This window comes from Chamaea fasciata, unplaced genomic scaffold (assembly GCF_029207755.1).
Source record: "Chamaea fasciata isolate MVZ Bird 193981 ecotype frontalis unplaced genomic scaffold, bChaFas1.0.hap1 SCAF_27, whole genome shotgun sequence".
In the NCBI taxonomy this organism is placed as follows: Eukaryota; Metazoa; Chordata; class Aves; order Passeriformes; family Sylviidae; genus Chamaea; species Chamaea fasciata.
The window spans coordinates 2,580,214-2,649,617 of NW_027094112.1; the positions used below are offsets into that span (position 1 = coordinate 2,580,214).

General features: G+C 49.5%; 5 protein-coding genes across 5 annotated transcripts; all 5 read right to left on the reverse strand.

Moving 5' to 3' along the window:
* Window positions 1-15,736: 15,736 nt before the first annotated feature.
* On the reverse strand, window positions 15,737-16,633 carry LOC136301653 (olfactory receptor 10C1-like). Its single transcript, XM_066204776.1, has one exon. It carries the CDS (start codon window positions 16,631-16,633, stop codon window positions 15,737-15,739), a length of 897 nt encoding a protein of 298 aa, XP_066060873.1.
* A 16,036-nt stretch (window positions 16,634-32,669) lies between these two features.
* LOC136301654 (olfactory receptor 10C1-like) lies at window positions 32,670-33,566 on the reverse strand. Its single transcript, XM_066204777.1, has one exon. The coding sequence runs from the start codon at window positions 33,564-33,566 to the stop codon at window positions 32,670-32,672; it is 897 nt and encodes a 298-aa protein (XP_066060874.1).
* A 5,932-nt stretch (window positions 33,567-39,498) lies between these two features.
* On the reverse strand, window positions 39,499-44,414 carry LOC136301655 (ubiquitin carboxyl-terminal hydrolase 42-like). Its single transcript, XM_066204778.1, has 11 exons — window positions 44,228-44,414; window positions 43,702-43,812; window positions 43,524-43,617; window positions 43,309-43,376; window positions 43,078-43,148; window positions 42,444-42,526; window positions 42,092-42,203; window positions 41,631-41,771; window positions 41,322-41,422; window positions 40,441-40,582; window positions 39,499-39,645 (listed from the first exon to the last, which is right to left on the reverse strand). The coding sequence occupies exons 1-11, from the start codon at window positions 44,412-44,414 to the stop codon at window positions 39,499-39,501; spliced, it is 1,257 nt and encodes a 418-aa protein (XP_066060875.1).
* Window positions 44,415-47,536: 3,122 nt separating this feature from the next.
* Window positions 47,537-50,497, reverse strand: LOC136301656 (olfactory receptor 10C1-like). Its single transcript, XM_066204779.1, has 3 exons — window positions 49,722-50,497; window positions 47,738-47,804; window positions 47,537-47,551 (listed from the first exon to the last, which is right to left on the reverse strand). Exons 1-3 carry the CDS (start codon window positions 50,495-50,497, stop codon window positions 47,537-47,539), a joined length of 858 nt encoding a protein of 285 aa, XP_066060876.1.
* A 16,040-nt stretch (window positions 50,498-66,537) lies between these two features.
* Window positions 66,538-67,434, reverse strand: LOC136301657 (olfactory receptor 10C1-like). The gene has a single exon (XM_066204781.1). It carries the CDS (start codon window positions 67,432-67,434, stop codon window positions 66,538-66,540), a length of 897 nt encoding a protein of 298 aa, XP_066060878.1.
* Window positions 67,435-69,404: the final 1,970 nt, after the last annotated feature.

Sequence of the window (69,404 nt, forward strand, 5' to 3'; positions counted from 1 at the left end):
AAAAAGAAAAAAAAACATGGCAGATATCTTTTTATGGACTAACCAGTTCAAGTCCCAAAATCATCAGTAGCAACATTTGAATATAACAAAGGTAATTTCTCTGTTACCTGTTGGGGAGTGTTGTGGAAGAAGAGGAAGGGAAAAAACCCCTAAATTATGAGGTCTCCAGAAAAGCTTTCAACTCTGAGCACTCTGCAGTGAAGTAGAAGAGGGGCTTTTCCACAGCTCTTTATACTATTTGTATGTATTTATAAAGTCCACCGAGACTGGCTAGTGCTGATTGGAGCAATAAGGAAGAGCTGTTGGATAAATATGATGCATATGTATGAGTTGACTCACAGCCACCTCTAGTTTTACATAACTTGGAAAGCATTTCTGTATAAACCCAGATATCCTACAGAAATACAAGGTCTGGTTTTACTTTTCAGTAATTACTATTACTTCATAACGCAGCCAGATTAATGACAGAGTTGCCACACAGTTTTCTCAACAAAATTTGAAGGTGAAGCAAAGATGCAGTCTATATTTGTTTGGGGATAAGGGACAAAAGATTCACTCATTACCAATCTTAATTTTTATTGTATCCTATTTAAAGATCTTTTTTTATTTAGCCGTTGTTTGGTTTATTATGTGGTCTCTTATTCAGATCCATCAGCAACCCCACATCACCTCTCTCACCACAATGCCCCTTTCAATGCCAAAGAGATTGATTAAAGGTTGAATTTCTGGCTGATACTCACATTTCCGGTGTTAAGACGTCTCATTCGGTCTGATCCTTTCTGCTCTGACTGTAGGACTGTCTTTCCCCACTTTTATCCTCAGTCATTGACTGTAGGGTGACCTCTGCATCACAGTCATATCCTGTGAACAGCAGAAAGTGATTTTGTAGGGAAGAACCACCTAATGTGATGTAGGTGTCTTCTCTATGGTAAGTGAAAGCTTGAAAGTGCAGTATCTTTGTTTATGTAAACAGAAATATAATAAAGACATATTCCTTATTATGCACCAGCAGCCGGGAAAGTTGAACGGTGCAATGGCCTGCTTAAAACTACCTTGAAGGCACTGGGTGGGGGAACCTTCAAGAATTGGGATATTAATTTAGCAAAGGCCACCTGGTTGGTGAACACTCGAGGTTCCACCAACCGAGCAGGTCCTGCCCAATCTGAGCCCTTGCAAACGACAGAGGGAGATAAGGTTCCAGTGGTACACATGAGAGGTATGCTGGGAAAAACTGTTTGGATTAATCCTGCCTCCAGCAAAGACAATCCCATCCGTGGGGTTGTCTTCGCTCAGGAACCAGGTTGCACCTGGTGGGTGATGCAAAAGGATGGAGAGACCCGATGCATACCTCAAAGGGACCTTGTTTTGGGGTGAACTACCCATGACAATGTGGCTGTATCCATATTTGCATGTATGTATATATATGTATATATATATTAACAGTTTAAACTCAATGTAATATGTTGGTATGGGAAAAGAATTCGGGGTGGATAATGTTGGGGGTTAGGTTTGTTCCTTCTTTCTCTAAAGAATTTTTTCCCCATAAGTTACCAAGGAGACCAAGTGTTGGATACTTGAGAGTACTTAACCGAAACAAAGAGGTGGACAAAGCTGGAAGGGGGAGATAACCAGGTGAAAGACAAAGCTTGAGGCAGCTGAGGGCTCTTCTTTTTCCAGCGTTCGGGGAGGGAGAGAACGGCTGTTGCTGGCTGGAAGAGTTTCACTGTGGCCAAAGGGATCCAGTCCTGGAAAATCTACTATCACCAGTTTGGCCTAAATCCTGAGTTTTCCCGACCACCTGCAGGAGCTGGTCCAGGCCCTGCCTCGCCTTTGGCTTCTTCGGCGCTGCTCCTCTTGCTGCAGCGTGACCCTGCACCCCCTGCGCTGCCGGGACATCCTGCCCCTGCCTGCCGGGACACCCTGCCATCCCAGCTACCAGCCCGGGACTTTTCCACTGTTTCAGCTTGGTGCTCTGAGGATCCTGCAGGGACACCGAGACCGAACTGCCCTGGGTTTTGTGAAACAAAGCCCTCAAGGTTCTTGGTACTGTTTTCGTTTGTTATTAATGCTGTAGATGTTTGGGGGGGGGGATTTTTTGTGTTTGTTTGCTTTGTAATACATACTAGTAAAGAACTGCTATTCCTATTTCCCAAATCTTTGCCTAAGAGCCTCTGATTGTAAATTTATAATTGAAAAAGAAAAAAAAAAAGGTGGAGGGGGGGTTTACACTCTCCATTCCAAAGGAAACTCCAGTTGTTTTTTTTTTTTTTTTTTTATTACCTAGCAAATACCTGTCTTCCCAAACCAAGACAAAATGTTATTATTTTTTTCTGGGGACCTACCTTTAGCTTTCCCAAGGGCTCATTCCATGTCTTGGTCCCCAAAATGAAAAGCCCCCGACACCCCTAATCTTCTTGAAAAACCTTTTCATCCTTTATTCTTTTTCTGCAATCCTTCTTTAGGTGCCCCTTCTTTTTGCAGTAAAAACATTCAGGGGGCTCCCTTTTTGATCTGAAATCCTTATCTGAAGGATTTGTGGGTTTTCTCTGCGTTCTTCTTACCTTATCTCGATAACGTTCTTGTTTTTGCACCTCCTTTACAGCTGCTACCAATACCTTAGCCTGTACCTTTTGCTTTTCTTCATCCCTCCTCATGTATATCTTTTGGGCTTCCCTCAATAATTCCTGCAAGGTTTTCTCCTGCCAATTATCCATTTTTTCCAATTTCCTCCTTATGTCCTCCCAAGATTTTGCAACGAATTGTGTTTTTAACACTTCCCCGATAAGGGAATTGGGATCCGCTCCGGAATATACCTGTAAACTTTTCCGGAGTCGGTCCAACCAAACGGATGGGGATTCTTCCTTTCCCTGACATTCTCCAAACACTTTACTGATGTTTTGCCCCCTTGGTACTGCTTCCCTTATGCCCTGAATCATGATACTCCTAAAGTCTATCATATTTCGCCCACCTTCCTCGGTCTGAGAATTCCATCCCGGACTTAGGCTAGGCCATTTCAGGTCCCCGGGAGCACCCTGGGGGTTGCGGCGATCCCAATCTCAGATCCCTGCCTGTCGGATCATGTCCCTTTCTTCGGGGTTAAACTGTGATCTTAAACTGGACATGAGGTCTTCGTAAGTGTAAATGCTACCTCCCAGAAAATCATCGAATCTTTCAGCCACCCCAAAAGGATCATCCAATAACCTGCCCATCTCCTTTTTGAAAGCCCTTACATCCCCGGTATTGACTGGAACATTTACAAAACCAATAATCCCAGGGGCCGTGGGCACTTCCCTTAGAGGGAAGAGATGGTGCTTTTCCTCCTCATTCTCGCTTCCTTCCTCGTTCGCTTGCTTCGCCTTTCGTCGGGTTCGGCTAGCAGGGGGGGGAGATCCACTGGAGTCAGTTTTCTGACTCCCGTGGGTTGCGGGGCTGGTGGAGGAGGGAAGAATGGCTGCGGTGAAATCAGAGGCTGTGCCAAGGGACGTGATCCTTCCGATGGCTGTGAGGGAAATGGGGATGGGTTCTGTGAAGGGGCTTGTGGCACTTGTAGTCCCTGAGCCTGCGGGTGTTGTGCCTCTAGGGTTGGAGGAGGCAGCGCCGGGGGTTCTGGTGTGTCTTTCAGAGTTGTGAGAAGAGGTGTATGATTAGAAGGTGTGTCGGGAGGTAGGGGCAAAAGTGGCGGGGGGCAATGGAGTTGTTTTTGAGTCCTGTGGCGTTAAGGTATGTAAGGTTTTGGTCCGGTCCCGCCATCGGGATTCCTTGTGAGGGGCCCGGAGCCGGTGCTGGCTGTATTAAAGGTCCCGGAGGTGCCGAGGGGGACGCCTGAGCCGGTACAGGCGGAGGTGTGGGTCTTAGGTATGGAGGTGGGAGATAGTCAGGGGGATCCCATGTGTCACCCGGAGCTGAGACACCCCTCTTGGATCTTAGAGTAAACAATCCCGTCCTGGATCCTACCCGCAATTTTGCACACATTTTTTCCTCATGGTCTTGTGGTTCTTTATTAGCCACATAGTTACATAAAGCCTTGCAAGTCCATTTTTCAAATGTGCCAAAAGTGGGCCAAATTACATGATTCCTTAACCCTTTTCCTCCCCAAACCTCTATGCAAAAATAAATCATTTTTTCCTTGGACTTACCTTTCCTTTTAGAACATTCCTCCCAATGTTCTAGCATCCATCCCAATGGACTTTCCCGTGGGATCTCGAGGGATTTATCCTCTGATTCTGAACCTTGTTTTTCTTTGGCTTCTTTCTGGAACTTACTCTTTTTCTGTCCCCTTTTCCAAGGGCAGCTCACCTTTTCAGAGGTGTTTTCTTAGCTTTTCGCTAAGAGCCGGTTTCCTCTCCAAGGTGTTTCCACACACACCGGGTCCCACTTTCTGAGCAGGTTTACTTACCCTTTCGGTGAGCTGAGCTGAGGGCTTTTTCCACCAGCGACGGTCCTCTGCCTTGTGTCCTGGCCTCTTACCAAGCCCCTAGGCAAAAGGTTTACCGATTTCCCGAACTCAAAGGAACGTAACCTTCCCTTTTAGCTTTCCCGTGATCGGTCCCCCGGATTCCCCTTGAATCCGGGTTTTATGAGCAAAATGAGTTTTGCCGTTTCGCTTCCCTGTTTGCCGACCAAGTCCCTCGCGGGAGATTGGAAATGCAGCGCGCAGGCCCACACCCGGTTCGTGACAAAGCCACGTCTCACTCACTCACCCAAACACACTCACTCCACCCGCAATACTTGCAGCTATTTTCCTGCGTGGAGTCTTCGTGCACGGAGAATTTTACGAGTGAAAGTTTTAGCCGCGGCTCCGAAGGACCTTCCCTGGTCCTTCCTGAGTTCCCTGATATTTCTGGATCCAGAACCTCCTTTCATCGTGGCGTTCAACCTAAATTTGTTCAACCTAAATTTGTTCGTGATACAATAGCTACCACGGGGTTTCCCGTTTTGCGGGGGCCGCCGAAAAAAAATCGGCAGAGGCGCCTTCCCACGCAAAGGGGTTCCGCAGCACCGATATTGTATCCGAGTCACGGCACCAGTTTGTTTTAAATGATCAGAGCCAATTTCCAAAATCAAAGATTTAGTTAACAAATTTGAAAAGCAATTTCGGGGACAACATCGATCGAATGTTGGGTGAACAATCCAGGAGCAGCAAAGGGTGCTTCTCCAGAGTACTGCCCACGCATTCGGGGTCTCAGGGGAGGTGTTTTAGACCATTTTTCTACCCTGAGCCGTAAACAAGACGGTAACGAACCCGAAGAATATGACATCATATACATAATACAATCATTGGAATGTCCGGTATCCCACAAGGAATATCTGAAAGAGTTTCCTGAGAAATTAAAAAGATGTCTGAATGAAAAAGTCTCCGAATCTTCTGTCGGGAGGTTTCTGCCGCCCTCCACCCAGATTGGTATGGGATCTCCTGATGAACTGTGAAGATGTGGTCAGCCCGCGATTAATGGGTCGTTTCCCGGTTATGTCTCTGGCAGATGTCGAGGTAACACCTTTGGACTGTGAAAAGACCGTGGTGTGGAAAGAGATGCCCTGGAACTGTTTCCAGGAATTCAGGGGTTTTTACATTACACTGTAAAGTTTTAATACACACAACTTTAATCCATGCATTTAATGCTATGTATCTATTACATGATCTTCCATTCTGCTTCAGCCAAGGCCACAATCTGCCTGCACCAGCCCCGGGGCGCCCTGACTTTGAAAGGCGTCACTGGGGCATGGAAAGCCTCCTCTTCCTTGCCGCAGGGAGCTGGGCTCTGCACTGCACAAAGCGGCTGCGGAGGTCATAGCCCAGCTCACTCAGCCTGGGCCCGGATGGCTCCTGAGCAGCCCCGAGCACTGGAGACTGCCTCAAGCCTAGCACTGCACTCTCAACAAGGCTTTGGTGACAATGTGGAGGATCTGTAGTCTGCCTCCTCCTCTTCCTCGGCAGGGACTCGTGGTCAGTGTGCTGCACAAAGCGGCTGCGGAGGTCGTAGCTGCCCAGCACGGATCCGCTCGTGTCTCTGGGCCACAGCGGGGTTTGCTCCTCAGCAGCCCTGGGGGCACCAGCGCACCACCAGCTCCTGCTGGAAGGTCCTGAAGCTGCCCCGTTCCCAGAAGCGTGGTCACAGCTTGCAGGGTCCCTTCTCTCTGCAGGGTGCTCACAGTCCATGGTGTCCACAGAGCAGCTGTGGCTGTCCCTGCCCCACAGCGGGGATCTGCTCCAGGCCTGCTCCCTGCCAAGCTCTTCCACAGCCACCAGCATGTCCTGGAAAGAGAACAGTGGAGAGTTGCTGCCCTTCCCTCCTGAAAGGGCCACAGTCAGTGGGGAACCCCCACAAGTTCTGGGAGGGGACATTTCCGAGCCTCACAAAGGCTCTTCTGGAGGGCTGACAAGGCCGAAGGGCCAAAGGCCCACACATGGGATGGATCCAGATGGGATGAATCCAGGTGGGATGCTTTGAGAGGAAGCAGCATTATGGCTGAGAAGAATGCTGCAGGGTGGGACGGGGAAAAGGAAAAATGCTGCGATCCTAGCAAGAAATCCACTGCTCCTCTGGTGCCCTGGCCCTCCATCCCAGAGTTACCTTTATCGTGCCCAGCAGCCCCTGTGGGCCAACAGAAGCCGCCTGCTTGCTGCTGGCTGCTGCCCAGTGGCTGAGGAAGGGAGTGGCATATGGTGGTGCCTGTGAGGAAGAAGCCTTCTCTACAATCTTCAGATCAGAGCATCTGGAGAAAAAAAGGGTCATCTCAGTTTAGGGCTGTTGGCGCAGCCTCCTCTGGGGTTCAGTCGTTTTCTTGCAGAGGTTTCTGTGACAGAAGACTTAACCAAGGCCACTGCTGGCAAGTTCAGCTAGAGCCTTCCCACCCAGTCTGCTCCTGTCACAGCAAATCCTCACCTTTATACCTTCCACAGCCTCCGTTTCATAAATTCACAGACTTGCTTGGGCGGGAAGGGACCTTAAGGCTCATTTTGTTCCACCCCCCTGACATGGGCAGGAATGCCTTACAGTGGACCAGGCTTCTCCATGCCCTGTCCAACCTGGCCTTGAGCACTTCCAGGGATGGGGCACCCACAACTTCTTTGGGCAGCCCCTTCCACTGTCTCATCACCCTCACACTGAAGCATTTCTTCCTAATATCTAACGTAAACCTGCCCTGGGTCAGCTGAAAACTGATACCCTTCATCCTGTCCAACCCTCCCTGATGAAGAGTCCCTCCCCATCTTCCCTGGAAGGCCCCTTTTAATTCTCTTGCTCTTCTCTACATAAGTCCAGCATCAGAGAGCAGACAAGTTCCATCAGGGCAGCAGCCTGAAGGAGAGACATGGGGTAGTAGAGGTTTCATAGCACTGAATGATGCAGGTAGTGATTGCATTCAGTGACAAAAACACTCTGGAGTATGAGAAGCAAAACAATGAACAGGGAAAAGGAAATGCCTTCTGAACACATCTGATCCTGGTTGTTACCTGGCATAAAAGAGCAGGTAGGCTTGCTGCCGGAGAGCTGTGTCAAGGCAACAAAGCTCCACAGACTCATCGTTCATCTGGTACCACAGCCCATTGCTGGCCTGTGAAAACAAGGCAAGGATTTCCTCATGGTTTCTGTCCAAAAACACTGGCAGAAAACTAAAACAAATTGTACGTCAAAAAAACACCAGTCCAGCACCTAAAGAGATCTTCTGCCCCAAAACCTTGGCTGTCAGTAGCACTGACGGGAAAGTTTCTTTTCCCCAACACACATTCTCCACATTGGGAAGGAAGGAAGTTGCTCTTTACCTTTGTGTAGCAGAAATAGTGTCCTTCATGGCAGCTGACCCCACTGTGCACCAGGACAGCATACAAGGAGTAAAGGACGGCTTCTCCCTCCGCCTGGGACATGTACGGGCGAAGGTCCAGGTACTCGGGGTACTCCACAATCTGTAGAGACACCAAGAGGGCTCACAAGTGACCCTGATCTGTGGCACAGAACAGCCTGCCACATCCAGGCTCCACAGGTGTGGAAATACATCCTAGGGGCTCATGAACAGCTGGTTTTCCATAAAGCGACATGTCGTGGTTCGGGTGGCCGGAAACTGCTCTTGGCCAAAGCGGCTCTGTTGGAGAAGACAGCTTGCCTGTCTTCCTAAGGGAATCCTCTCCCCAGAAGGGAACATGACTAAGCCAACACGAGTGGCTCGTGACAAGCTCTGGGAAATCTGTTCCAGGAGGAGAAAGCTGCCCAGCAGTTGTGTACACACCTTGTGGATCTTCCCGCCGGTGAAACAGTCAAACCTTTTCAGACACACCGTGAGAACCTTGGGTGCGCAGTGGACTGTGAACGTCTTGGAAGCAGCAGCATACTTCTTACACCTTGAAACCAAGCACAGAGCCCAGTGCTGAAATGCACCCAGTTCTACCCCAAGCTGGACAGGCAAGCTCTCCTGTCTCACACAGCTGTTGTTATTTTAAGGCTATTCACTGCCATATTTTTTAAAAAGCTGCATCTCATCCGTGTGCAGTAAACCTCCAGCAGAAGATGACTTCTGCTCAATGACATGCAGCCCCCTGACACAGGATCTGGTGTTAATATGTTCTCAGTAATCATCTTACTGGCTACATTGAAAGCAGTTTTCACCGTCCAGGTGCTCGGGTGTCACAAAGTCCTCCAGGGCTGCACCGAGGGACAAGGCTGCCTGGGGGAGTAAGAAATGAGCATGCTGAGCTGCAGGAAATTCCCTCACCCAAACATTTCCCAGGAGCTGACAAGAAAACCCCTGCAGCTGATGCTGAAGAGATCCACCATGAACCCATCCAGAAGGAGGCAGAAAGAGAGGATGATGCTGAACATCTCCCTGTGTCCCAGCAGCTCCTGGAGCCATCAAGAGCACCCTTCCTGTACCACCACTCCTTCCAACTAATGACAGTGTGCAGGGGCAGCAGTGGTGCCAACAATCCAACCCATCAGCCTGGGAGCCAGGCAGGTGTCATGGGAGGGCAAAGGGAAGAGGGACGAGGATATATCAAGGGCGCAGAGAGGATAATGCTGCTTGTCCAGCTTCAAAACAGCACCTACAGAGAGACCAGTGCCACAGCCTCTGCAGGAGGCCATCCATTCCCCTTCCCACCCACCCCCCAGATCTCTTGGTGTTCGCAGTCTACGTTTTTAAGGGAAATAAATGTGTTGACTCTGGAAAGCTGCAGGGGCCTTGGGAATGTCTTCAAGCACAACTGCAGAGCCTCTTACCTTGATATCCAAAGGGACATCCAGGAAGGGCTCATAGGAGTCAGAAATGGCTTTGCAGTTGGAGCAGATGACTGCAAGGAAAAATTCAAATGCTGAGCAATGGGAAGCTGACTGGCCATTGCCCATTTACACATTGTACCTTGTCCCACCAGCCCCAGGACCAACTGTCAGGCACAGGCAGACAGAAGGGCACAAGCAATGTCAAAGAGAGCAAGAGTTGTGGAAACGTACCTCTGGATCTCAGAAAGCCCCCAAATATCTGATGGACAAGGGTAGTGGATTGAGAAGAGAGGTCCAAGCTGGAAACAAGAAGTAAGACAGAGCATTATCTCCTCAAAGGGTTTTGCTTGGCCTGAAAGCCCAGGGTTTAGGTTTTCCCTTGAGGGGAGCACATCAAGCAGTCCAAAGGGTTCAGAGCTTTGTGAGAGTGATTTGCTTGTGCTTACTTGCTGAATCCACTCAGACAAGCTGTCTGCATGGCATTGACAGTACAGCAGAAGAAATCATGGGCGTCTTCCTCCCTGCCAGGCTCAAAATGTTCTCCAATGCCTAAGAAAGAAGAAGTTTGCAGTTCTCTCACACAAGAAGGGAAGAAAACCTGTCTAAGCAGCTGGCATGACTTACGTGTCAAAACCCTGAGGACAGTCAGAGGCAGGATGACACTGACAGGGGAATGCATGACCTGGTTAACGTGGGCTTCCATGATGCACAGCATGCAGAAACCCTTCTGGTGACCTGAAGAGGGACACAGGGAAGGTCCTCGGGTTAGCAAAATATCCGCGCAGTGGGATACTCCTTCTCTTCCACTCCCGCCCCAGTGCAATACTCCACTCCTCCCAATATCCCAACGATCCCAGGGCATTTTAGTGGGCAGGAGATGTTCTTGAGAGAGATGCTAAACTGACAGTTTTCTGTGCAATAAGCCAAGAGGGTTTAACTTGCAGGAATAAAGACTTGGAGCTAGAAAGAGGTGTCTTTGTGAAGGCTAAGACAGCTGGGCAGGACAAGTGGCTTCTAGGCTAGAGTGTTCAATGAACATAAACTCATGGGGCTGACAAAGGGCTGCTGTTCTCCCAAATGGGATTCCAGGTTCTGGGAATCTTTGGTATTTGATTCAGAGGTTTTCAGGAGATGTTCCAAAAGCACTCACAGGTCCGGCTGTGCTCTCGGGACAGCAGGTAGTTGGCCAGTGGGGGGGTGTAGGTCAGGCACTGCAGGACAGAGTTGAGGAAGCACGTGTTGCCCACATTGAGGAGCCCTGTTCCAGCCCTCTGACTCTGCTGCCAGACCATGCAAATCTTCTCCGGTGGAAAGAGGATCCTTTCTGGAGGAGCCATTCCCTCAGCAACGACTGCAGAGAAACGCCATTTGAAAGGAGATGAGGGGAGGAACAAAAGCACATTTAAACTTTGAATTTTCTACACAAGCAGTCAGGACAACCAGCTCAAACCTTCAACTCCGTATCAGGGGAAGCCTAGCACTGCCATTGAAATTTACTGGTTGGGAAAAGTCTGGTCCCCTGCTTACTTTGCCAAGAGTCCAACAAACCCCAGCTCTGATTTCTGGGCCTCAGGGTACCTCCCTTTCTCACCAGAGTTGCAGATTGCATTGCTTTCCCAGATTGCAACTGATTGTAACTTCTTGAAAACGAGCAAGTGCTGATCACAAAAGGTAACTCCAGGATGTCAGACCTCTCTGTGAGCAACGATGCTTCAGAGGCCTGTACATAGTGACACAGGAGAGACAAAAGGTGTTTTCCTGTGACTAATCATAAGCACCTGGCTCAGTCTGGCTGCTCTCAGGAAACATCCCAGAGTTCACTCTAGGATGTGTGCACATCACTCTGGGATCTGACCACCAGTCATGTCACTTGCCTGTGGGATTCACAAAGTCCAAACCTGCCAGTGAGGCTGTTACTCACAGGAATTGTTCCCTGGTGTGGTCATTGCCTCCTCTCTCAGGAACAGAGGGCACGGCTCTCGATGACCAAGGAGATCAGGACGTGCTCCAGAAAGAGATCAGTGTCAATCCTGTCACCTGATTGCAAAGAAATTACTGCAGCTCACCAAAAGTATAAAAACCCCAAAGAAATACAACCTATAGAACAGCATTTGCCATCAAGACTTTCAGTGATGCTTGTACCAGCTGCTGAACTGCAGGCTCACACCTTTGTGATCAGTGTCAGAGCCCCAGGGCACAGGAGGTTCAAGGCTCCTTCTGAAGTGCCCCAGTGCAGGTTACCTTCTCTGAAGAGGCCCTGCTGCTGCTGTCACAGCATCAACAGCTTGTTGACTCTCTGTGGCTTTCCCACCTCCTCTGCAGGAGTGACCAGCTTTCAGCCACTGACTTAACTCCTGCCTTTGCTGCTCTCCTTTTTCCGCCTTTTCTGCCTCCCTCCCCCCTGCAGCAGCCAAGGTGGGCTTTTTGCCATGCTGCACACTACACACTACAGTCACCCCCTAATTAGCTATCCTAGACTATAGTAAAGAAAAGAGAATCAGCAAATAAGAATTCTAGCCTAGGCTGTATCTGGGTAGCCTACGAAGGCGTGACAGCTCAGCCTTCAGCTAGGAAGGTATAAACCAGCCTAGACTTTCATCCCATACCTCCTTCCGCCATCTATCCCAAGAGTCAAATCATGATTACCTTTGACAGGATGAAAGCTGAAGACAACAGTAAACAATACTGGTCAAAAGTAAACAAATTTCTTCAATAGACTGCCACGTCAGTAGCGAAAACCGATGCTGAGTTATCCTGAAGGCCAGCTCTTTTGTTAGCCTGCTTTCAGGATACCAACCCTGAGGTAAGTGGGCTCAGGTGGAGTCATTGGGCAGGTGAGGTCACAATCACTGCAGAGGTGTCACATCTCTGCCCCTCTGTGACACAGGGCCACACAGGGATGAGGCCCATGGAGACCACCGAGCCACGTGGTTCCTGGGCACAGGAACTCACACGGTTCCTGTCACAGGTGGAAGTCACTGAGACACCTGCTGATGAAGGGGGGAGTTAATTTCATTGACAGGCTGGCAGTGCTGCCACTCCTTCATCCAATAGGGTGAAGTTTAATAAATCCAAGTACCGAGTCCTGCATTCTGGCCACAAAAACCCCCTGCAACGTTATAGGCTGGGGACGGTGTGGCTGGACAGTGCCCAGGCAGAAAGGGCCCTGGGGGTTCTGGTACACAGCTGACTGAACATGAGCCAGCAGTGTGCCCAGGTGGCCAAGAAGGCCAATGGCTCCTGGCCTGGATCAGGAATGGTGTGGCCAGCAGGAGCAGGGAGGTCATTCTTCCCTTGTACTCAGCATTGGGGAGGCAGCACCTCGAGTGCTGTGTCCAGTTCTGGCCCCTCAGTTTAGGACGTGGAGACGCTTGAGCACATCCAGAGGAGGCAATGAGGCTGGTGAGGGGTCTGGAACACAAACCCTGTGAGGAATGACTGAGGGAGCTGGGGATGTTTAGCCTGGAGAAAAGGAGACTCAGAGGTGACCTCATCACTCTCTACAACTCCCTGAAAGGTGGCTGTAGTCAGGTGGTGGTTGGTCTCTTTCTCCAGGCAGCAACTGACAGAACAAGAGGACACAGTCTTAAGCTTCACCAAGGGAAATACAGGCTGGATATTAGGAAAAAAGTTTTTACAGAAAGGATAATAAAGTATTGCAGTGGTCTACCTGGGGAGGTGGTGGATTAAGAAAAGATGCGTTTAAGAAAAGACTGGATGTGACACTTGGTGCCATGGTTTAGTTGAGGTTAGGGTTGGATTGGACTTGATGGTCTTGGAGGTCTCTCCCAACCTAATGATTCTGTGATTCTGTGACTCCTCCCCCAAAGCACAGAGCCCACACAGTGCAGGCCTGCCCAGAGCTGGCACAAGGCCGATCACAGCTCTCTCTGGCACGCAGGCTGCTGGGGATTTCTGTTCCACTCCTCCCAGGCACACTCCTGTGCCTCTGAGGCTCACCCAAGCTGTCACAGGGTCATTCCCAGTGAATTTTATCTGCCCTCAAGGTACACCCATGGCCTGACACTGGACTGGCACCTCCAGAGGCTGTGTTGGGTGAGCCTTGGCTGCCAGGCCCACACCCAGTTGCTGCCTCTCCTGGGCAGCTTTTTAGCAGCTTCACATTCCCTCCTTCCTCCAGGCCTGCTTAGGCTGGGTTTCATCAGACACAGCTTTAGCCAGGTTCCCGCTCAGGGTGCTTGGAGGCAGTTCTGTTCCTGCTGCACTTGACCCGCCTGGTTTTGGCCTGTGCAGCAGGCAGTTGGTGTTCCTCGTGCTCCAAGGAGGCAGGCAGCTGGTTGCTATTCACCCCTGATGCCGTAAGATTTTCGCTTTTTTCATAAATTTGTAATCCTGCAATTCTGTAGTGTAGAACTCTAAACTCCATATACAGTGTGGGCTGCTGTCTCCCCATTTTGGTCAGACACAACAATTCCTCTCCAGGCCTGGCAATCAAGGACACCTCACTGCCTCAGGCCCTGAGAAATGGAAACAAAAGTCAGTTGGGGGGAGCAAACTGGGAGTAACTTCATTACCCGAAGCTGGAAGAGGAAGATTAACCCCCGAGATGCAAATGGACCAACCTCATAAAAGTGTGAAAACCCGTGACCCGGGGTCCATTTTTGGGTGTAGCCCTTGGTGGCCTTTTTCTGCCCTACATGTACCTGAAGGCCTTTCAATAGATAGAACAGCTTTTTACTCCCAAAACAGCTGGGAGCTGCTTTGGGGCGGCTTGGGGACATTTTGGTCACTTGCAGGGAGGCTCGGGAGGCCTTGGAGTTCCCCTGCCTGCTCCAGACCCAAAGTGCTGGGAGTTTTCTCTCTCTCCCTGCCCTCTTCCCTCCCCAGCCCACGCGCTCCCAGAGCTGTCCCTGGGGCTCTGCGTGGGGCGGGCCGGGCGGTGCTCCCGTCCCAGGCCAAGCCATTCCTTGGTGTGGCTTTGACCTTCCCCAGCCAGACTGCTGCAGGAGCGCCAGGCTCTTCTGGGGAATTGGGGCTGAATCGTAGAAGAAGGACTTCACCATTAGAAAATTGTAAAGCAGTAATGTTTTATTTCCAGCTGGGACACACTGGGGGATATCTCCTCCAACGTCTGCGTACCTGGTGAGGAAAAGCTCCAGGTTTAAATACACATTGGTCCCACAAACCCACACCTCCGCACCTGCCCATTTCCCGCCTTTTCTCATTTCCTATTCTGATTAGCTGTCACACCTCCTGGCGGTTGTGACTTGGGGTCTCGGGAGGAAGGCCAACGTCTTCTTCAGGTTGATCTTCACTTCTGGGCAGGCGCACTGGAGGTTTGGCTATTTTTCAGGTCACTTTGCTCTTGCCAAAGATGAAGAGCTTGATTTTGTTGGATTCAAGCCACAAAGTTCTGCTTTATCAATTTTTGATAAATACCTAGGTCCCGCTTTGCTGAGTTTCACCAATATACATCTTACCTATATGACTTCTACCTAGTAACTACCTAACAACCAAGCTTAATAGCTGATCTTCTATGTGTCCTCAGTACAGGCTGTTTCTCTACTTCTACAAAATCACCAAAAGCTGCTTCTAAAATCTCGTCTTTTCATATCCATAAACGTCCCCCATATCAGGGCTGTTTTGGAGACTCAGCCAGAGCCTTGCTTTGGGGACTGGGACAGGTCCAGCAGCACAAAGCCAGCTCAGGGGCACTGAGCAGGACACAAAATCTGCTACAGAGGTGCCACTGGCCACAAGAGCAAATGAGGAAATGTTCCTCCCCCTGCAGGTCAGAGGGAGCAGTGGGTGTCATCAGTGGGGTTTGATGTAAGGTGGAGGTTGGAGCAGGCTGTAAAAGGGACTGGCTGGAGGAGGGCAAGGCTGGACACTGCAGTGGTCGGTGTGACACGGAGCTGTGGCAGGCCTGGTCAGTGCAGGTCAGAGGCTCGGGCACCTCTGTTTGGAGGCACAGGGCACCTCAGGGGCTGGAGCCTAGCTGCTGTCAGGAGAGGCTGCACTCAGCAGTGCCTCTGGAGTTGAGAATCTCTCTCTGATTCCCTTGTGGCTCTTGTGCTACTTCCCAAACAGCACAGAGAAACCCACCTCTGCCTTCAGTGTGCTTTGAGAAAGCCCAGCTCAGATCTGCCTCTTTTCCTAGAGCGGGAATTTCTCTTTCTCCACAGGCTGCAGAACCCAGGAGCAGGTTGCAAAGTGTGGACAGCTGGATGTTTTCAGTGACCACTGGGGCTTTGGGCCTGTGTAAATCCATGGGGCAGAGGGTGGAGGATGCTGGGATCAAGTGCCAGGATTCTTGTCTGCAAGCTGCAGTGGAGTGCATTGTGTAATTCCTGAAGCAGAGATGCTCACCTGCCTCTCCCATCAAGTGGGTTTGCATTTCGGGGTCCTGTATTTCTTTCTTGTTGTCTTTCGCAAATCCAGGCAAAAACGCGCATTTTATTTCAGTTCTTCCCCTCACCTAATCCCCTACCCAGCACCTTGCTGAACTCTCCTGGGGTGCTGCTGACTCCTAGGCTTGTGTCATATGTCCTTTCTCGAGGATTATTTTATTCAGCAAACTCCCTGGGGAGGACAGGAAAGCTGCAGAGGTGAGCCCAGATGTCAGCGCAGAGCCTGGGTGTCCTGAGGCAGGACGTGGAGCTGATGCAGGCCAAAACTGGCCCAGGCAGGTACATGGAGCTTGCAGTGCCATAAAAAAGAGCCACAACCAAGAGGTGTGAGGAGCAAGTGGAAAACGCTTTCTGTCGGCTCTCAGCTGATGCCATGTGAAGACTTGTGGAGATTATACGAATATAGGAATAAATGATCAGTAAGAAAGGGCTGAGAATAGCAAAGACAGCCACCACAATGACTTGGATTTCTCTTTGGAAAGTGTTGCCACAGTGCAGGTCCAGGAAAGGCTGAATCTCACAGAAGAAGCGGTCGATGGTAGAGCCACACAGGGGTGAGCTGAACGTTGTGAGGGTGTGAACCAAGGCCACAGCAGCTCCACAGATGTAACTCCCAGCCACCAGGCTCCTGCAGACCCTGCTGCTCATGATGATTGTGTAATGCAAGGGGTAGCAAATGGCAAAATAACGATCCAGGGACATGGCAGCCAAGAGAAAACATTCAGCAACTCCAAAGAAAAGGAAGAAAAACATTTGCAGTGCACATCTTGTCTGGGAAATACTTACTGTTCCCACCAGCAGGTTCTCCAGAATAGTTGGGATAATGACTGATAAATAGCAGATATCCAAACAGGACAGCTGGGTGAGGAAGAAGTACATGGGGGTATGAAGGGTATTGTCACTGTTTATAATGAAAACTATCACTGTGTTAGCCATCAAGGTGAGGATATAAAGAGATAATAAAACTACAAAGAGCAAAGGGTGCAAATGAGAGATTTCAGGAAAACCCAGGAGTCTGAATTCACTCAATCCACTGAGGTTCCCAATGATCATCCTTCTTTGGTGCTTTGTAGAACTCACTTCGTTTTAGTGTTCAGCAGCTGATGAAGCTGCAAACAGCCAGGCAAATCTGCAATCAAAACACAACTGGCTGCTTGAAAAGACAAAAGGATGACTAGAATTTAGAAACTGAACAGATTTTGAAAAGATCTTCTGAACAGATTATAAAATGTTTCTAAAGAAAATAAGACAGTCTTATGTGTTTATTTTTGACTGATTCTTCTTTCATAGCACTGCCGTCAAAGTTTGCATATTCAGTACTGTCTTCAAATGCTCAGCTATCACTTTTACCCTGTAGAAAAAGAAAAAAAAACATGGCAGATATCTTTTTATGGACTAACCAGTTCAAGTCCCAAAATCATCAGTAGCAACATTTGAATATAACAAAGGTAATTTCTCTGTTACCTGTTGGGGAGTGTTGTGGAAGAAGAGGAAGGGAAAAAACCCCTAAATTATGAGGTCTCCAGAAAAGCTTTCAACTCTGAGCACTCTGCAGTGAAGTAGAAGAGGGGCTTTTCCACAGCTCTTTATACTATTTGTATGTATTTATAAAGTCCACCGAGACTGGCTAGTGCTGATTGGAGCAATAAGGAAGAGCTGTTGGATAAATATGATGCATATGTATGAGTTGACTCACAGCCACCTCTAGTTTTACATAACTTGGAAAGCATTTCTGTATAAACCCAGATATCCTACAGAAATACAAGGTCTGGTTTTACTTTTCAGTAATTACTATTACTTCATAACGCAGCCAGATTAATGACAGAGTTGCCACACAGTTTTCTCAACAAAATTTGAAGGTGAAGCAAAGATGCAGTCTATATTTGTTTGGGGATAAGGGACAAAAGATTCACTCATTACCAATCTTAATTTTTATTGTATCCTATTTAAAGATCTTTTTTTATTTAGCCGTTGTTTGGTTTATTATGTGGTCTCTTATTCAGATCCATCAGCAACCCCACATCACCTCTCTCACCACAATGCCCCTTTCAATGCCAAAGAGATTGATTAAAGGTTGAATTTCTGGCTGATACTCACATTTCCGGTGTTAAGACGTCTCATTCGGTCTGATCCTTTCTGCTCTGACTGTAGGACTGTCTTTCCCCACTTTTATCCTCAGTCATTGACTGTAGGGTGACCTCTGCATCACAGTCATATCCTGTGAACAGCAGAAAGTGATTTTGTAGGGAAGAACCACCTAATGTGATGTAGGTGTCTTCTCTATGGTAAGTGAAAGCTTGAAAGTGCAGTATCTTTGTTTATGTAAACAGAAATATAATAAAGACATATTCCTTATTATGCACCAGCAGCCGGGAAAGTTGAACGGTGCAATGGCCTGCTTAAAACTACCTTGAAGGCACTGGGTGGGGGAACCTTCAAGAATTGGGATATTAATTTAGCAAAGGCCACCTGGTTGGTGAACACTCGAGGTTCCACCAACCGAGCAGGTCCTGCCCAATCTGAGCCCTTGCAAACGACAGAGGGAGATAAGGTTCCAGTGGTACACATGAGAGGTATGCTGGGAAAAACTGTTTGGATTAATCCTGCCTCCAGCAAAGACAATCCCATCCGTGGGGTTGTCTTCGCTCAGGAACCAGGTTGCACCTGGTGGGTGATGCAAAAGGATGGAGAGACCCGATGCATACCTCAAAGGGACCTTGTTTTGGGGTGAACTACCCATGACAATGTGGCTGTATCCATATTTGCATGTATGTATATATATGTATATATATATTAACAGTTTAAACTCAATGTAATATGTTGGTATGGGAAAAGAATTCGGGGTGGATAATGTTGGGGGTTAGGTTTGTTCCTTCTTTCTCTAAAGAATTTTTTCCCCATAAGTTACCAAGGAGACCAAGTGTTGGATACTTGAGAGTACTTAACCGAAACAAAGAGGTGGACAAAGCTGGAAGGGGGAGATAACCAGGTGAAAGACAAAGCTTGAGGCAGCTGAGGGCTCTTCTTTTTCCAGCGTTCGGGGAGGGAGAGAACGGCTGTTGCTGGCTGGAAGAGTTTCACTGTGGCCAAAGGGATCCAGTCCTGGAAAATCTACTATCACCAGTTTGGCCTAAATCCTGAGTTTTCCCGACCACCTGCAGGAGCTGGTCCAGGCCCTGCCTCGCCTTTGGCTTCTTCGGCGCTGCTCCTCTTGCTGCAGCGTGACCCTGCACCCCCTGCGCTGCCGGGACATCCTGCCCCTGCCTGCCGGGACACCCTGCCATCCCAGCTACCAGCCCGGGACTTTTCCACTGTTTCAGCTTGGTGCTCTGAGGATCCTGCAGGGACACCGAGACCGAACTGCCCTGGGTTTTGTGAAACAAAGCCCTCAAGGTTCTTGGTACTGTTTTCGTTTGTTATTAATGCTGTAGATGTTTGGGGGGGGGGATTTTTTGTGTTTGTTTGCTTTGTAATACATACTAGTAAAGAACTGCTATTCCTATTTCCCAAATCTTTGCCTAAGAGCCTCTGATTGTAAATTTATAATTGAAAAAGAAAAAAAAAAAGGTGGAGGGGGGGTTTACACTCTCCATTCCAAAGGAAACTCCAGTTGTTTTTTTTTTTTTTTTTTTATTACCTAGCAAATACCTGTCTTCCCAAACCAAGACAAAATGTTATTATTTTTTTCTGGGGACCTACCTTTAGCTTTCCCAAGGGCTCATTCCATGTCTTGGTCCCCAAAATGAAAAGCCCCCGACACCCCTAATCTTCTTGAAAAACCTTTTCATCCTTTATTCTTTTTCTGCAATCCTTCTTTAGGTGCCCCTTCTTTTTGCAGTAAAAACATTCAGGGGGCTCCCTTTTTGATCTGAAATCCTTATCTGAAGGATTTGTGGGTTTTCTCTGCGTTCTTCTTACCTTATCTCGATAACGTTCTTGTTTTTGCACCTCCTTTACAGCTGCTACCAATACCTTAGCCTGTACCTTTTGCTTTTCTTCATCCCTCCTCATGTATATCTTTTGGGCTTCCCTCAATAATTCCTGCAAGGTTTTCTCCTGCCAATTATCCATTTTTTCCAATTTCCTCCTTATGTCCTCCCAAGATTTTGCAACGAATTGTGTTTTTAACACTTCCCCGATAAGGGAATTGGGATCCGCTCCGGAATATACCTGTAAACTTTTCCGGAGTCGGTCCAACCAAACGGATGGGGATTCTTCCTTTCCCTGACATTCTCCAAACACTTTACTGATGTTTTGCCCCCTTGGTACTGCTTCCCTTATGCCCTGAATCATGATACTCCTAAAGTCTATCATATTTCGCCCACCTTCCTCGGTCTGAGAATTCCATCCCGGACTTAGGCTAGGCCATTTCAGGTCCCCGGGAGCACCCTGGGGGTTGCGGCGATCCCAATCTCAGATCCCCGCCTGTCGGATCATGTCCCTTTCTTCGGGGTTAAACTGTGATCTTAAACTGGACATGAGGTCTTCGTAAGTGTAAATGCTACCTCCCAGAAAATCATCGAATCTTTCAGCCACCCCAAAAGGATCATCCAATAACCTGCCCGTCTCCTTTTTGAAAGCCCTTACATCCCCGGTATTGACTGGAACATTTACAAAACCAATAATCCCAGGGGCCGTGGGCACTTCCCTTAGAGGGAAGAGATGGTGCTTTTCCTCCTCATTCTCGCTTCCTTCCTCGTTCGCTTGCTTCGCCTTTCGTCGGGTTCGGCTAGCAGGGGGGGGAGATCCACTGGAGTCAGTTTTCTGACTCCCGTGGGTTGCGGGGCTGGTGGAGGAGGGAAGAATGGCTGCGGTGAAATCAGAGGCTGTGCCAAGGGACGTGATCCTTCCGATGGCTGTGAGGGAAATGGGGATGGGTTCTGTGAAGGGGCTTGTGGCACTTGTAGTCCCTGAGCCTGCGGGTGTTGTGCCTCTAGGGTTGGAGGAGGCAGCGCCGGGGGTTCTGGTGTGTCTTTCAGAGTTGTGAGAAGAGGTGTATGATTAGAAGGTGTGTCGGGAGGTAGGGGCAAAAGTGGCGGGGGGCAATGGAGTTGTTTTTGAGTCCTGTGGCGTTAAGGTATGTAAGGTTTTGGTCCGGTCCCGCCATCGGGATTCCTTGTGAGGGGCCCGGAGCCGGTGCTGGCTGTATTAAAGGTCCCGGAGGTGCCGAGGGGGACGCCTGAGCCGGTACAGGCGGAGGTGTGGGTCTTAGGTATGGAGGTGGGAGATAGTCAGGGGGATCCCATGTGTCACCCGGAGCTGAGACACCCCTCTTGGATCTTAGAGTAAACAATCCCGTCCTGGATCCTACCCGCAATTTTGCACACATTTTTTCCTCATGGTCTTGTGGTTCTTTATTAGCCACATAGTTACATAAAGCCTTGCAAGTCCATTTTTCAAATGTGCCAAAAGTGGGCCAAATTACATGATTCCTTAACCCTTTTCCTCCCCAAACCTCTATGCAAAAATAAATCATTTTTTCCTTGGACTTACCTTTCCTTTTAGAACATTCCTCCCAATGTTCTAGCATCCATCCCAATGGACTTTCCCGTGGGATCTCGAGGGATTTATCCTCTGATTCTGAACCTTGTTTTTCTTTGGCTTCTTTCTGGAACTTACTCTTTTTCTGTCCCCTTTTCCAAGGGCAGCTCACCTTTTCAGAGGTGTTTTCTTAGCTTTTCGCTAAGAGCCGGTTTCCTCTCCAAGGTGTTTCCACACACACCGGGTCCCACTTTCTGAGCAGGTTTACTTACCCTTTCGGTGAGCTGAGCTGAGGGCTTTTTCCACCAGCGACGGTCCTCTGCCTTGTGTCCTGGCCTCTTACCAAGCCCCTAGGCAAAAGGTTTACCGATTTCCCGAACTCAAAGGAACGTAACCTTCCCTTTTAGCTTTCCCGTGATCGGTCCCCCGGATTCCCCTTGAATCCGGGTTTTATGAGCAAAATGAGTTTTCCCGTTTCCCTTCCCTGTTTGCCGACCAAGTCCCTCGCGGGAGATTGGAAATGCAGCGCGCAGGCCCACACCCGGTTCGTGACAAAGCCACGTCTCACTCACTCACCCAAACACACTCACTCCACCCGCAATACTTGCAGCTATTTTCCTGCGTGGAGTCTTCGTGCACGGAGAATTTTACGAGTGAAAGTTTTAGCCGCGGCTCCGAAGGACCTTCCCTGGTCCTTCCTGAGTTCCCTGATATTTCTGGATCCAGAACCTCCTTTCATCGTGGCGTTCAACCTAAATTTGTTCAACCTAAATTTGTTCGTGATACAATAGCTACCACGGGGTTTCCCGTTTTGCGGGGGCCGCCGAAAAAAAATCGGCAGAGGCGCCTTCCCACGCAAAGGGGTTCCGCAGCACCGATATTGTATCCGAGTCACGGCACCAGTTTGTTTTAAATGATCAGAGCCAATTTCCAAAATCAAAGATTTAGTTAACAAATTTGAAAAGCAATTTCGGGGACAACATCGATCGAATGTTGGGTGAACAATCCAGGAGCAGCAAAGGGTGCTTCTCCAGAGTACTGCCCACGCATTCGGGGTCTCAGGGGAGGTGTTTTAGACCATTTTTCTACCCTGAGCCGTAAACAAGACGGTAACGAACCCGAAGAATATGACATCATATACATAATACAATCATTGGAATGTCCGGTATCCCACAAGGAATATCTGAAAGAGTTTCCTGAGAAATTAAAAAGATGTCTGAATGAAAAAGTCTCCGAATCTTCTGTCGGGAGGTTTCTGCCGCCCTCCACCCAGATTGGTATGGGATCTCCTGATGAACTGTGAAGATGTGGTCAGCCCGCGATTAATGGGTCGTTTCCCGGTTATGTCTCTGGCAGATGTCGAGGTAACACCTTTGGACTGTGAAAAGACCGTGGTGTGGAAAGAGATGCCCTGGAACTGTTTCCAGGAATTCAGGGGTTTTTACATTACACTGTAAAGTTTTAATACACACAACTTTAATCCATGCATTTAATGCTATGTATCTATTACATGATCTTCCATTCTGCTTCAGCCAAGGCCACAATCTGCCTGCACCAGCCCCGGGGCGCCCTGACTTTGAAAGGCGTCACTGGGGCATGGAAAGCCTCCTCTTCCTTGCCGCAGGGAGCTGGGCTCTGCACTGCACAAAGCGGCTGCGGAGGTCATAGCCCAGCTCACTCAGCCTGGGCCCGGATGGCTCCTGAGCAGCCCCGAGCACTGGAGACTGCCTCAAGCCTAGCACTGCACTCTCAACAAGGCTTTGGTGACAATGTGGAGGATCTGTAGTCTGCCTCCTCCTCTTCCTCGGCAGGGACTCGTGGTCAGTGTGCTGCACAAAGCGGCTGCGGAGGTCGTAGCTGCCCAGCACGGATCCGCTCGTGTCTCTGGGCCACAGCGGGGTTTGCTCCTCAGCAGCCCTGGGGGCACCAGCGCACCACCAGCTCCTGCTGGAAGGTCCTGAAGCTGCCCCGTTCCCAGAAGCGTGGTCACAGCTTGCAGGGTCCCTTCTCTCTGCAGGGTGCTCACAGTCCATGGTGTCCACAGAGCAGCTGTGGCTGTCCCTGCCCCACAGCGGGGATCTGCTCCAGGCCTGCTCCCTGCCAAGCTCTTCCACAGCCACCAGCATGTCCTGGAAAGAGAACAGTGGAGAGTTGCTGCCCTTCCCTCCTGAAAGGGCCACAGTCAGTGGGGAACCCCCACAAGTTCTGGGAGGGGACATTTCCGAGCCTCACAAAGGCTCTTCTGGAGGGCTGACAAGGCCGAAGGGCCAAAGGCCCACACATGGGATGGATCCAGATGGGATGAATCCAGGTGGGATGCTTTGAGAGGAAGCAGCATTATGGCTGAGAAGAATGCTGCAGGGTGGGACGGGGAAAAGGAAAAATGCTGCGATCCTAGCAAGAAATCCACTGCTCCTCTGGTGCCCTGGCCCTCCATCCCAGAGTTACCTTTATCGTGCCCAGCAGCCCCTGTGGGCCAACAGAAGCCGCCTGCTTGCTGCTGGCTGCTGCCCAGTGGCTGAGGAAGGGAGTGGCATATGGTGGTGCCTGTGAGGAAGAAGCCTTCTCTACAATCTTCAGATCAGAGCATCTGGAGAAAAAAAGGGTCATCTCAGTTTAGGGCTGTTGGCGCAGCCTCCTCTGGGGTTCAGTCGTTTTCTTGCAGAGGTTTCTGTCACAGAAGACTTAACCAAGGCCACTGCTGGCAAGTTCAGCTAGAGCCTTCCCACCCAGTCTGCTCCTGTCACAGCAAATCCTCACCTTTATACCTTCCACAGCCTCCGTTTCATAAATTCACAGACTTGCTTGGGCGGGAAGGGACCTTAAGGCTCATTTTGTTCCACCCCCCTGACATGGGCAGGAATGCCTTACAGTGGACCAGGCTTCTCCATGCCCTGTCCAACCTGGCCTTGAGCACTTCCAGGGATGGGGCACCCACAACTTCTTTGGGCAGCCCCTTCCACTGTCTCATCACCCTCACACTGAAGCATTTCTTCCTAATATCTAACGTAAACCTGCCCTGGGTCAGCTGAAAACTGATACCCTTCATCCTGTCCAACCCTCCCTGATGAAGAGTCCCTCCCCATCTTCCCTGGAAGGCCCCTTTTAATTCTCTTGCTCTTCTCTACATAAGTCCAGCATCAGAGAGCAGACAAGTTCCATCAGGGCAGCAGCCTGAAGGAGAGACATGGGGTAGTAGAGGTTTCATAGCACTGAATGATGCAGGTAGTGATTGCATTCAGTGACAAAAACACTCTGGAGTATGAGAAGCAAAACAATGAAGAGGGAAAAGGAAATGCCTTCTGAACACATCTGATCCTGGTTGTTACCTGGCATAAAAGAGCAGGTAGGCTTGCTGCCGGAGAGCTGTGTCAAGGCAACAAAGCTCCACAGACTCATCGTTCATCTGGTACCACAGCCCATTGCTGGCCTGTGAAAACAAGGCAAGGATTTCCTCATGGTTTCTGTCCAAAAACACTGGCAGAAAACTAAAACAAATTGTACGTCAAAAAAACACCAGTCCAGCACCTAAAGAGATCTTCTGCCCCAAAACCTTGGCTGTCAGTAGCACTGACGGGAAAGTTTCTTTTCCCCAACACACATTCTCCACATTGGGAAGGAAGGAAGTTGCTCTTTACCTTTGTGTAGCAGAAATAGTGTCCTTCATGGCAGCTGACCCCACTGTGCACCAGGACAGCATACAAGGAGTAAAGGACGGCTTCTCCCTCCGCCTGGGACATGTACGGGCGAAGGTCCAGGTACTCGGGGTACTCCACAATCTGTAGAGACACCAAGAGGGCTCACAAGTGACCCTGATCTGTGGCACAGAACAGCCTGCCACATCCAGGCTCCACAGGTGTGGAAATACATCCTAGGGGCTCATGAACAGCTGGTTTTCCATAAAGCGACATGTCGTGGTTCGGGTGGCCGGAAACTGCTCTTGGCCAAAGCGGCTCTGTTGGAGAAGACAGCTTGCCTGTCTTCCTAAGGGAATCCTCTCCCCAGAAGGGAACATGACTAAGCCAACACGAGTGGCTCGTGACAAGCTCTGGGAAATCTGTTCCAGAAGGAGAAAGCTGCCCAGCAGTTGTGTACACACCTTGTGGATCTTCCCGCCGGTGAAACAGTCAAACCTTTTCAGACACACCGTGAGAACCTTGGGTGCGCAGTGGACTGTGAACGTCTTGGAAGCAGCAGCATACTTCTTACACCTTGAAACCAAGCACAGAGCCCAGTGCTGAAATGCACCCAGTTCTACCCCAAGCTGGACAGGCAAGCTCTCCTGTCTCACACAGCTTTTGTTATTTTAAGGCTATTCACTGCCATATTTTTTAAAAAGCTGCATCTCATCCGTGTGCAGTAAACCTCCAGCAGAAGATGACTTCTGCTCAATGACATGCAGCCCCCTGACACAGGATCTGGTGTTAATATGTTCTCAGTAATCATCTTACTGGCTACATTGAAAGCAGTTTTCACCGTCCAGGTGCTCGGGTGTCACAAAGTCCTCCAGGGCTGCACCGAGGGACAAGGCTGCCTGGGGGAGTAAGAAATGAGCATGCTGAGCTGCAGGAAATTCCCTCACCCAAACATTTCCCAGGAGCTGACAAGAAAAGCCCTGCAGCTGATGCTGAAGAGATCCACCATGAACCCATCCAGAAGGAGGCAGAAAGAGAGGATGATGCTGAACATCTCCCTGTGTCCCAGCAGCTCCTGGAGCCATCAAGAGCACCCTTCCTGTACCACCACTCCTTCCAACTAATGACAGTGTGCAGGGGCAGCAGTGGTGCCAACAATCCAAGCCATCAGCCTGGGAGCCAGACAGGTGTCATGGGAGGGCAAAGGGAAGAGGGACGAGGATATATCAAGGGCGCAGAGAGGATAATGCTGCTTGTCCAGCTTCAAAACAGCACCTACAGAGAGACCAGTGCCACGGCCTCTGCAGGAGGCCATCCATTCCCCTTCCCACCCACCCCCCAGATCTCTTGGTGTTCGCAGTCTACATTTTTAAGGGAAATAAATGTGTTGACTCTGGAAAGCTGCAGGGGCCTTGGGAATGTCTTCAAGCACAACTGCAGAGCCTCTTACCTTGATATCCAAAGGGACATCCAGGAAGGGCTCATAGGAGTCAGAAATGGCTTTGCAGTTGGAGCAGATGACTGCAAGGAAAAATTCAAATGCTGAGCAATGGGAAGCTGACTGGCCATTGCCCATTTACACATTGTACCTTGTCCCACCAGCCCCAGGACCAACTGTCAGGCACAGGCAGACAGAAGGGCACAAGCAATGTCAAAGAGAGCAAGAGTTGTGGAAACGTACCTCTGGATCTCAGAAAGCCCCCAAATATCTGATGGACAAGGGTAGTGGATTGAGAAGAGAGGTCCAAGCTGGAAACAAGAAGTAAGACAGAGCATTATCTCCTCAAAGGGTTTTGCTTGGCCTGAAAGCCCAGGGTTTAGGTTTTCCCTTGAGGGGAGCACATCAAGCAGTCCAAAGGGTTCAGAACTTTGTGAGAGTGATTTGCTTGTGCTTACTTGCTGAATCCACTCAGACAAGCTGTCTGCATGGCATTGACAGTACAGCAGAAGAAATCATGGGCGTCTTCCTCCCTGCCAGGCTCAAAATGTTCTCCAATGCCTAAGAAAGAAGAAGTTTGCAGTTCTCTCTCACAAGAAGGGAAGAAAACCTGTCTAAGCAGCTGGCATGACTTACGTGTCAAAACCCTGAGGACAGTCAGAGGCAGGATGACACTGACAGGGGAATGCATGACCTGGTTAACGTGGGCTTCCATGATGCACAGCATGCAGAAACCCTTCTGGTGACCTGAAGAGGGACACAGGGAAGGTCCTCGGGTTAGCAAAATATCCGCGCAGTGGGATACTCCTTCTCTTCCACTCCCACCCCAGTGCAATACTCCACTCCTCCCAATATCCCAACGATCCCAGGGCATTTTAGTGGGCAGGAGATGTTCTTGAGAGAGATGCTAAACTGACAGTTTTCTGTGCAATAAGCCAAGAGGGTTTAACTTGCAGGAATAAAGACTTGGAGCTAGAAAGAGGTGTCTTTGTGAAGGCTAAGACAGCTGGGCAGGACAAGTGGCTTCTAGGCTAGAGTGTTCAATGAACATAAACTCATGGGGCTGACAAAGGGCTGCTGTTCTCCCAAATGGGATTCCAGGTTCTGGGAATCTTTGGTATTTGATTCAGAGGTTTTCAGGAGATGTTCCAAAAGCACTCACAGGTCCGGCTGTGCTCTCGGGACAGCAGGTAGTTGGCCAGTGGGGGGGTGTAGGTCAGGCACTGCAGGACAGAGTTGAGGAAGCACGTGTTGCCCACATTGAGGAGCCCTGTTCCAGCCCTCTGACTCTGCTGCCAGACCATGCAAATCTTCTCCGGTGGAAAGAGGATCCTTTCTGGAGGAGCCATTCCCTCAGCAACGACTGCAGAGAAACGCCATTTGAAAGGAGATGAGGGGAGGAACAAAAGCACATTTAAACTTTGAATTTTCTACACAAGCAGTCAGGACAACCAGCTCAAACCTTCAACTCCGTATCAGGGGAAGCCTAGCACTGCCATTGAAATTTACTGGTTGGGAAAAGTCTGGTCCCCTGCTTACTTTGCCAAGAGTCCAACAAACCCCAACTCTGATTTCTGGGCCTCAGGGTACCTCCCTTTCTCACCAGAGTTGCAGATTGCATTGCTTTCCCAGATTGCAACTGATTGTAACTTATTGAAAACGAGCAAGTGCTGATCACAAAAGGTAACTCCAGGATGTCAGACCTCTCTGTGAGCAACGATGCTTCAGAGGCCTGTACATAGTGACACAGGAGAGACAAAAGGTGTTTTCCTGTGACTAATCATAAGCACCTGGCTCAGTCTGGCTGCTCTCAGGAAACATCCCAGAGTTCACTCTAGGATGTGTGCACATCACTCTGGGATCTGACCACCAGTCATGTCAGTTGCCTGTGGGATTCACAAAGTCCAAACCTGCCAGTGAGGCTGTTACTCACAGGAATTGTTCCCTGGTGTGGTCATTGCCTCCTCTCTCAGGAACAGAGGGCACGGCTCTCGATGACCAAGGAGATCAGGACGTGCTCCAGAAAGAGATCAGTGTCAATCCTGTCACCTGATTGCAAAGAAATTACTGCAGCTCACCAAAAGTATAAAAACCCCAAAGAAATACAACCTATGGAACAGCATTTGCCATCAAGACTTTCAGTGATGCTTGTACCAGCTGCTGAACTGCAGGCTCACACCTTTGTGATCAGTGTCAGAGCCCCAGGGCACAGGAGGTTCAAGGCTCCTTCTGAAGTGCCCCAGTGCAGGTTACCTTCTCTGAAGAGGCCCTGCTGCTGCTGTCACAGCATCAACAGCAGACTCTCTGTGGCTTTCCCACCTCCTCTGCAGGAGTGACCAGCTTTCAGCCACTGACTTAACTCCTGCCTTTGCTGCTCTCCTTTTTCCGCCTTTTCTGCCTCCCTCCCCCCTGCAGCAGCCAAGGTGGGCTTTTTGCCATGCTGCACACTACACACTACAGTCACCCCCTAATTAGCTATCCTAGACTATAGTAAAGAAAAGAGAATCAGCAAATAAGGATTCTAGCCTAGGCTGTATCTGGGTAGCCTACGAAGGCGTGACAGCTCAGCCTTCAGCTAGGAAGGTATAAACCAGCCTAGACTTTCATCCCATACCTCCTTCCGCCATCTATCCCAAGAGTCAAATCATGATTACCTTTGACAGGATGAAAGCTGAAGACAACAGTAAACAATACTGGTCAAAAGTAAACAAATTTCTTCAATAGACTGCCACGTCAGTAGCGAAAACCGATGCTGAGTTATCCTGAAGGCCAGCTCTTTTGTTAGCCTGCTTTCAGGATACCAACCCTGAGGTAAGTGGGCTCAGGTGGAGTCATTGGGCAGGTGAGGTCACAATCACTGCAGAGGTGTCACATCTCTGCCCCTCTGTGACACGGGGCCACACAGGGATGAGGCCCATGGAGACCACCGAGCCACGTGGTTCCTGGGCACAGGAACTCACACGGTTCCTGTCACAGGTGGAAGTCACTGAGACACCTGCTGATGAAGGGGGGAGTTAATTTCATTGACAGGCTGGCAGTGCTGCCACTCCTTCATCCAATAGGGTGAAGTTTAATAAATCCAAGTACCGAGTCCTGCATTCTGGCCACAAAAACCCCCTGCAACGTTATAGGCTGGGGACGGTGTGGCTGGACAGTGCCCAGGCAGAAAGGGCCCTGGGGGTTCTGGTACACAGCTGACTGAACATGAGCCAGCAGTGTGCCCAGGTGGCCAAGAAGGCCAATGGCTCCTGGCCTGGATCAGGAATGGTGTGGCCAGCAGGAGCAGGGAGGTCATTCTTCCCTTGTACTCAGCATTGGGGAGGCAGCACCTCGAGTGCTGTGTCCAGTTCTGGCCCCTCAGTTTAGGACGTGGAGACGCTTGAGCACATCCAGAGGAGGCAATGAGGCTGGTGAGGGGTCTGGAACACAAACCCTGTGAGGAATGACTGAGGGAGCTGGGGATGTTTAGCCTGGAGAAAAGGAGACTCAGAGGTGACCTCATCACTCTCTACAACTCCCTGAAAGGTGGCTGTAGTCAGGTGGTGGTTGGTCTCTTTCTCCAGGCAGCAACTGACAGAACAAGAGGACACAGTCTTAAGCTTCACCAAGGGAAATACAGGCTGGATATTAGGAAAAAAGTTTTTACAGAAAGGATAATAAAGTATTGCAGTGGTCTACCTGGGGAGGTGGTGGATTAAGAAAAGATGCGTTTAAGAAAAGACTGGATGTGACACTTGGTGCCATGGTTTAGTTGAGGTTAGCGTTGGATTGGACTTGATGGTCTTGGAGGTCTCTCCCAACCTAATGATTCTGTGATTCTGTGACTCCTCCCCCAAAGCACAGAGCCCACACAGTGCAGGCCTGCCCAGAGCTGGCACAAGGCCGATCACAGCTCTCTCTGGCATGCAGGCTGCTGGGGATTTCTGTTCCACTCCTCCCAGGCACACTCCTGTGCCTCTGAGGCTCACCCAAGCTGTCACAGGGTCATTCCCAGTGAATTTTATCTGCCCTCAAGGTACACCCATGGCCTGACACTGGACTGGCACCTCCAGAGGCTGTGTTGGGTGAGCCTTGGCTGCCAGGCCCACACCCAGTTGCTGCCTCTCCTGGGCAGCTTTTTAGCAGCTTCACATTCCCTCCTTCCTCCAGGCCTGCTTAGGCTGGGTTTCATCAGACACAGCTTTAGCCAGGTTCCCACTCAGGGTGCTTGGAGGCAGTTCTGTTCCTGCTGCACTTGACCCGCCTGGTTTTGGCCTGTGCAGCAGGCAGTTGGTGTTCCTCGTGCTCCAAGGAGGCAGGCAGCTGGTTGCTATTCACCCCTGATGCCTTAAGATTTTCGCTTTTTTCATAAATTTGTAATCCTGCAATTCTGTAGTGTAGAACTCTAAACTCCATATACAGTGTGGGCTGCTGTCTCCCCATTTTGGTCAGACACAACAATTCCTCTCCAGGCCTGGCAATCAAGGACACCTCACTGCCTCAGGCCCTGAGAAATGGAAACAAAAGTCAGTTGGGGGGAGCAAACTGGGAGTAACTTCATTACCCGAAGCTGGAAGAGGAAGATTAAGCCCCGATATGCAAACGGACCAACCTCATAAAAGTGTGAAAACCCGTGACCCGGGGTCCATTATTGGGTGTAGCCCTTGGGGGCCTTTTTCTGCCCTACATGTACCTGAAGGCCTTTCAATAGATAGAACAGCTTTTTACTCCCAAAACAGCTGGGAGCTGCTTTGGGGCGGCTTGGGGACATTTTGGTCACTTGCAGGGAGGCTCGGGAGGCCTTGGAGTTCCCCTGCCTGCTCCAGACCCAAAGTGCTGGGAGTTTTCTCTCTCTCCCTGCCCTCTTCCCTCCCCAGCCCACGGGCTCCCAGAGCTGTCCCTGGGGCTCTGCGTGGGGCGGGCCGGGCGGTGCTCCCGTCCCAGGCCAAGCCATTCCTTGGTGTGGCTTTGACCTTCCCCAGCCAGACTGCTGCAGGAGCGCCAGGCTCTTCTGGGGAATTGGGGCTGAATCGTAGAAGAAGGACTTCACCATTAGAAAATTGTAAAGCAGTAATGTTTTATTTCCAGCTGGGACACACTGGGGGATATCTCCTCCAACGTCTGCGTACCTGGTGAGGAAAAGCTCCAGGTTTAAATACACATTGATCCCACAAACCCACACCTCCGCACCTGCCCATTTCCCGCCTTTTCTCATTTCCTATTCTGATTAGCTGTCACACCTCCTGGCGGTTGTGACTTGGGGTCTCGGGAGGAAGGCCAACGTCTTCTTCAGGTTGATCTTCACTTCTGGGCAGGCGCACTGGAGGTTTGGCTATTTTTCAGGTCACTTTGCTCTTGCCAAAGATGAAGAGCTTGATTTTGTTGGATTCAAGCCACAAAGTTCTGCTTTATCAATTTTTGATAAATACCTAGGTCCCGCTTTGCTGAGTTTCACCAATATACATCTTACCTATATGACTTCTACCTAGTAACTACCTAACAACCAAGCTTAATAGCTGATCTTCTATGTGTCCTCAGTACAGGCTGTTTCTCTACTTCTACAAAATCACCAAAAGCTGCTTCTAAAATCTCGTCTTTTCATATCCATAAACGTCCCCCATATCAGGGCTGTTTTGGAGACTCAGCCAGAGCCTTGCTTTGGGGACTGGGACAGGTCCAGCAGCACAAAGCCAGCTCAGGGGCACTGAGCAGGACACAAAATCTGCTACAGAGGTGCCACTGGCCACAAGAGCAAATGAGGAAATGTTCCTCCCCCTGCAGGTCAGAGGGAGCAGTGGGTGTCATCAGTGGGGTTTGATGTAAGGTGGAGGTTGGAGCAGGCTGTAAAAGGGACTGGCTGGAGGAGGGCAAGGCTGGACACTGCAGTGGTCGGTGTGACACGGAGCTGTGGCAGGCCTGGTCAGTGCAGGTCAGAGGCTCGGGCACCTCTGTTTGGAGGCACAGGGCACCTCAGGGGCTGGAGCCTAGCTGCTGTCAGGAGAGGCTGCACTCAGCAGTGCCTCTGGAGTTGAGAATCTCTCTCTGATTCCCTTGTGGCTCTTGTGCCACTTCCCAAACAGCACAGAGAAACCCACCTCTGCCTTCAGTGTGCTTTGAGAAAGCCCAGCTCAGATCTGCCTCTTTTTCTAGAGCGGGAATTTCTCTTTCTCCACAGGCTGCAGAACCCAGGAGCAGGTTGCAAAGTGTGGACAGCTGGATGTTTTCAGTGACCACTGGGGCTTTGGGCCTGTGTAAATCCATGGGGCAGAGGGTGGAGGATGCTGGGATCAAGTGCCAGGATCCTTGTCTGCAAGCTGCAGTGGAGTGCATTGTGTAATTCCTGAAGCAGAGATGCTCACCTGCCTCTCCCATCAAGTGGGTTTGCATTTCGGGGTCCTGTATTTCTTTCTTGTTGTCTTTCGCAAATCCAGGCAAAAACGCGCATTTTATTTCAGTTCTTCCCCTCACCTAATCCCCTACCCAGCACCTTGCTGAACTCTCCTGGGGTGCTGCTGACTCCTAGGCTTGTGTCATATGTCCTTTCTCGAGGATTATTTTATTCAGCAAACTCCCTGGGGAGGACAGGAAAGCTGCAGAGGTGAGCCCAGATGTCAGCGCAGAGCCTGGGTGTCCTGAGGCAGGACGTGGAGCTGATGCAGGCCAAAACTGGCCCAGGCAGGTACATGGAGCTTGCAGTGCCATAAAAAAGAGCCACAACCAAGAGGTGTGAGGAGCAAGTGGAAAACGCTTTCTGTCGGCTCTCAGCTGATGCCATGTGAAGACTTGTGGAGATTATACGAATATAGGAATAAATGATCAGTAAGAAAGGGCTGAGAATAGCAAAGACAGCCACCACAATGACTTGGATTTCTCTTTGGAAAGTGTTGCCACAGTGCAGGTCCAGGAAAGGCTGAATCTCACAGAAGAAGCGGTCGATGGTAGAGCCACACAGGGGTGAGCTGAACGTTGTGAGGGTGTGAACCAAGGCCACAGCAGCTCCACAGATGTAACTCCCAGCCACCAGGCTCCTGCAGACCCTGCTGCTCATGATGATTGTGTAATGCAAGGGGTAGCAAATGGCAAAATAACGATCCAGGGACATGGCAGCCAAGAGAAAACATTCAGCAACTCCAAAGAAAAGGAAGAAAAACATTTGCAGTGCACATCTTGTCTGGGAAATACTTACTGTTCCCACCAGCAGGTTCTCCAGAATAGTTGGGATAATGACTGATAAATAGCAGATATCCAAACAGGACAGCTGAGTGAGGAAGAAGTACATGGGGGTATGAAGGGTATTGTCACTGTTTATAATGAAAACTATCACTGTGTTAGCCATCAAGGTGAGGATATAAAGAGATAATAAAACTACAAAGAGCAAAGGGTGCAAATGAGAGATTTCAGGAAAACCCAGGAGTCTGAATTCACTCAATCCACTGAGGTTCCCAATGATCATCCTTCTTTGGTGCTTTGTAGAACGCGCTTCGTTTTAGTGCTCAGCAGCTGATGAAGCTGCAAACAGCCAGGCAAATCTGCAATCAAAACACAACTGGCTGCTTGAAAAGACAAAAGGATGACTAGAATTTAGAAACTGAACAGATTTTGAAAAGATCTTCTGAACAGATTATAAAATGTTTCTAAAGAAAATAAGACAGTCTTATGTGTTTATTTTTGACTGATTCTTCTTTCATAGCACTGCCGTCAAAGTTTGCATATTCAGTACTGTCTTCAAATGCTCAGCTATCACTTTTACCCTGTAGAAAAAGAAAAAAAAACATGGCAGATATCTTTTTATGGACTAACCAGTTCAAGTCCCAAAATCATCAGTAGCAACATTTGAATATAACAAAGGTAATTTCTCTGTTACCTGTTGGGGAGTGTTGCGGAAGAAGAGGAAGGGAAAAAACCCCTAAATTATGAGGTCTCCAGAAAAGCTTTCAACTCTGAGCACTCTGCAGTGAAGTAGAAGAGAGGCTTTTCCACAGCTCTTTATACTATTTGTATGTATTTATAAAGTCCACCGAGACTGGCTAGTGCTGATTGGAGCAATAAGGAAGAGCTGTTGGATAAATATGATGCATATGTATGAGTTGACTCACAGCCACCTCTAGTTTTACATAACTTGGAAAGCATTTCTGTATAAACCCAGATATCCTACAGAAATACAAGGTCTGGTTTTACTTTTCAGTAATTACTATTACTTCATAACGCAGCCAGATTAATGACAGAATTGCCACACAGTTTTCTCAACAAAATTTGAAGGTGAAGCAAAGATGCAGTCTATATTTGTTTGGGGATAAGGGACAAAAGATTCACTCATTACCAATCTTAATTTTTATTGTATCCTATTTAAAGATCTTTTCTTATTTAGCCGTTGTTTGGTTTATTATGTGGTCTCTTATTCAGATCCATCAGCAACCCCACATCACCTCTCTCACCACAATGCCCCTTTCAATGCCAAAGAGATTGATTAAAGGTTGAATTTCTGGCTGATACTCACATTTCCGGTGTTAAGACGTCTCATTCGGTCTGATCCTTTCTGCTCTGACTGTAGGACTGTCTTTCCCCACTTTTATCCTCAGTCATTGACTGTAGGGTGACCTCTGCATCACAGGCATATCCTGTGAACAGCAGAAAGTGATTTTGTAGGGAAGAACCACCTAATGTGATGTAGGTGTCTTCTCTATGGTAAGTGAAAGCTTGAAAGTGCAGTATCTTTGTTTATGTAAACAGAAATATAATAAAGACATATTCCTTATCATGCACCAGCGGCCGGGAAAGTTGAACGGTGCAATGGCCTGCTTAAAACTACCTTGAAGGCACTGGGTGGGGGAACCTTCAAGAATTGGGATATTAATTTAGCAAAGGCCACCTGGTTGGTGAACACTCGAGGTTCCACCAACCGAGCAGGTCCTGCCCAATCTGAGCCCTTGCAAACGACAGAGGGAGATAAGGTTCCAGTGGTACACATGAGAGGTATGCTGGGAAAAACTGTTTGGATTAATCCTGCCTCCAGCAAAGACAATCCCATCCGTGGGGTTGTCTTCGCTCAGGAACCAGGTTGCACCTGGTGGGTGATGCAAAAGGATGGAGAGACCCGATGCATACCTCAAAGGGACCTTGTTTTGGGGTGAACTACCCATGACAATGTGGCTGTATCCATATTTGCATGTATGTAGAGATAGATATATATTTTAACAGTTTCAACTCAATGTAATATGTTGGTATGGGAAAAAAATTCGGGGTGGATAATGTTGGGGGTTAGGTTTGTTCCTTCTTTCTCTAAAGAATTTTTTCCCCATAAGTTACCAAGGAGACCAAGTGTTGGATACTTGAGAGTACTTAACCGAAACAAAGAGGTGGACAGAGGTGGAAGGGGGAGATAACCAGGTGAAAGACAAAGCTTGAGGCAGCTGCGGGCCCATCTTTTTCCGGCGTTCGGGGAGGGAGAGAACGGCTGTTGCTGGCTGGAAGAGTTTCACTGTGGCCAAAGGGATCCAGTCCTGGAAAATCTACTATCACCAGTTTGGCCTAAATCCTGAGTTTTCCCGGCCACCTGCAGGAGCTGGTCCAGGCCCTGCCTCGCCTTCGGCTTCTTCGGCGCTGCTCCTCTTGCTGCAGCGTGACCCTGCACCCCCTGCGCTGCCGGGACATCCTGCCCCTGCCTGCCGGGACACCCTGCCATCCCAGCTACCAGCCCGGGACTTTTCCACTGTTTCAGCTTGGTGCTCTGAGGATCCTGCAGGGACACCGAGACCGAACTGCCCTGGGTTTTGTGAAACAAAGCCCTCAAGGTTCTTGGTACTGTTTTCGTTTGTTATTAATGCTGTAGATGTTTGGTGGGGGGATTTTTTGTGTTTGTTTGCTTTGTAATACATACTAGTAAAGAACTGCTATTCCTATTTCCCAAATCTTTGCCTAAGAGCCTCTGATTGTAAATTTATAATTGAAAAAGAAAAAAAAAAAAGGTGGAGGGGGGGTTTACACTCTCCATTCCAAAGGAAACTCCAGGTTTTTTTTTTTTTTTTTTTTTTATTACCTAGCAAATACCTGTCTTCCCAAACCAAGACAAAATGTTATTATTTTTTTCTGGGGACCTACCTTTAGCTTTCCCAAGGGCTCATTCCATGTCTTGGTCCCCAAAATGAAAAGCCCCCGACACCCCTAATCTTCTTGAAAAACCTTTTCATCCTTTATTCTTTTTCTGCAATCCTTCTTTAGGTGCCCCTTCTTTTTGCAGTAAAAACATTCAGGGGGCTCCCTTTTTGATCTGGAATCCTTATCTGAAGGATTTGTGGGTTTTCTCTGCGTTCTTCTTACCTTATCTCGATAACGTTCTTGTTTTTGCACCTCCTTTACAGCTGCTACCAATACCTTAGCCTGTACCTTTTGCTTTTCTTCATCCCTCCTCATGTATATCTTTTGGGCTTCCCTCAATAATTCCTGCAAGGTTTTCTCCTGCCAATTATCCATTTTTTCCAATTTCCTCCTTATGTCCTCCCAAGATTTTGCAACGAATTGTGTTTTTAAGACTTCCCCGATAAGGGAATTGGGATCCGCTCCGGAATATACCTGTAAACTTTTCCGGAGTCGGTCCAACCAAACGGATGGGGATTCTTCCTTTCCCTGACATTCTCCAAACACTTTACTGATGTTTTGCCCCCTTGGTACTGCTTCCCTTATGCCCTGAATCATGATACTCCTAAAGTCTATCATATTTCGCCCACCTTCCTCGGTCTGAGAATTCCATCCCGGACTTAGGCTAGGCCATTTCAGGTCCCCGGGAGCACCCTGGGGGTTGCAGCGATCCCAATCTCAGATCCCCGCCTGTCGGATCATGTCCCTTTCTTCGGGGTTAAACTGTGATCTTAAACTGGACATGAGGTCTTCGTAAGTGTAAATGCTACCTCCCAGAAAATCATCGAATCTTTCAGCCACCCCAAAAGGATCATCCAATAACCTGCCCATCTCCTTTTTGAAAGCCCTTACATCCCCGGTATTGACTGGAACATTTACAAAACCAATAATCCCAGGGGCCGTGGGCACTTCCCTTAGAGGGAAGAGATGGTGCTTTTCCTCCTCATTCTCGCTTCCTTCCTCGTTCGCTTGCTTCGCCTTTCGTCGGGTTCGGCTAGCAGGGGGGGAGATCCACTGGAGTCAGTTTTCTGACTCCCGTGGGTTGCGGGGCTGGTGGAGGAGGGAAGAATGGCTGCGGTGAAATCAGAGGCTGTGCCAAGGGACGTGATCCTTCCGATGGCTGTGAGGGAAATGGGGATGGGTTCTGTGAAGGGGCTTGTGGCACTTGTAGTCCCTGAGCCTGCGGGTGTTGTGCCTCTAGGGTTGGAGGAGGCAGCGCCGGGGGTTCTGGTGTGTCTTTCAGAGTTGTGAGAAGAGGTGTATGATTAGAAGGTGTGTCGGGAGGTAGGGGCAAAAGTGGCGGGGGGCAATGGAGTTGTTTTTGAGTCCTGTGGCGTTAAGGTATGTAAGGTTTTGGTCCGGTCCCGCCATCGGGATTCCTTGTGAGGGGCCCGGAGCCGGTGCTGGCTGTATTAAACGTCCCGGAGGTGCCGAGGGGGACGCCTGAGCCGGTACAGGCGGAGGTGTGGGTCTTAGGTATGGAGGTGGGAGATAGTCAGGGGGATCCCATGTGTCACCCGGAGCTGAGACACCCCTCTTGGATCTTAGAGTAAACAATCCCGTCCTGGATCCTACCCGCAATTTTGCATACATTTTTTCCTCATGGTCTTGTGGTTCTTTATTAGCCACATAGTTACATAAAGCCTTGCAAGTCCGTTTTTCAAATGTGCCAAAAGTGGGCCAAATTACATGATTCCTTAACCCTTTTCCTCCCCAAACCTCTATGCAAAAATAAATCATTTTTTCCTTGGACTTACCTTTCCTTTTAGAACATTCCTCCCAATGTTCTAGCATCCATCCCAATGGACTTTCCCGTGGGATCTCGAGGGATTTATCCTCTGATTCTGAACCTTGTTTTTCTTTGGCTTCTTTCTGGAACTTACTCTTTTTCTGTCCCATTTTCCAAGGGCAGCTCACCTTTTCAGAGGTGTTTTCTTAGCTTTTCGCTAAGAGCCGGTTTCCTCTCCAAGGTGTTTCCACACACACCGGGTCCCACTTTCTGAGCAGGTTTACTTACCCTTTCAGTGAGCTGAGCTGAGGGCTTTTTCCACCAGCGACGGTCCTCTGCCTTGTGTCCTGGCCTCTTACCAAGCCCCTAGGCAAAAGGTTTACCGATTTCCCGAACTCAAAGGAACGTAACCTTCCCTTTTAGCTTTCCCGTGATCGGTCCCCCGGATTCCCCTTGAATCCGGGTTTTATGAGCAAAATGAGTTTTCCCGTTTCCCTTCCCTGTTTGCCGACCAAGTCCCTCGCGGGAGATTGGAAATGCAGCGCGCAGGCCCACACCCGGTTCGTGACAAAGCCACGTCTCACTCACTCACCCAAACACACTCACTCCACCCGCAATACTTGCAGCTATTTTCCTGCGTGGAGTCTTCGTGCACGGAGAATTTTACGAGTGAAAGTTTTAGCCGCGGCTCCGAAGGACCTTCCCTGGTCCTTCCTGAGTTCCCTGATATTTCTGGATCCAGAACCTCCTTTCATCGTGGCGTTCAACCTAAATTTGTTCAACCTAAATTTGTTCGTGATACAATAGCTACCACGGGGTTTCCCGTTTTGCGGGGGCCGCCGAAAAAAAATCGGCAGAGGCGCCTTCCCACGCAAAGGGGTTCCGCAGCACCGATATTGTATCCGAGTCACGGCACCAATTTGTTTTAAATGATCAGAGCCAATTTCCAAAATCAAAGATTTAGTTAACAAATTTGAAAAGCAATTTCGGGGACAACATCGATCGAATGTTGGGTGAACAATCCAGGAGCAGCAAAGGGTGCTTCTCCAGAGTACTGCCCACGCATTCGGGGTCTCAGGGGAGGTGTTTTAGACCATTTTTCTACCCTGAGGCGTAAACAAGACGGTAACGAACCCGAAGAATATGACATCATATACATAATACAATCATTGGAATGTCCGGTATCCCACAAGGAATATCTGAAAGAGTTTCCTGAGAAATTAAAAAGATGTCTGAATGAAAAAGTCTCCGAATCTTCTGTCGGGAGGTTTCTGCCGCCCTCCACCCAGATTGGTATGGGATCTCCTGATGAACTGTGAAGATGTGGTCAGCCCGCGATTAATGGGTCGTTTCCCGGTTATGTCTCTGGCAGATGTCGAGGTAACACCTTTGGACTGTGAAAAGACTGTGGTGTGGAAAGAGATGCCCTGGAACTGTTTCCAGGAATTCAGGGGTTTTTACATTACACTGTAAAGTTTTAATACACACAACTTTAATCCATGCATTTAATGCTACGTATCTATTACGTGATCTTCCATTCTGCTTCAGCCAAGGCCACAATCTGCCTGCACCAGCCCCGGGGCGCCCTGACTTTGAAAGGCGTCACTGGGGCATGGAAAGCCTCCTCTTCCTTGCCGCAGGGAGCTGGGCTCTGCACTGCACAAAGCGGCTGCGGAGGTCATAGCCCAGCTCACTCAGCCTGGGCCCGGATGGCTCCTGAGCAGCCCCGAGCACTGGAGACTGCCTCAAGCCTAGCACTGCACTCTCAACAAGGCTTTGGTGACAATGTGGAGGATCTGTAGTCTGCCTCCTCCTCTTCCTCGGCAGGGACTCGTGGTCAGTGTGCTGCACAAAGCGGCTGCGGAGGTCGTAGCTGCCCAGCACGGATCCGCTCGTGTCTCTGGGCCACAGCGGGGTTTGCTCCTCAGCAGCCCTGGGGGCACCAGCGCACCACAAGCTCCTGCTGGAAGGTCCTGAAGCTGCCCCGTTCCCAGAAGCGTGGTCACAGCTTGCAGGGTCCCTTCTCTCTGCAGGGTGCTCACAGTCCATGGTGTCCACAGAGCAGCTGTGGCTGTCCCTGCCCCACAGCGGGGATCTGCTCCAGGCCTGCTCCCTGCCAAGCTCTTCCACAGCCACCAGCATGTCCTGGAAAGAGAACAGTGGAGAGTTGCTGCCCTTCCCTCCTGAAAGGGCCACAGTCAGTGGGGAACCCCCACAAGTTCTGGGAGGGGACATTTCCGAGCCTCACAAAGGCTCTTCTGGAGGGCTGACAAGGCCGAAGGGCCAAAGGCCCACACATGGGATGGATCCAGATGGGATGAATCCAGGTGGGATGCTTTGAGAGGAAGCAGCATTATGGCTGAGAAGAATGCTGCAGGGTGGGACGGGGAAAAGGAAAAATGCTGCGATCCTAGCAAGAAATCCACTGCTCCTCTGGTGCCCTGGCCCTCCATCCCAGAGTTACCTTTATCGTGCCCAGCAGCCCCTGTGGGCCAACAGAAGCCGCCTGCTTGCTGCTGGCTGCTGCCCAGTGGCTGAGGAAGGGAGTGGCATATGGTGGTGCCTGTGAGGAAGAAGCCTTCTCTACAATCTTCAGATCAGAGCATCTGGAGAAAAAAAGGGTCATCTCAGTTTAGGGCTGTTGGCGCAGCCTCCTCTGGGGTTCAGTCGTTTTCTTGCAGAGGTTTCTGTCACAGAAGACTTAACCAAGGCCACTGCTGGCAAGTTCAGCTAGAGCCTTCCCACCCAGTCTGCTCCTGTCACAGCAAATCCTCACCTTTATACCTTCCACAGCCTCCGTTTCATAAATTCACAGACTTGCTTGGGCGGGAAGGGACCTTAAGGCTCATTTTGTTCCACCCCCCTGACATGGGCAGGAATGCCTTACAGTGGACCAGGCTTCTCCATGCCCTGTCCAACCTGGCCTTGAGCACTTCCAGGGATGGGGCACCCACAACTTCTTTGGGCAGCCCCTTCCACTGTCTCATCACCCTCACACTGAAGCATTTCTTCCTAATATCTAACGTAAACCTGCCCTGGGTCAGCTGAAAACTGATACCCTTCATCCTGTCCAACCCTCCCTGATGAAGAGTCCCTCCCCATCTTCCCTGGAAGGCCCCTTTTAATTCTCTTGCTCTTCTCTACATAAGTCCAGCATCAGAGAGCAGACAAGTTACATCAGGGCAGCAGCCTGAAGGAGAGACATGGGGTAGTAGAGGTTTCATAGCACTGAATGATGCAGGTAGTGATTGCATTCAGTGACAAAAACACTCTGGAGTATGAGAAGCAAAACAATGAACAGGGAAAAGGAAATGCCTTCTGAACACATCTGATCCTGGTTGTTACCTGGCATAAAAGAGCAGGTAGGCTTGCTGCCGGAGAGCTGTGTCAAGGCAAGAAAGCTCCACAGACTCATCGTTCATCTGGTACCACAGCCCATTGCTGGCCTGTGAAAACAAGGCAAGGATTTCCTCATGGTTTCTGTCCAAAAACACTGGCAGAAAACTAAAACAAATTGTAGGTCAAAAAAACACCAGTCCAGCACCTAAAGAGATCTTCTGCCCCAAAACCTTGGCTGTCAGTAGCACTGACGGGAAAGTTTCTTTTCCCCAACACACATTCTCCGCATTGGGAAGGAAGGAAGTTGCTCTTTACCTTTGTGTAGCAGAAATAGTGTCCTTCATGGCAGCTGACCCCACTGTGCACCAGGACAGCATACAAGGAGTAAAGGACGGCTTCTCCCTCCGCCTGGGACATGTACGGGCGAAGGTCCAGGTACTCGGGGTACTCCACAATCTGTAGAGACACCAAGAGGGCTCACAAGTGACCCTGATCTGTGGCACAGAACAGCCTGCCACATCCAGGCTCCACAGGTGTGGAAATACATCCTAGGGGCTCATGAACAGCTGGTTTTCCATAAAGCGACATGTCATGGTTCGGGTGGCCGGAAACTGCTCTTGGCCAAAGCGGCTCTGTTGGAGAAGACAGCTTGCCTGTCTTCCTAAGGGAATCCTCTCCCCAGAAGGGAACATGACTAAGCCAACACGAGTGGCTCGTGACAAGCTCTGGGAAATCTGTTCCAGGAGGAGAAAGCTGCCCAGCAGTTGTGTACACACCTTGTGGATCTTCCCGCCGGTGAAACAGTCAAACCTTTTCAGACACACCGTGAGAACCTTGGGTGCGCAGTGGACTGTGAACGTCTTGGAAGCAGCAGCATACTTCTTACACCTTGAAACCAAGCACAGAGCCCAGTGCTGAAATGCACCCAGTTCTACCCCAAGCTGGACAGGCAAGCTCTCCTGTCTCACACAGCTGTTGTTATTTTAAGGCTATTCACTGCCATATTTTTTAAAAAGCTGCATCTCATCCGTGTGCAGTAAACCTCCAGCAGAAGATGACTTCTGCTCAATGACATGCAGCCCCCTGACACAGGATCTGCTGTTAATATGTTCTCAGTAATCATCTTACTGGCTACATTGAAAGCAGTTTTCACCGTCCAGGTGCTCGGGTGTCACAAAGTCCTCCAGGGCTGCACCGAGGGACAAGGCTGCCTGGGGGAGTAAGAAATGAGCATGCTGAGCTGCAGGAAATTCCCTCACCCAAACATTTCCCAGGAGCTGACAAGAAAACCCCTGCAGCTGATGCTGAAGAGATCCACCATGAACCCATCCAGAAGGAGGCAGAAAGAGAGGATGATGCTGAACATCTCCCTGTGTCCCAGCAGCTCCTGGAGCCATCAAGTGCACCCTTCCTGTACCACCACTCCTTCCAACTAATGACAGTGTGCAGGGGCAGCAGTGGTGCCAACAATCCAAGCCATCAGCCTGGGAGCCAGGCAGGTGTCATGGGAGGGCAAAGGGAAGAGGGACGAGGATATATCAAGGGCGCAGAGAGGATAATGCTGCTTGTCCAGCTTCAAAACAGCACCTACAGAGAGACCAGTGCCACAGCCTCTGCAGGAGGCCATCCATTCCCCTTCCCACCCACCCCCCAGATCTCTTGGTGTTCGCAGTCTACGTTTTTAAGGGAAATAAATGTGTTGACTCTGGAAAGCTGCAGGGGCCTTGGGAATGTCTTCAAGCACAACTGCAGAGCCTCTTACCTTGATATCCAAAGGGACATCCAGGAAGGGCTCATAGGAGTCAGAAATGGCTTTGCAGTTGGAGCAGATGACTGCAAGGAAAAATTCAAATGCTGAGCAATGGGAAGCTGACTGGCCATTGCCCATTTACACATTGTACCTTGTCCCACCAGCCCCAGGACCAACTGTCAGGCACAGGCAGACAGAAGGGCACAAGCAATGTCAAAGAGAGCAAGAGTTGTGGAAACGTACCTCTGGATCTCAGAAAGCCCCCAAATATCTGATGGACAAGGGTAGTGGATTGAGAAGAGAGGTCCAAGCTGGAAACAAGAAGTAAGACAGAGCATTATCTCCTCAAAGGGTTTTGCTTGGCCTGAAAGCCCAGGGTTTAGGTTTTCCCTTGAGGGGAGCACATCAAGCAGTCCAAAGGGTTCAGAGCTTTGTGAGAGTGATTTGCTTGTGCTTACTTGCTGAATCCACTCAGACAAGCTGTCTGCATGGCATTGACAGTACAGCAGAAGAAATCATGGGCGTCTTCCTCCCTGCCAGGCTCAAAATGTTCTCCAATGCCTAAGAAAGAAGAAGTTTGCAGTTCTCTCACACAAGAAGGGAAGAAAACCTGTCTAAGCAGCTGGCATGACTTACGTGTCAAAACCCTGAGGACAGTCAGAGGCAGGATGACACTGACAGGGGAATGCATGACCTGGTTAACGTGGGCTTCCATGATGCACAGCATGCAGAAACCCTTCTGGTGACCTGAAGAGGGACACAGGGAAGGTCCTCGGGTTAGCAAAATATCCGCGCAGTGGGATACTCCTTCTCTTCCACTCCCGCCCCAGTGCAATACTCCACTCCTCCCAATATCCCAACGATCCCAGGGCATTTTAGTGGGCAGGAGATGTTCTTGAGAGAGATGCTAAACTGACAGTTTTCTGTGCAATAAGCCAAGAGGGTTTAACTTGCAGGAATAAAGACTTGGAGCTAGAAAGAGGTGTCTTTGTGAAGGCTAAGACAGCTGGGCAGGACAAGTGGCTTCTAGGCTAGAGTGTTCAATGAACATAAACTCATGGGGCTGACAAAGGGCTGCTGTTCTCCCAAATGGGATTCCAGGTTCTGGGAATCTTTGGTATTTGATTCAGAGGTTTTCAGGAGATGTTCCAAAAGCACTCACAGGTCCGGCTGTGCTCTCGGGACAGCAGGTAGTTGGCCAGTGGGGGGGTGTAGGTCAGGCACTGCAGGACAGAGTTGAGGAAGCACGTGTTGCCCACATTGAGGAGCCCTGTTCCAGCCCTCTGACTCTGCTGCCAGACCATGCAAATCTTCTCCGGTGGAAAGAGGATCCTTTCTGGAGGAGCCATTCCCTCAGCAACGACTGCAGAGAATCGCCATTTGAAAGGAGATGAGGGGAGGAACAAAAGCACATTTAAACTTTGAATTTTCTACACAAGCAGTCAGGACAACCAGCTCAAACCTTCAACTCCGTATCAGGGGAAGCCTAGCACTGCCATTGAAATTTACTGGTTGGGAAAAGTCTGGTCCCCTGCTTACTTTGCCAAGAGTCCAACAAACCCCAGCTCTGATTTCTGGGCCTCAGGGTACCTCCCTTTCTCACCAGAGCTGCAGATTGCATTGCTTTCCCAGATTGCAACTGATTGTAACTTATTGAAAACGAGCAAGTGCTGATCACAAAAGGTAACTCCAGGATGTCAGACCTCTCTGTGAGCAACGATGCTTCAGAGGCCTGTACATAGTGACACAGGAGAGACAAAAGGTGTTTTCCTGTGACTAATCATAAGCACCTGGCTCAGTCTGGCTGCTCTCAGGAAACATCCCAGAGTTCACTCTAGGATGTGTGCACATCACTCTGGGATCTGACCACCAGTCATGTCAGTTGCCTGTGGGATTCCCAAAGTCCAAACCTGCCAGTGAGGCTGTTACTCACAGGAATTGTTCCCTGGTGTGGTCATTGCCTCCTCTCTCAGGAACAGAGGGCACGGCTCTCGATGACCAAGGAGATCAGGACGTGCTCCAGAAAGAGATCAGTGTCAATCCTGTCACCTGATTGCAAAGAAATTACTGCAGCTCACCAAAAGTATAAAAACCCCAAAGAAATACAACCTATAGAACAGCATTTGCCATCAAGACTTTCAGTGATGCTTGTACCAGCTGCTGAACTGCAGGCTCACACCTTTGTGATCAGTGTCAGAGCCCCAGGGCACAGGAGGTTCAAGGCTCCTTCTGAAGTGCCCCAGTGCAGGTTACCTTCTCTGAAGAGGCCCTGCTGCTGCTGTCACAGCATCAACAGCAGACTCTCTGTGGCTTTCCCACCTCCTCTGCAGGAGTGACCAGCTTTCAGCCACTGACTTAACTCCTGCCTTTGCTGCTCTCCTTTTTCCGCCTTTTCTGCCTCCCTCCCCCCTGCAGCAGCCAAGGTGGGCTTTTTGCCATGCTGCACACTACACACTACAGTCACCCCCTAATTAGCTATCCTAGACTATAGTAAAGAAAAGAGAATCAGCAAATAAGAATTCTAGCCTAGGCTGTATCTGGGTAGCCTACGAAGGCGTGACAGCTCAGCCTTCAGCTAGGAAGGTATAAACCAGCCTAGACTTTCATCCCATACCTCCTTCCGCCATCTATCCCAAGAGTCAAATCATGATTACCTTTGACAGGATGAAAGCTGAAGACAACAGTAAACAATACTGGTCAAAAGTAAACAAATTTCTTCAATAGACTGCCACGTCAGTAGCGAAAACCGATGCTGAGTTATCCTGAAGGCCAGCTCTTTTGTTAGCCTGCTTTCAGGATACCAACCCTGAGGTAAGTGGGCTCAGGTGGAGTCATTGGGCAGGTGAGGTCACAATCACTGCAGAGGTGTCACATCTCTGCCCCTCTGTGACACAGGGCCACACAGGGATGAGGCCCATGGAGACCACCGAGCCACGTGGTTCCTGGGCACAGGAACTCACACGGTTCCTGTCACAGGTGGAAGTCACTGAGACACCTGCTGATGAAGGGGGGAGTTAATTTCATTGACAGGCTGGCAGTGCTGCCACTCCTTCATCCAATAGGGTGAAGTTTAATAAATCCAAGTACCGAGTCCTGCATTCTGGCCACAAAAACCCCCTGCAACGTTATAGGCTGGGGACGGTGTGGCTGGACAGTGCCCAGGCAGAAAGGGCCCTGGGGGTTCTGGTACACAGCTGACTGAACATGAGCCAGCAGTGTGCCCAGGTGGCCAAGAAGGCCAATGGCTCCTGGCCTGGATCAGGAATGGTGTGGCCAGCAGGAGCAGGGAGGTCATTCTTCCCTTGTACTCAGCATTGGGGAGGCAGCACCTCGAGTGCTGTGTCCAGTTCTGGCCCCTCAGTTTAGGACGTGGAGACGCTTGAGCACATCCAGAGGAGGCAATGAGGCTGGTGAGGGGTCTGGAACACAAACCCTGTGAGGAATGACTGAGGGAGCTGGGGATGTTTAGCCTGGAGAAAAGGAGACTCAGAGGTGACCTCATCACTCTCTACAACTCCCTGAAAGGTGGCTGTAGTCAGGTGGTGGTTGGTCTCTTTCTCCAGGCAGCAACTGACAGAACAAGAGGACACAGTCTTAAGCTTCACCAAGGGAAATACAGGCTGGATATTAGGAAAAAAGTTTTTACAGAAAGGATAATAAAGTATTGCAGTGGTCTACCTGGGGAGGTGGTGGATTAAGAAAAGATGCGTTTAAGAAAAGACTGGATGTGACACTTGGTGCCATGGTTTAGTTGAGGTTAGGGTTGGATTGGACTTGATGGTCTTGGAGGTCTCTCCCAACCTAATGATTCTGTGATTCTGTGACTCCTCCCCCAAAGCACAGAGCCCACACAGTGCAGGCCTGCCCAGAGCTGGCACAAGGCCGATCACAGCTCTCTCTGGCACGCAGGCTGCTGGGGATTTCTGTTCCACTCCTCCCAGGCACACTCCTGTGCCTCTGAGGCTCACCCAAGCTGTCACAGGGTCATTCCCAGTGAATTTTATCTGCCCTCAAGGTACACCCATGGCCTGACACTGGACTGGCACCTCCAGAGGCTGTGTTGGGTGAGCCTTGGCTGCCAGGCCCACACCCAGTTGCTGCCTCTCCTGGGCAGCTTTTTAGCAGCTTCACATTCCCTCCTTCCTCCAGGCCTGCTTAGGCTGGGTTTCATCAGACACAGCTTTAGCCAGGTTCCCGCTCAGGGTGCTTGGAGGCAGTTCTGTTCCTGCTGCACTTGACCCGCCTGGTTTTGGCCTGTGCAGCAGGCAGTTGGTGTTCCTCGTGCTCCAAGGAGGCAGGCAGCTGGTTGCTATTCACCCCTGATGCCGTAAGATTTTCGCTTTTTTCATAAATTTGTAATCCTGCAATTCTGTAGTGTAGAACTCTAAACTCCATATACAGTGTGGGCTGCTGTCTCCCCATTTTGGTCAGACACAACAATTCCTCTCCAGGCCTGGCAATCAAGGACACCTCACTGCCTCAGGCCCTGAGAAATGGAAACAAAAGTCAGTTGGGGGGAGCAAACTGGGAGTAACTTCATTACCCGAAGCTGGAAGAGGAAGATTAACCCCCGAGATGCAAATGGACCAACCTCATAAAAGTGTGAAAACCCGTGACCCGGGGTCCATTTTTGGGTGTAGCCCTTGGGGGCCTTTTTCTGCCCTACATGTACCTGAAGGCCTTTCAATAGATAGAACAGCTTTTTACTCCCAAAACAGCTGGGAGCTGCTTTGGGGCGGCTTGGGGACATTTTGGTCACTTGCAGGGAGGCTCGGGAGGCCTTGGAGTTCCCCTGCCTGCTCCAGACCCAAAGTGCTGGGAGTTTTCTCTCTCTCCCTGCCCTCTTCCCTCCCCAGCCCACGCGCTCCCAGAGCTGTCCCTGGGGCTCTGCGTGGGGCGGGCCGGGCGGTGCTCCCGTCCCAGGCCAAGCCATTCCTTGGTGTGGCTTTGACCTTCCCCAGCCAGACTGCTGCAGGAGCGCCAGGCTCTTCTGGGGAATTGGGGCTGAATCGTAGAAGAAGGACTTCACCATTAGAAAATTGTAAAGCAGTAATGTTTTATTTCCAGCTGGGACACACTGGGGGATATCTCCTCCAACGTCTGCGTACCTGGTGAGGAAAAGCTCCAGGTTTAAATACACATTGATCCCACAAACCCACACCTCCGCACCTGCCCATTTCCCTCCTTTTCTCATTTCCTATTCTGATTAGCTGTCACACCTCCTGGCGGTTGTGACTTGGGGTCTCGGGAGGAAGGCCAACGTCTTCTTCAGGTTGATCTTCACTTCTGGGCAGGCGCACTGGAGGTTTGGCTATTTTTCAGGTCACTTTGCTCTTGCCAAAGATGAAGAGCTTGATTTTGTTGGATTCAAGCCACAAAGTTCTGCTTTATCAATTTTTGATAAATACCTAGGTCCCGCTTTGCTGAGTTTCACCAATATACATCTTACCTATATGACTTCTACCTAGTAACTACCTAACAACCAAGCTTAATAGCTGATCTTCTATGTGTCCTCAGTACAGGCTGTTTCTCTACTTCTACAAAATCACCAAAAGCTGCTTCTAAAATCTCGTCTTTTCATATCCATAAACGTCCCCCATATCAGGGCTGTTTTGGAGACTCAGCCAGAGCCTTGCTTTGGGGACTGGGACAGGTCCAGCAGCACAAAGCCAGCTCAGGGGCACTGAGCAGGACACAAAGTCTGCTACAGAGGTGCCACTTGCCACAAGAGCAAATGAGGAAATGTTCCTCCCCCTGCAGGTCAGAGGGAGCAGTGGGTGTCATCAGTGGGGTTTGATGTAAGGTGGAGGTTGGAGCAGGCTGTAAAAGGGACTGGCTGGAGGAGGGCAAGGCTGGACACTGCAGAGGTCAGTGTGACACGGAGCTGTGGCAGGCCTGGTCAGTGCAGGTCAGAGGCTCGGGCACCTCTGTTTGGAGGCACAGGGCACCTAAGGGGCTGGAGCCTAGCTGCTGTCAGGAGAGGCTGCACTCAGCAGTGCCTCTGGAGTTGAGAATCTCTCTCTGATTCCCTTGTGGCTCTTGTGCCACTTCCCAAACAGCACAGAGAAACCCACCTCTGCCTTCAGTGTGCTTTGAGAAAGCCCAGCTCAGATCTGCCTCTTTTTCTAGAGCGGGAATTTCTCTTTCTCCACAGGCTGCAGAACCCAGGAGCAGGTTGCAAAGTGTGGACAGCTGGATGTTTTCAGTGACCACTGGGGCTTTGGGCCTGTGTAAATCCATGGGGCAGAGGGTGGAGGATGCTGGGATCAAGTGCCAGGATTCTTGTCTGCAAGCTGCAGTGGAGTGCATTGTGTAATTCCTGAAGCAGAGATGCTCACCTGCCTCTCCCATCAAGTGGGTTTGAATTTCGGGGTCCTGTATTTCTTTCTTGTTGTCTTTCGCAAATCCAGGCAAAAACGCGCATTTTATTTCAGTTCTTCCCCTCACCTAATCCCCTACCCAGCACCTTGCTGAACTCTCCTGGGGTGCTGCTGACTCCTAGGCTTGTGTCATATGTCCTTTCTCGAGGATTATTTTATTCAGCAAACTCCCTGGGGAGGACAGGAAAGCTGCAGAGGTGAGCCCAGATGTCAGCGCAGAGCCTGGGTGTCCTGAGGCAGGACGTGGAGCTGATGCAGGCCAAAACTGGCCCAGGCAGGTACATGGAGCTTGCAGTGCCATAAAAAAGAGCCACAACCAAGAGGTGTGAGGAGCAAGTGGAAAACGCTTTCTGTCGGCTCTCAGCTGATGCCATGTGAAGACTTGTGGAGATTATACGAATATAGGAATAAATGATCAGTAAGAAAGGGCTGAGAATAGCAAAGACAGCCACCACAATGACTTGGATTTCTCTTTGGAAAGTGTTGCCACAGTGCAGGTCCAGGAAAGGCTGAATCTCACAGAAGAAGCGGTCGATGGTAGAGCCGCACAGGGGTGAGCTGAACGTTGTGAGGGTGTGAACCAAGGCCACAGCAGCTCCACAGATGTAACTCCCAGCCACCAGGCTCCTGCAGACCCTGCTGCTCATGATGATTGTGTAATGCAAGGGGTAGCAAATGGCAAAATAACGATCCAGGGACATGGCAGCCAAGAGAAAACATTCAGCAACTCCAAAGAAAAGGAAGAAAAACATTTGCAGTGCACATCTTGTCTGGGAAATACTTACTGTTCCCACCAGCAGGTTCTCCAGAATAGTTGGGATAATGACTGATAAATAGCAGATATCCAAACAGGACAGCTGGGTGAGGAAGAAGTACATGGGGGTATGAAGGGTATTGTCACTGTTTATAATGAAAACTATCACTGTGTTAGCCATCAAGGTGAGGATATAAAGAGATAATAAAACTACAAAGAGCAAAGGGTGCAAATGAGAGATTTCAGGAAAACCCAGGAGTCTGAATTCACTCAATCCACTGAGGTTCCCAATGATCATCCTTCTTTGGTGCTTTGTAGAACTCACTTCGTTTTAGTGTTCAGCAGCGGATGAAGCTGCAAACAGCCAGGCAAATCTGCAATCAAAACACAACTGGCTGCTTGAAAAGACAAAAGGATGACTAGAATTTAGAAACTGAACAGATTTTGAAAAGATCTTCTGAACAGATTATAAAATGTTTCTAAAGAAAATAAGACAGTCTTATGTGTTTATTTTTGACTGATTCTTCTTTCATAGCACTGCCGTCAAAGTTTGCATATTCAGTACTGTCTTCAAATGCTCAGCTATCACTTTTACCCTGTAGAAAAAGAAAAAAAAACATGGCAGATATCTTTTTATGGACTAACCAGTTCAAGTCCCAAAATCATCAGTAGCAACATTTGAATATAACAAAGGTAATTTCTCTGTTACCTGTTGGGGAGTGTTGTGGAAGAAGAGGAAGGGAAAAAACCCCTAAATTATGAGGTCTCCAGAAAAGCTTTCAACTCTGAGCACTCTGCAGTGAAGTAGAAGAGAGGCTTTTCCACAGCTCTTTATACTATTTGTATGTATTTATAAAGTCCACCGAGACTGGCTAGTGCTGATTGGAGCAATAAGGAAGAGCTGTTGGATAAATATGATGCATATGTATGAGTTGACTCACAGCCACCTCTAGTTTTACATAACTTGGAAAGCATTTCTGTATAAACCCAGATATCCTACAGAAATACAAGGTCTGGTTTTACTTTTCAGTAATTACTATGACTTCATAACGCAGCCAGATTAATGACAGAGTTGCCACACAGTTTTCTCAACAAAATTTGAAGGTGAAGCAAAGATGCAGTCTATATTTGTTTGGGGATAAGGGACAAAAGATTCACTCATTACCAATCTTAATTTTTATTGTATCCTATTTAAAGATCTTTTTTTATTTAGCCGTTGTTTGGTTTATTATGTGGTCTCTTATTCAGATCCATCAGCAACCCCACATCACCTCTCTCACCACAATGCCCCTTTCAATGCCAAAGAGATTGATTAAAGGTTGAATTTCTGGCTGATACTCACATTTCCGGTGTTAAGACGTCTCATTCGGTCTGATCCTTTCTGCTCTGACTGTAGGACTGTCTTTCCCCACTTTTATCCTCAGTCATTGACTGTAGGGTGACCTCTGCATCACAGTCATATCCTGTGAACAGCAGAAAGTGATTTTGTAGGGAAGAACCACCTAATGTGATGTAGGTGTCTTCTCTATGGTAAGTGAAAGCTTGAAAGTGCAGTATCTTTGTTTATGTAAACAGAAATATAATAAAGACATATTCCTTATCATGCACCAGCGGCCGGGAAAGTTGAACGGTGCAATGGCCTGCTTAAAACTACCTTGAAGGCACTGGGTGGGGGAACCTTCAAGAATTGGGATATTAATTTAGCAAAGGCCACCTGGTTGGTGAACACTCGAGGTTCCACCAACCGAGCAGGTCCTGCCCAATCTGAGCCCTTGCAAACGACAGAGGGAGATAAGGTTCCAGTGGTACACATGAGAGGTATGCTGGGAAAAACTGTTTGGATTAATCCTGCCTCCAGCAAAGACAATCCCATCCGTGGGGTTGTCTTCGCTCAGGAACCAGGTTGCACCTGGTGGGTGATGCAAAAGGATGGAGAGACCCGATGCATACCTCAAAGGGACCTTGTTTTGGGGTGAACTACCCATGACAATGTGGCTGTATCCATATTTGCATGTATGTAGAGATAGATATATATTTTAACAGTTTCAACTCAATGTAATATGTTGGTATGGGAAAAAAATTCGGGGTGGATAATGTTGGGGGTTAGGTTTGTTCCTTCTTTCTCTAAAGAATTTTTTCCCCATAAGTTACCAAGGAGACCAAGTGTTGGATACTTGAGAGTACTTAACCGAAACAAAGAGGTGGACAAAGCTGGAAGGGGGAGATAACCAGGTGAAAGACAAAGCTTGAGGCAGCTGCGGGCCCATCTTTTTCCGGCGTTCGGGGAGGGAGAGAACGGCTGTTGCTGGCTGGAAGAGTTTCACTGTGGCCAAAGGGATCCAGTCCTGGAAAATCTACTATCACCAGTTTGGCCTAAATCCTGAGTTTTCCCGGCCACCTGCAGGAGCTGGTCCAGGCCCTGCCTCGCCTTCGGCTTCTTCGGCGCTGCTCCTCTTGCTGCAGCGTGACCCTGCACCCCCTGCGCTGCCGGGACATCCTGCCCCTGCCTGCCGGGACACCCTGCCATCCCAGCTACCAGCCCGGGACTTTTCCACTGTTTCAGCTTGGTGCTCTGAGGATCCTGCAGGGACACCGAGACCGAACTGCCCTGGGTTTTGTGAAACAAAGCCCTCAAGGTTCTTGGTACTGTTTTCGTTTGTTATTAATGCTGTAGATGTTTGGTGGGGGGATTTTTTGTGTTTGTTTGCTTTGTAATACATACTAGTAAAGAACTGCTATTCCTATTTCCCAAATCTTTGCCTAAGAGCCTCTGATTGTAAATTTATAATTGAAAAAGAAAAAAAAAAAAAGGTGGAGGGGGGGTTTACACTCTCCATTCCAAAGGAAACTCCAGTTGTTGTTTTGTTTTTTTTTTTTATTACCTAGCAAATACCTGTCTTCCCAAACCAAGACAAAATGTTATTATTTTTTTCTGGGGACCTACCTTTAGCTTTCCCAAGGGCTCATTCCATGTCTTGGTCCCCAAAATGAAAAGCCCCCGACACCCCTAATCTTCTTGAAAAACCTTTTCATCCTTTATTCTTTTTCTGCAATCCTTCTTTAGGTGCCCCTTCTTTTTGCAGTAAAAACATTCAGGGGGCTCCCTTTTTGATCTGAAATCCTTATCTGAAGGATTTGTGGGTTTTCTCTGCGTTCTTCTTACCTTATCTCGATAACGTTCTTGTTTTTGCACCTCCTTTACAGCTGCTACCAATACCTTAGCCTGTACCTTTTGCTTTTCTTCATCCCTCCTCATGTATATCTTTTGGGCTTCCCTCAATAATTCCTGCAAGGTTTTCTCCTGCCAATTATCCATTTTTTTCCAATTTCCTCCTTATGTCCTCCCAAGATTTTGCAACGAATTGTGTTTTTAAGACTTCCCTGATAAGGGAATTGGGATCCGCTCCGGAATATACCTGTAAACTTTTCCGGAGTCGGTCCAACCAAACGGATGGGGATTCTTCCTTTCCCTGACATTCTCCAAACACTTTACTGATGTTTTGCCCCCTTGGTACTGCTTCCCTTATGCCCCGAATCATGATACTCCTAAAGTCTATCATATTTCGCCCACCTTCCTCGGTCTGAGAATTCCATCCCGGACTTAGGCTAGGCCATTTCAGGTCCCCGGGAGCACCCTGGGGGTTGCAGCGATCCCAATCTCAGATCCCCGCCTGTCGGATCATGTCCCTTTCTTCGGGGTTAAACTGTGATCTTAAACTGGACATGAGGTCTTCGTAAGTGTAAATGCTACCTCCCAGAAAATCATCGAATCTTTCAGCCACCCCAAAAGGATCATCCAATAACCTGCCCATCTCCTTTTTGAAAGCCCTTACATCCCCGGTATTGACTGGAACATTTACAAAACCAATAATCCCAGGGGCCGTGGGCACTTCCCTTAGAGGGAAGAGATGGTGCTTTTCCTCCTCATTCTCGCTTCCTTCCTCGTTCGCTTGCTTCGCCTTTCGTCGGGTTCGGCTAGCAGGGGGGGAGATCCACTGGAGTCAGTTTTCTGACTCCCGTGGGTTGCGGGGCTGGTGGAGGAGGGAAGAATGGCTGCGGTGAAATCAGAGGCTGTGCCAAGGGACGTGATCCTTCCGATGGCTGTGAGGGAAATGGGGATGGGTTCTGTGAAGGGGCTTGTGGCACTTGTAGTCCCTGAGCCTGCGGGTGTTGTGCCTCTAGGGTTGGAGGAGGCAGCGCCGGGGCTTCTGGTGTGTCTTTCAGAGTTGTGAGAAGAGGTGTATGATTAGAAGGTGTGTCGGGAGGTAGGGGCAAAAGTGGCGGGGGGCAATGGAGTTGTATTTGAGTCCTGTGGCGTTAAGGTATGTAAGGTTTTGGTCCGGTCCCGCCATCGGGATTCCTTGTGAGGGGCCCGGAGCCGGTGCTGGCTGTATTAAAGGTCCCGGAGGTGCCGAGGGGGACGCCTGAGCCGGTACAGGCGGAGGTGTGGGTCTTAGGTATGGAGGTGGGAGATAGTCAGGGGGATCCCATGTGTCACCCGGAGCTGAGACACCCCTCTTGGATCTTAGAGTAAACAAGCCCGTCCTGGATCCTACCCGCAATTTTGCATACATTTTTTCCTCATGGTCTTGTGGTTCTTTATTAGCCACATAGTTACATAAAGCCTTGCAAGTCCATTTTTCAAATGTGCCAAAAGTGGGCCAAATTACATGATTCCTTAACCCTTTTCCTCCCCAAACCTCTATGCAAAAATAAATCATTTTTTCCTTGGACTTACCTTTCCTTTTAGAACATTCCTCCCAATGTTCTAGCATCCATCCCAATGGACTTTCCCGTGGGATCTCGAGGGATTTATCCTCTGATGCTGAACCTTGTTTTTCTTTGGCTTCTTTCTGGAACTTACTCTTTTTCTGTCCCCTTTTCCAAGGGCAGCTCACCTTTTCAGAGGTGTTTTCTTAGCTTTTCGCTAAGAGCCGGTTTCCTCTCCAAGGTGTTTCCACACACACCGGGTCCCACTTTCTGAGCAGGTTTACTTACCCTTTCGGTGAGCTGAGCTGAGGGCTTTTTCCACCAGCGACGGTCCTCTGCCTTGTGTCCTGGCCTCTTACCAAGCCCCTAGGCAAAAGGTTTACCGATTTCCCGAACTCAAAGGAACGTAACCTTCCCTTTTAGCTTTCCCGTGATCGGTCCCCCGGATTCCCCTTGAATCCGGGTTTTATGAGCAAAATGAGTTTTGCCGTTTCGCTTCCCTGTTTGCCGACCAAGTCCCTCGCGGGAGATTGGAAATGCAGCGCGCAGGCCCACACCCGGTTCGTGACAAAGCCACGTCTCACTCACTCACCCAAACACACTCACTCCACCCGCAATACTTGCAGCTATTTTCCTGCGTGGAGTCTTCGTGCACGGAGAATTTTACGAGTGAAAGTTTTAGCCGCGGCTCCGAAGGACCTTCCCTGGTCCTTCCTGAGTTCCCTGATATTTCTGGATCCAGAACCTCCTTTCATCGTGGCGTTCAACCTAAATTTGTTCAACCTAAATTTGTTCGTGATACAATAGCTACCACGGGGTTTCCCGTTTTGCGGGGGCCGCCGAAAAAAAATCGGCAGAGGCGCCTTCCCACGCAAAGGGGTTCCGCAGCACCGGTATTGTATCCGAGTCACGGCACCAATTTGTTTTAAATGATCAGAGCCAATTTCCAAAATCAAAGATTTAGTTAACAAATTTGAAAAGCAATTTCGGGGACAACATCGATCGAATGTTGGGTGAACAATCCAGGAGCAGCAAAGGGTGCTTCTCCAGAGTACTGCCCACGCATTCGGGGTCTCAGGGGAGGTGTTTTAGACCATTTTTCTACCCTGAGGCGTAAACAAGACGGTAACGAACCCGAAGAATATGACATCATATACATAATACAATCATTGGAATGTCCGGTATCCCACAAGGAATATCTGAAAGAGTTTCCTGAGAAATTAAAAAGATGTCTGAATGAAAAAGTCTCCGAATCTTCTGTCGGGAGGTTTCTGCCGCCCTGCACCCAGATTGGTATGGGATCTCCTGATGAACTGTGAAGATGTGGTCAGCCTGCGATTAATGGGTCGTTTCCCGGTTATGTCTCTGGCAGATGTCGAGGTAACACCTTTGGACTGTGAAAAGACTGTGGTGTGGAAAGAGATGCCCTGGAACTGTTTCCAGGAATTCAGGGGTTTTTACATTACACTGTAAAGTTTTAATACACACAACTTTAACCCATGCATTTAATGCTATGTATCTATTACATGATCTTCCATTCTGCTTCAGCCAAGGCCACAATCTGCCTGCACCAGCCCCGGGGCGCCCTGACTTTGAAAGGCGTCACTGGGGCATGGAAAGCCTCCTCTTCCTTGCCGCAGGGAGCTGGGCTCTGCACTGCACAAAGCGGCTGCGGAGGTCATAGCCCAGCTCACTCAGCCTGGGCCCGGATGGCTCCTGAGCAGCCCCGAGCACTGGAGACTGCCTCAAGCCTAGCACTGCACTCTCAACAAGGCTTTGGTGACAATGTGGAGGATCTGTAGTCTGCCTCCTCCTCTTCCTCGGCAGGGACTCGTGGTCAGTGTGCTGCACAAAGCGGCTGCGGAGGTCGTAGCTGCCCAGCACGGATCCGCTCGTGTCTCTGGGCCACAGCGGGGTTTGCTCCTCAGCAGCCCTGGGGGCACCAGCGCACCACCAGCTCCTGCTGGAAGGTCCTGAAGCTGCCCCGTTCCCAGAAGCGTGGTCACAGCTTGCAGGGTCCCTTCTCTCTGCAGGGTGCTCACAGTCCATGGTGTCCACAGAGCAGCTGTGGCTGTCCCTGCCCCACAGCGGGGATCTGCTCCAGGCCTGCTCCCTGCCAAGCTCTTCCACAGCCACCAGCATGTCCTGGAAAGAGAACAGTGGAGAGTTGCTGCCCTTCCCTCCTGAAAGGGCCACAGTCAGTGGGGAACCCCCACAAGTTCTGGGAGGGGACATTTCCGAGCCTCACAAAGGCTCTTCTGGAGTGCTGACAAGGCCGAAGGGCCAAAGGCCCCCACATGGGATGGATCCAGATGGGATGAATCCAGGTGGGATGCTTTGAGAGGAAGCAGCATTATGGCTGAGAAGAATGCTGCAGCGTGGGACGGGGAAAAGGAAAAATGCTGCGATCCTAGCAAGAAATCCACTGCTCCTCTGGTGCCCTGGCCCTCCATCCCAGAGTTACCTTTATCGTGCCCAGCAGCCCCTGTGGGCCAATAGAAGCCGCCTGCTTGCTGCTGGCTGCTGCCCAGTGGCTGAGGAAGGGAGTGGCATATGGTGGTGCCTGTGAGGAAGAAGCCTTCTCTACAATCTTCAGATCAGAGCATCTGGAGAAAAAAAGGGTCATCTCAGTTTAGGGCTGTTGGCGCAGCCTCCTCTGGGGTTCAGTCGTTTTCTTGCAGAGGTTTCTGTCACAGAAGACTTAACCAAGGCCACTGCTGGCAAGTTCAGCTAGAGCCTTCCCACCCAGTCTGCTCCTGTCACAGCAAATCCTCACCTTTATACCTTCCACAGCCTCCGTTTCATAAATTCACAGACTTGCTTGGGCGGGAAGGGACCTTAAGGCTCATTTTGTTCCACCCCCCTGACATGGGCAGGAATGCCTTACAGTGGACCAGTCTTCTCCATGCCCTGTCCAACCTGGCCTTGAGCACTTCCAGGGATGGGGCACCCACAACTTCTTTGGGCAGCCCCTTCCACTGTCTCATCACCCTCACACTGAAGCATTTCTTCCTAATATCTAACGTAAACCTGCCCTGGGTCAGCTGAAAACTGATACCCTTCATCCTGTCCAACCCTCCCTGATGAAGAGTCCCTCCCCATCTTCCCTGGAAGGCCCCTTTAAATTCTCCTGCTCTTCTCTACATAAGTCCAGCATCAGAGAGCAGACAAGTTACATCAGGGCAGCAGCCTGAAGGAGAGACATGGGGTAGTAGAGGTTTCATAGCACTGAATGATGCAGGTAGTGATTGCATTCAGTGACAAAAACACTCTGGAGTATGAGAAGCAAAACAATGAAGAGGGAAAAGGAAATGCCTTCTGAACACATCTGATCCTGGTTGTTACCTGGCATAAAAGAGCAGGTAGGCTTGCTGCCGGAGAGCTGTGTCAAGGCAACAAAGCTCCACAGACTCATCGTTCATCTGGTACCACAGCCCATTGCTGGCCTGTGAAAACAAGGCAAGGATTTCCTCATGGTTTCTGTCCAAAAACACTGGCAGAAAACTAAAACAAATTGTACGTCAAAAAAACACCAGTCCAGCACCTAAAGAGATCTTCTGCCCCAAAACCTTGGCTGTCAGTAGCACTGACGGGAAAGTTTCTTTTCCCCAACACACATTCTCCGCATTGGGAAGGAAGGAAGTTGCTCTTTACCTTTGTGTAGCAGAAATAGTGTCCTTCATGGCAGCTGACCCCACTGTGCACCAGGACAGCATACAAGGAGTAAAGGACGGCTTCTCCCTCCGCCTGGGACATGTACGGGCGAAGGTCCAGGTACTCGGGGTACTCCACAATCTATAGAGACACCAAGAGGGCTCACAAGTGACCCTGATCTGTGGCACAGAACAGCCTGCCACATCCAGGCTCCACAGGTGTGGAAATACATCCTAGGGGCTCATGAACAGCTGGTTTTCCATAAAGCGACATGTCGTGGTTCGGGTGGCCGGAAACTGCTCTTGGCCAAAGCGGCTCTGTTGGAGAAGACAGCTTGCCTGTCTTCCTAAGGGAATCCTCTCCCCAGAAGGGAACATGACTAAGCCAACACGAGTGGCTCGTGACAAGCTCTGGGAAATCTGTTCCAGGAGGAGAAAGCTGCCCAGCAGTTGTGTACACACCTTGTGGATCTTCCCGCCGGTGAAACAGTCAAACCTTTTCAGACACACCGTGAGAACCTTGGGTGCGCAGTGGACTGTGAACGTCTTGGAAGCAGCAGCATACTTCTTACACCTTGAAACCAAGCACAGAGCCCAGTGCTGAAATGCACCCAGTTCTACCCCAAGCTGGACAGGCAAGCTCTCCTGTCTCACACAGCTGTTGTTATTTTAAGGCTATTCACTGCCGTATTTTTTAAAAAGCTGCATCTCATCCGTGTGCAGTAAACCTCCAGCAGAAGATGACTTCTGCTCAATGACATGCAGCCCCCTGACACAGGATCTGCTGTTAATATGTTCTCAGTAATCATCTTACTGGCTACATTGAAAGCAGTTTTCACCGTCCAGGTGCTCGGGTGTCACAAAGTCCTCCAGGGCTGCACCGAGGGACAAGGCTGCCTGGGGGAGTAAGAAATGAGCATGCTGAGCTGCAGGAAATTCCCTCACCCAAACATTTCCCAGGAGCTGACAAGAAAACCCCTGCAGCTGATGCTGAAGAGATCCACCATGAACCCATCCAGAAGGAGGCAGAAAGAGAGGATGATGCTGAACATCTCCCTGTGTCCCAGCAGCTCCTGGAGCCATCAAGAGCACCCTTCCTGTACCACCACTCCTTCCAACTAATGACAGTGTGCAGGGGCAGCAGTGGTGCCAACAATCCAACCCATCAGCCTGGGAGCCAGGCAGGTGTCATGGGAGGGCAAAGGGAAGAGGGACGAGGATATATCAAGGGCGCAGAGAGGATAATGCTGCTTGTCCAGCTTCAAAACAGCACCTACAGAGAGACCAGTGCCACAGCCTCTGCAGGAGGCCATCCATTCCCCTTCCCACCCACCCCCCAGATCTCTTGGTGTTCGCAGTCTACGTTTTTAAGGGAAATAAATGTGTTGACTCTGGAAAGCTGCAGGGGCCTTGGGAATGTCTTCAAGCACAACTGCAGAGCCTCTTACCTTGATATCCAAAGGGACATCCAGGAAGGGCTCATAGGAGTCAGAAATGGCTTTGCAGTTGGAGCAGATGACTGCAAGGAAAAATTCAAATGCTGAGCAATGGGAAGCTGACTGGCCATTGCCCATTTACACATTGTACCTTGTCCCACCAGCCCCAGGACCAACTGTCAGGCACAGGCAGACAGAAGGGCACAAGCAATGTCAAAGAGAGCAAGAGTTGTGGAAACGTACCTCTGGATCTCAGAAAGCCCCCAAATATCTGATGGACAAGGGTAGTGGATTGAGAAGAGAGGTCCAAGCTGGAAACAAGAAGTAAGACAGAGCATTATCTCCTCAAAGGGTTTTGCTTGGCCTGAAAGCCCAGGGTTTAGGTTTTCCCTTGAGGGGAGCACATCAAGCAGTCCAAAGGGTTCAGAGCTTTGTGAGAGTGATTTGCTTGTGCTTACTTGCTGAATCCACTCAGACAAGCTGTCTGCATGGCATTGACAGTACAGCAGAAGAAATCATGGGCGTCTTCCTCCCTGCCAGGCTCAAAATGTTCTCCAATGCCTAAGAAAGAAGAAGTTTGCAGTTCTCTCACACAAGAAGGGAAGAAAACCTGTCTAAGCAGCTGGCATGACTTACGTGTCAAAACCCTGAGGACAGTCAGAGGCAGGATGACACTGACAGGGGAATGCATGACCTGGTTAACGTGGGCTTCCATGATGCACAGCATGCAGAAACCCTTCTGGTGACCTGAAGAGGGACACAGGGAAGGTCCTCGGGTTAGCAAAATATCCGCGCAGTGGGATACTCCTTCTCTTCCACTCCCGCCCCAGTGCAATACTCCACTCCTCCCAATATCCCAACGATCCCAGGGCATTTTAGTGGGCAGGAGATGTTCTTGAGAGAGATGCTAAACTGACAGTTTTCTGTGCAATAAGCCAAGAGGGTTTAACTTGCAGGAATAAAGACTTGGAGCTAGAAAGAGGTGTCTTTGTGAAGGCTAAGACAGCTGGGCAGGACAAGTGGCTTCTAGGCTAGAGTGTTCAATGAACATAAACTCATGGGGCTGACAAAGGGCTGCTGTTCTCCCAAATGGGATTCCAGGTTCTGGGAATCTTTGGTATTTGATTCAGAGGTTTTCAGGAGATGTTCCAAAAGCACTCACAGGTCCGGCTGTGCTCTCGGGACAGCAGGTAGTTGGCCAGTGGGGGGGTGTAGGTCAGGCACTGCAGGACAGAGTTGAGGAAGCACGTGTTGCCCACATTGAGGAGCCCTGTTCCAGCCCTCTGACTCTGCTGCCAGACCATGCAAATCTTCTCCGGTGGAAAGAGGATCCTTTCTGGAGGAGCCATTCCCTCAGCAACGACTGCAGAGAAACGCCATTTGAAAGGAGATGAGGGGAGGAACAAAAGCACATTTAAACTTTGAATTTTCTACACAAGCAGTCAGGACAACCAGCTCAAACCTTCAACTCCGTATCAGGGGAAGCCTAGCACTGCCATTGAAATTTACTGGTTGGGAAAAGTCTGGTCCCCTGCTTACTTTGCCAAGAGTCCAACAAACCCCAGCTCTGATTTCTGGGCCTCAGGGTACCTCCCTTTCTCACCAGAGTTGCAGATTGCATTGCTTTCCCAGATTGCAACTGATTGTAACTTCTTGAAAACGAGCAAGTGCTGATCACAAAAGGTAACTCCAGGATGTCAGACCTCTCTGTGAGCAACGATGCTTCAGAGGCCTGTACATAGTGACACAGGAGAGACAAAAGGTGTTTTCCTGTGACTAATCATAAGCACCTGGCTCAGTCTGGCTGCTCTCAGGAAACATCCCAGAGTTCACTCTAGGATGTGTGCACATCACTCTGGGATCTGACCACCAGTCATGTCACTTGCCTGTGGGATTCACAAAGTCCAAACCTGCCAGTGAGGCTGTTACTCACAGGAATTGTTCCCTGGTGTGGTCATTGCCTCCTCTCTCAGGAACAGAGGGCACGGCTCTCGATGACCAAGGAGATCAGGACGTACTCCAGAAAGAGATCAGTGTCAATCCTGTCACCTGATTGCAAAGAAATTACTGCAGCTCACCAAAAGTATAAAAACCCCAAAGAAATACAACCTATAGAACAGCATTTGCCATCAAGACTTTCAGTGATGCTTGTACCAGCTGCTGAACTGCAGGCTCACACCTTTGTGATCAGTGTCAGAGCCCCAGGGCACAGGAGGTTCAAGGCTCCTTCTGAAGTGCCCCAGTGCAGGTTACCTTCTCTGAAGAGGCCCTGCTGCTGCTGTCACAGCATCAACAGCTTGTTGACTCTCTGTGGCTTTCCCACCTCCTCTGCAGGAGTGACCAGCTTTCAGCCACTGACTTAACTCCTGCCTTTGCTGCTCTCCTTTTTCCGCCTTTTCTGCCTCCCTCCCCCCTGCAGCAGCCAAGGTGGGCTTTTTGCCATGCTGCACACTACACACTACAGTCACCCCCTAATTAGCTATCCTAGACTATAGTAAAGAAAAGAGAATCAGCAAATAAGAATTCTAGCCTAGGCTGTATCTGGGTAGCCTACGAAGGCGTGACAGCTCAGCCTTCAGCTAGGAAGGTATAAACCAGCCTAGACTTTCATCCCATACCTCCTTCCGCCATCTATCCCAAGAGTCAAATCATGATTACCTTTGACAGGATGAAAGCTGAAGACAACAGTAAACAATACTGGTCAAAAGTAAACAAATTTCTTCAATAGACTGCCACGTCAGTAGCGAAAACCGATGCTGAGTTATCCTGAAGGCCAGCTCTTTTGTTAGCCTGCTTTCAGGATACCAACCCTGAGGTAAGTGGGCTCAGGTGGAGTCATTGGGCAGGTGAGGTCACAATCACTGCAGAGGTGTCACATCTCTGCCCCTCTGTGACACAGGGCCACACAGGGATGAGGCCCATGGAGACCACCGAGCCACGTGGTTCCTGGGCACAGGAACTCACACGGTTCCTGTCACAGGTGGAAGTCACTGAGACACCTGCTGATGAAGGGGGGAGTTAATTTCATTGACAGGCTGGCAGTGCTGCCACTCCTTCATCCAATAGGGTGAAGTTTAATAAATCCAAGTACCGAGTCCTGCATTCTGGCCACAAAAACCCCCTGCAACGTTATAGGCTGGGGACGGTGTGGCTGGACAGTGCCCAGGCAGAAAGGGCCCTGGGGGTTCTGGTACACAGCTGACTGAACATGAGCCAGCAGTGTGCCCAGGTGGCCAAGAAGGCCAATGGCTCCTGGCCTGGATCAGGAATGGTGTGGCCAGCAGGAGCAGGGAGGTCATTCTTCCCTTGTACTCAGCATTGGGGAGGCAGCACCTCGAGTGCTGTGTCCAGTTCTGGCCCCTCAGTTTAGGACGTGGAGACGCTTGAGCACATCCAGAGGAGGCAATGAGGCTGGTGAGGGGTCTGGAACACAAACCCTGTGAGGAATGACTGAGGGAGCTGGGGATGTTTAGCCTGGAGAAAAGGAGACTCAGAGGTGACCTCATCACTCTCTACAACTCCCTGAAAGGTGGCTGTAGTCAGGTGGTGGTTGGTCTCTTTCTCCAGGCAGCAACTGACAGAACAAGAGGACACAGTCTTAAGCTTCACCAAGGGAAATACAGGCTGGATATTAGGAAAAAAGTTTTTACAGAAAGGATAATAAAGTATTGCAGTGGTCTACCTGGGGAGGTGGTGGATTAAGAAAAGATGCGTTTAAGAAAAGACTGGATGTGACACTTGGTGCCATGGTTTAGTTGAGGTTAGGGTTGGATTGGACTTGATGGTCTTGGAGGTCTCTCCCAACCTAATGATTCTGTGATTCTGTGACTCCTCCCCCAAAGCACAGAGCCCACACAGTGCAGGCCTGCCCAGAGCTGGCACAAGGCCGATCACAGCTCTCTCTGGCACGCAGGCTGCTGGGGATTTCTGTTCCACTCCTCCCAGGCACACTCCTGTGCCTCTGAGGCTCACCCAAGCTGTCACAGGGTCATTCCCAGTGAATTTTATCTGCCCTCAAGGTACACCCATGGCCTGACACTGGACTGGCACCTCCAGAGGCTGTGTTGGGTGAGCCTTGGCTGCCAGGCCCACACCCAGTTGCTGCCTCTCCTGGGCAGCTTTTTAGCAGCTTCACATTCCCTCCTTCCTCCAGGCCTGCTTAGGCTGGGTTTCATCAGACACAGCTTTAGCCAGGTTCCCACTCAGGGTGCTTGGAGGCAGTTCTGTTCCTGCTGCACTTGACCCGCCTGGTTTTGGCCTGTGCAGCAGGCAGTTGGTGTTCCTCGTGCTCCAAGGAGGCAGGCAGCTGGTTGCTATTCACCCCTGATGCCGTAAGATTTTCGCTTTTTTCATAAATTTGTAATCCTGCAATTCTGTAGTGTAGAACTCTAAACTCCATATACAGTGTGGGCTGCTGTCTCCCCATTTTGGTCAGACACAACAATTCCTCTCCAGGCCTGGCAATCAAGGACACCTCACTGCCTCAGGCCCTGAGAAATGGAAACAAAAGTCAGTTGGGGGGAGCAAACTGGGAGTAACTTCATTACCCGAAGCTGGAAGAGGAAGATTAACCCCCGAGATGCAAATGGACCAACCTCATAAAAGTGTGAAAACCCGTGACCCGGGGTCCATTTTTGGGTGTAGCCCTTGGTGGCCTTTTTCTGCCCTACATGTACCTGAAGGCCTTTCAATAGATAGAACAGCTTTTTACTCCCAAAACAGCTGGGAGCTGCTTTGGGGCGGCTTGGGGACATTTTGGTCACTTGCAGGGAGGCTCGGGAGGCCTTGGAGTTCCCCTGCCTGCTCCAGACCCAAAGTGCTGGGAGTTTTCTCTCTCTCCCTGCCCTCTTCCCTCCCCAGCCCACGCGCTCCCAGAGCTGTCCCTGGGGCTCTGCGTGGGGCGGGCCGGGCGGTGCTCCCGTCCCAGGCCAAGCCATTCCTTGGTGTGGCTTTGACCTTCCCCAGCCAGACTGCTGCAGGAGCGCCAGGCTCTTCTGGGGAATTGGGGCTGAATCGTAGAAGAAGGACTTCACCATTAGAAAATTGTAAAGCAGTAATGTTTTATTTCCAGCTGGGACACACTGGGGGATATCTCCTCCAACGTCTGCGTACCTGGTGAGGAAAAGCTCCAGGTTTAAATACACATTGGTCCCACAAACCCACACCTCCGCACCTGCCCATTTCCCGCCTTTTCTCATTTCCTATTCTGATTAGCTGTCACACCTCCTGGCGGTTGTGACTTGGGGTCTCGGGAGGAAGGCCAACGTCTTCTTCAGGTTGATCTTCACTTCTGGGCAGGCGCACTGGAGGTTTGGCTATTTTTCAGGTCACTTTGCTCTTGCCAAAGATGAAGAGCTTGATTTTGTTGGATTCAAGCCACAAAGTTCTGCTTTATCAATTTTTGATAAATACCTAGGTCCCGCTTTGCTGAGTTTCACCAATATACATCTTACCTATATGACTTCTACCTAGTAACTACCTAACAACCAAGCTTAATAGCTGATCTTCTATGTGTCCTCAGTACAGGCTGTTTCTCTACTTCTACAAAATCACCAAAAGCTGCTTCTAAAATCTCGTCTTTTCATATCCATAAACGTCCCCCATATCAGGGCTGTTTTGGAGACTCAGCCAGAGCCTTGCTTTGGGGACTGGGACAGGTCCAGCAGCACAAAGCCAGCTCAGGGGCACTGAGCAGGACACAAAATCTGCTACAGAGGTGCCACTGGCCACAAGAGCAAATGAGGAAATGTTCCTCCCCCTGCAGGTCAGAGGGAGCAGTGGGTGTCATCAGTGGGGTTTGATGTAAGGTGGAGGTTGGAGCAGGCTGTAAAAGGGACTGGCTGGAGGAGGGCAAGGCTGGACACTGCAGTGGTCGGTGTGACACGGAGCTGTGGCAGGCCTGGTCAGTGCAGGTCAGAGGCTCGGGCACCTCTGTTTGGAGGCACAGGGCACCTCAGGGGCTGGAGCCTAGCTGCTGTCAGGAGAGGCTGCACTCAGCAGTGCCTCTGGAGTTGAGAATCTCTCTCTGATTCCCTTGTGGCTCTTGTGCTACTTCCCAAACAGCACAGAGAAACCCACCTCTGCCTTCAGTGTGCTTTGAGAAAGCCCAGCTCAGATCTGCCTCTTTTCCTAGAGCGGGAATTTCTCTTTCTCCACAGGCTGCAGAACCCAGGAGCAGGTTGCAAAGTGTGGACAGCTGGATGTTTTCAGTGACCACTGGGGCTTTGGGCCTGTGTAAATCCATGGGGCAGAGGGTGGAGGATGCTGGGATCAAGTGCCAGGATTCTTGTCTGCAAGCTGCAGTGGAGTGCATTGTGTAATTCCTGAAGCAGAGATGCTCACCTGCCTCTCCCGTCAAGTGGGTTTGCATTTCGGGGTCCTGTATTTCTTTCTTGTTGTCTTTCGCAAATCCAGGCAAAAACGCGCATTTTATTTCAGTTCTTCCCCTCACCTAATCCCCTACCCAGCACCTTGCTGAACTCTCCTGGGGTGCTGCTGACTCCTAGGCTTGTGTCATATGTCCTTTCTCGAGGATTATTTTATTCAGCAAACTCCCTGGGGAGGACAGGAAAGCTGCAGAGGTGAGCCCAGATGTCAGCGCAGAGCCTGGGTGTCCTGAGGCAGGACGTGGAGCTGATGCAGGCCAAAACTGGCCCAGGCAGGTACATGGAGCTTGCAGTGCCATAAAAAAGAGCCACAACCAAGAGGTGTGAGGAGCAAGTGGAAAACGCTTTCTGTCGGCTCTCAGCTGATGCCATGTGAAGACTTGTGGAGATTATACGAATATAGGAATAAATGATCAGTAAGAAAGGGCTGAGAATAGCAAAGACAGCCACCACAATGACTTGGATTTCTCTTTGGAAAGTGTTGCCACAGTGCAGGTCCAGGAAAGGCTGAATCTCACAGAAGAAGCGGTCGATGGTAGAGCCACACAGGGGTGAGCTGAACGTTGTGAGGGTGTGAACCAAGGCCACAGCAGCTCCACAGATGTAACTCCCAGCCACCAGGCTCCTGCAGACCCTGCTGCTCATGATGATTGTGTAATGCAAGGGGTAGCAAATGGCAAAATAACGATCCAGGGACATGGCAGCCAAGAGAAAACATTCAGCAACTCCAAAGAAAAGGAAGAAAAACATTTGCAGTGCACATCTTGTCTGGGAAATACTTACTGTTCCCACCAGCAGGTTCTCCAGAATAGTTGGGATAATGACTGATAAATAGCAGATATCCAAACAGGACAGCTGGGTGAGGAAGAAGTACATGGGGGTATGAAGGGTATTGTCACTGTTTATAATGAAAACTATCACTGTGTTAGCCATCAAGGTGAGGATATAAAGAGATAATAAAACTACAAAGAGCAAAGGGTGCAAATGAGAGATTTCAGGAAAACCCAGGAGTCTGAATTCACTCAATCCACTGAGGTTCCCAATGATCATCCTTCTTTGGTGCTTTGTAGAACTCACTTCGTTTTAGTGTTCAGCAGCTGATGAAGCTGCAAACAGCCAGGCAAATCTGCAATCAAAACACAACTGGCTGCTTGAAAAGACAAAAGGATGACTAGAATTTAGAAACTGAACAGATTTTGAAAAGATCTTCTGAACAGATTATAAAATGTTTCTAAAGAAAATAAGACAGTCTTATGTGTTTATTTTTGACTGATTCTTCTTTCATAGCACTGCCGTCAAAGTTTGCATATTCAGTACTGTCTTCAAATGCTCAGCTATCACTTTTACCCTGTAGAAAAAGAAAAAAAAACATGGCAGATATCTTTTTATGGACTAACCAGTTCAAGTCCCAAAATCATCAGTAGCAACATTTGAATATAACAAAGGTAATTTCTCTGTTACCTGTTGGGGAGTGTTGTGGAAGAAGAGGAAGGGAAAAAACCCCTAAATTATGAGGTCTCCAGAAAAGCTTTCAACTCTGAGCACTCTGCAGTGAAGTAGAAGAGGGGCTTTTCCACAGCTCTTTATACTATTTGTATGTATTTATAAAGTCCACCGAGACTGGCTAGTGCTGATTGGAGCAATAAGGAAGAGCTGTTGGATAAATATGATGCATATGTATGAGTTGACTCACAGCCACCTCTAGTTTTACATAACTTGGAAAGCATTTCTGTATAAACCCAGATATCCTACAGAAATACAAGGTCTGGTTTTACTTTTCAGTAATTACTATTACTTCATAACGCAGCCAGATTAATGACAGAGTTGCCACACAGTTTTCTCAACAAAATTTGAAGGTGAAGCAAAGATGCAGTCTATATTTGTTTGGGGATAAGGGACAAAAGATTCACTCATTACCAATCTTAATTTTTATTGTATCCTATTTAAAGATCTTTTTTTATTTAGCCGTTGTTTGGTTTATTATGTGGTCTCTTATTCAGATCCATCAGCAACCCCACATCACCTCTCTCACCACAATGCCCCTTTCAATGCCAAAGAGATTGATTAAAGGTTGAATTTCTGGCTGATACTCACATTTCCGGTGTTAAGACGTCTCATTCGGTCTGATCCTTTCTGCTCTGACTGTAGGACTGTCTTTCCCCACTTTTATCCTCAGTCATTGACTGTAGGGTGACCTCTGCATCACAGTCATATCCTGTGAACAGCAGAAAGTGATTTTGTAGGGAAGAACCACCTAATGTGATGTAGGTGTCTTCTCTATGGTAAGTGAAAGCTTGAAAGTGCAGTATCTTTGTTTATGTAAACAGAAATATAATAAAGACATATTCCTTATTATGCACCAGCAGCCGGGAAAGTTGAACGGTGCAATGGCCTGCTTAAAACTACCTTGAAGGCACTGGGTGGGGGAACCTTCAAGAATTGGGATATTAATTTAGCAAAGGCCACCTGGTTGGTGAACACTCGAGGTTCCACCAACCGAGCAGGTCCTGCCCAATCTGAGCCCTTGCAAACGACAGAGGGAGATAAGGTTCCAGTGGTACACATGAGAGGTATGCTGGGAAAAACTGTTTGGATTAATCCTGCCTCCAGCAAAGACAATCCCATCCGTGGGGTTGTCTTCGCTCAGGAACCAGGTTGCACCTGGTGGGTGATGCAAAAGGATGGAGAGACCCGATGCATACCTCAAAGGGACCTTGTTTTGGGGTGAACTACCCATGACAATGTGGCTGTATCCATATTTGCATGTATGTATATATATGTATATATATATTAACAGTTTAAACTCAATGTAATATGTTGGTATGGGAAAAGAATTCGGGGTGGATAATGTTGGGGGTTAGGTTTGTTCCTTCTTTCTCTAAAGAATTTTTTCCCCATAAGTTACCAAGGAGACCAAGTGTTGGATACTTGAGAGTACTTAACCGAAACAAAGAGGTGGACAAAGCTGGAAGGGGGAGATAACCAGGTGAAAGACAAAGCTTGAGGCAGCTGAGGGCTCT

Excerpts from the sequence above, each read along its gene's own strand:
- LOC136301653 (XM_066204776.1), bottom strand. The coding sequence starts at position 16,633 with ATGATCATTGGGAACCTCAGTGGATTGAGTGAATTCAGACTCCTGGGT.
- LOC136301655 (XM_066204778.1), bottom strand. The coding sequence starts at position 44,414 with ATGGCTCCTCCAGAAAGGATCCTCTTTCCACCGGAGAAGATTTGCATG. Across the intron at positions 43,618-43,701 it reads TGTCCTCAGGGTTTTGACAC|AACATTTTGAGCCTGGCAGG; the intron begins GTAAGTCATGCC and ends TAGGCATTGGAG. Across the intron at positions 42,204-42,443 it reads AACTGCTTTCAATGTAGCCA|GTGTAAGAAGTATGCTGCTG; the intron begins GTAAGATGATTA and ends CTTGGTTTCAAG.
- LOC136301656 (XM_066204779.1), bottom strand. The coding sequence starts at position 50,497 with ATGATCATTGGGAACCTCAGTGGATTGAGTGAATTCAGACTCCTGGGT. Across the intron at positions 47,805-49,721 it reads ACTGCAAGCTCCATGTACCT|CCGCCCCAAAGCAGCTCCCA; the intron begins GCCTGGGCCAGT and ends AATGTCCCCAAG.
- LOC136301657 (XM_066204781.1), bottom strand. The coding sequence starts at position 67,434 with ATGATCATTGGGAACCTCAGTGGATTGAGTGAATTCAGACTCCTGGGT.
- LOC136301654 (XM_066204777.1), bottom strand. The coding sequence starts at position 33,566 with ATGATCATTGGGAACCTCAGTGGATTGAGTGAATTCAGACTCCTGGGT.